General features: G+C 38.0%; 3 protein-coding genes across 6 annotated transcripts; all 3 read right to left on the bottom strand.

The window, feature by feature from the left end:
- Positions 1-10,003: 10,003 nt before the first annotated feature.
- LOC131431745 (acyl-CoA Delta-9 desaturase-like) lies at positions 10,004-23,132 on the bottom strand. 2 transcript variants are annotated; one of them, XM_058597625.1, is made up of 5 exons: positions 22,642-23,132; positions 11,153-11,440; positions 10,958-11,088; positions 10,404-10,899; positions 10,004-10,343 (listed from the first exon to the last, which is right to left on the bottom strand). In XM_058597625.1, the coding sequence occupies exons 2-5, from the start codon at positions 11,406-11,408 to the stop codon at positions 10,132-10,134; spliced, it is 1,095 nt and encodes a 364-aa protein (XP_058453608.1). In that variant the 5' UTR covers positions 11,409-11,440; positions 22,642-23,132; the 3' UTR covers positions 10,004-10,131. The 2 variants fall into 2 exon arrangements, with proteins under 2 accessions (XP_058453608.1, XP_058453613.1); XM_058597630.1 differs by lacking the exon at positions 22,642-23,132 and adding an exon at positions 11,564-11,582.
- Positions 23,133-31,670: 8,538 nt separating this feature from the next.
- On the bottom strand, positions 31,671-53,102 carry LOC131431728 (acyl-CoA Delta-9 desaturase-like). Of its 3 annotated transcripts, none has more exons than XM_058597602.1 (7): positions 52,622-53,102; positions 33,094-33,476; positions 32,906-33,036; positions 32,629-32,834; positions 32,381-32,566; positions 32,135-32,310; positions 31,671-32,074 (listed from the first exon to the last, which is right to left on the bottom strand). In XM_058597602.1, exons 2-7 carry the CDS (start codon positions 33,377-33,379, stop codon positions 31,911-31,913), a joined length of 1,149 nt encoding a protein of 382 aa, XP_058453585.1. In that variant the 5' UTR covers positions 33,380-33,476; positions 52,622-53,102; the 3' UTR covers positions 31,671-31,910. The 3 variants fall into 3 exon arrangements, with proteins under 3 accessions (XP_058453585.1, XP_058453594.1, XP_058453577.1); XM_058597611.1 differs by having other exon boundaries at positions 33,094-33,445; positions 52,754-53,102; XM_058597594.1 differs by having other exon boundaries at positions 33,094-33,445; positions 52,622-53,101.
- Positions 53,103-64,524: 11,422 nt separating this feature from the next.
- LOC131431716 (small glutamine-rich tetratricopeptide repeat-containing protein alpha-like) lies at positions 64,525-66,184 on the bottom strand. Its single transcript, XM_058597583.1, has 3 exons — positions 65,632-66,184; positions 65,152-65,568; positions 64,525-65,083 (listed from the first exon to the last, which is right to left on the bottom strand). Exons 1-3 carry the CDS (start codon positions 65,967-65,969, stop codon positions 64,855-64,857), a joined length of 984 nt encoding a protein of 327 aa, XP_058453566.1. The 5' UTR covers positions 65,970-66,184; the 3' UTR covers positions 64,525-64,854.
- Positions 66,185-72,089: the final 5,905 nt, after the last annotated feature.

Raw genomic sequence — 72,089 nt, 5'->3', positions numbered from 1 at the left:
GTCCAAACTATGTTGCAACAAGAGCACGAATATGTTTTTTATGTTATACTGGTTAAAACAAGGTGACAGCAATGTTTCTTCATACCATAACCAGTTACGAAATAGTTATTTAGGTTTCAAATCACCACATCTTTTTGTCATATTGAATAAATTATAAATTATAAGCTATCGTAACTTAATCCAAACATATCTTTAATCACAACTTTATTTCTAGCTACTAGTTGAAAATAAGTTTATTTGACTCCAATATTGGCAACCCGTAACTAGTTCTGATACCACTTAGCCCAACTATGTTGCAACAAGAACACGAACATGTTTTTTATGTTATGCTGGTTAAAACAAGGTGACGGCAGTGTTTCTTTATAGCATAAACATTGAACTAGCTATCATTTGTAAGTTATCGTTACTTGATTCTAACATATCTTTAATCACAGTTTTGGTTTTAGCTACTAGTTGAAAAAAGATTGCGAAACCATTATAAATACGTAAGCGTATATGTAAATCGTTACTATGTGAATTGATGTAGTAATAACTTAGATATTACGAGATTAAAACATATAATTTCTTCATTGATTCAGATAGTTATCGGTAGGTTTTCCCAACGTTATGATAACGAAAATGCAAACAAAACAACCTTTGTTGGCTTGAATATGGCGAACACAATATGGAGTCTCAAGAAGTGTATGAAACATAAATAAAACCAGGATATTACTTTTTTCAAAACTACTTTTTGCCAAAAATAGTAAAAGGCAGAAAAGTCATTTTTGTTCTATGCACTGTCATAAACACGAAGAAAATAATATAGGGATTGAACATCGATTGTGATAATATTATAGTTCTCATGATATATGAATTTAAAATGATGAGAAATCACTCTACTTGGAATAATTTTGAGCATTCTGAACATAGGGTTATTTTGTTGTTTATTTTTTATATCATTACAAACAGATTTCGATTGAAGGCGCATAAAAAACAGTTAAGTACAATTGAATTCCGCTCGACAGTTTTAAAATCGTTGTGAAATTTGTACCTTGTATTAAGTTTGTGATTTAAAGTACTGTTCTGCTTTTTTATTGTTGATAGAAAAGTATTCTGGATTCATTCAATGTTTATAATGTCGATGGTGACTAAGTTTCAACTAGTTTACTTGGAAACAAGTTATTTTCATGTTATGAAAAGATAAATTATTTCAGTATGGCATTACAACGTAACGACAACTTATTTTTAGCTGACTTAACAACTAGTAGAAACTGCGCTTTTTGAGTCATGCAAGTGGTTAGATGTTAGTAACAATCACTCGAATATCTGGTTGCAAACTAGTCATAAACAAGCTAGCGTAACAAAAATTGTTACTTGGGTAGTATTTTTTTTTTTGCCTTTTTGCCATTTGTTAGCTTTGCACGTTGAATTACATTATAAGAGTAAGTCCAACTTTAATTATATAATTTCAATTGTTACTGATCGTGAATTTAATAGGTGTTAAAATATAACTCCAAACTTTACAAGCGTAGTACTGAGGGCGAGCAGGATTCGCACTAAAAATTGTAAGAAAAGTGAGGTTAATTTACATTAAGTTTCCTGAACAAATACATTTCATCTGGTCGAATGATAAAACTGATCTGCTTACGGAATAGTGAAGAATCCCAACAGCTGGTGTTGACATGGGTCAAATGAGACAGGTTTCTCAATAGTGTACTATTGAAATACTTCAATGCTTTTGCTATACACGTTTAAGTTCGATTCTTTTGTTAGTTAGATTATATAAATCCTATGAGCATCAAAAATACGATAAAGGCAAACGCGCCTTATGAATTATCCTCTTTGATACTCGTTTATACCAAACATTTCAGAAAAGTTTAATTTTGAATTATTTGAGATTATGTCACACAACTGAATACTTTATCAGAAAATTGTGATCATATTTCCGATGGCGTGTAGCAAAAATTATGTTGATTCGTTAGATACAACAAGAGATACTCACGATCAAAAACTTATCACTCTCTCAGAGGGTAAATTTTGAAAAGGCACCCCATAGTAAAGTAAGTCGTATTCACGACAAAATAAAGAGAATTCGAACACCAATTTAACACACCTTTAGATTTTAATGTCCACTTCAACTTCACATTACTATTCCAGATGTGTGCCAAGCAGAAGGAGATGGTTGTACACATTTCACCTCAGCCGTTAGATAGGCATACCCCGACTAGAGGCAAGATCCTCGTCATCAACAGCATCAACAATGGCACCGCGTCGTTGGTGACCCGCAAAGTTCCATCCACTCAGATACGGTTATGCAACGTCGTCGAAGTACGTCTTTGCAATTTTTCTGCATATCATTGACCGTACGAGTACTTAATTATCGCATTATAAATGTCCCGTTTCGGGTGTGGCTAACGGCATCTGCAAAATGACGCTGCTTTCCGTACACCGATGGGCGGATCGGAAAAAAAAGGTTAGGATATGTTTTTTTTTTCATGAGCAAATTACTATTTTTCTATACAAAATAGGGTGCAAATTTCCTGTGTGTGATAAATATACTTTCATATTTCATTTTTCTCTGATGCAGAATGAAATTGAGAAACAAACATTTTAAGAATCTTCTGGAGCAAATTTGTCCACATATGTCTCACTGTGCACCGGCCTCAATTTCATGGTGACGTTTATGGCAGTTGTTAGTTAAAAATGACAATAATGATAATATTCAATCGCAGTAAGCCACTGTACGTGGGATCTGAGAGGCAGTTCAAACTATTTGTCTACGATGAATAGATATTAATAACTATCCATTGCAAATGCGATTTATTTCTCAATTCAAATTAAAACCGATAACGCAATATTCCCAGCTCCGCGCAGTTGAAGCCAGTGTGAAATAATTTAACTTTTAATCAGTACCACACGAGACAACATATAAGAAAAATACATGAATGAAACCTGTTTGAATCCACCTAGTGGTGTAATGATGTCTTTCTCGTTTACGATTTTCATGCTGTATTCTAAAATTTCTGACTACTATTTTCCTAGCTTTAGGAATCGGAAAACAAGAACTAAATTTGTCGTCGTCTAAAAACAAGTTCTACAAATTTGATTAGTTTTGTGACAAGCTTTGAAGATATAATCGATTTTGTGGAAAAAAGGTTGAAATACTCACAGTTCTATAATACCGTAACCAAAAGTCGGATTCAGTTTATATCTTGTTTCAGTGAAAATCGGTCAAGCCGTCTCTGAGGAAACAATCTAAGCTCTTTTCCGGTTTCTTTTGAACACTACTTCCGGAGCAGCTGAAACTGGTTAGTCGATTTTTAACACTCACCACCCTAACACATGGGCTGAAAAGTCCCGGGCCTAACACATAGATGCCGCTAGTTTTATTGCAGTCACCTTTTGTTTGAGTTATTACTAACCTTAAAAAGACAGCCGTTAGAATTTCATGATATTCTATTCACTAGGTTGTGAATTATTGTGCTAAGAGTGACGCTACTTTTGTTATTTTCAGAACAATGGCTCAAAAACAATCCGGTGTTTCAATTTTACACTGCTGATAGAAAAAAAATCCGTTCAAGTAAAGCAATGGCTTGAAAAGTGTTATGGAGACTCGTCTCCATCAGAAACAACAATAAAACGTTGGTTTACTGACTGCAAACGTGGTCGTAGAGACACCGATGATGCAGAACGCAAACGTCCAAATAAGGCGGTAGCACCAGAAAACATTTAAAAAATCCTCAAAATCGTTTTGAATGACCAAAAAGTAAAGTTGTGTGAGGTAGATGACATCGTAAAGATATCAAAAGAACGTGTTGGCTTTATATTGCATGAGCATTTGACTTTGAGAAAGCTCTGTTCAAAGTGGGTGTCGCGTTTGCACTGTTGACCAAAAACGAGAACGTGTTGATGATTCTGAGCAGTGCTCGGTCATGTTTGAACGAACTCGGTTTTGTTCATACATCCACCGTATTCATCAGATTTGGCTCCCAACGACTACTGGCTGTTCGCAGACCTGAAAAAAATGCTTGCCGGTTGGAAATTTCGCTGAAATTGACGCCTATTCTGAGGTAAAAGATAAATTGTTCTACAAAAGTCGTATTGAATTGTTAGAGTGGCACTGGAATGATTGTGTTGCTCTTGATGGAGATTACGTTGATGAATAAAGTGAATTTTGAACCCAAAAAAAAAATCGTGTTCTCTTTGTTAGGCCAAGGACTTTTTAGCCCATGTGTCATAAACACCTCGGAGATCAAAATATAATTTAACTTCATAAAACCATTCACTTGAGTTTATTCTAGCGAAAACCCGTCCAACAACCGCAAAGAAACCGTGGCTCCGGAAAGGGAAATTGGGAACAGGAATAGTCCTGCACTAAAAAAAATTATTCTTTCTATATTTTCCTAGTGTCATTTAAAAATCAATATTTTTCACACTTATCTTCTTGTGAGCCAGAACATGTACGGATGGTCTGTCTAATTTCTGAGTTCTTGATGATGTTTTAAAAAGAACTGCTCTCGAAAAAAATTGATGTTATTTTGGGAAAAACTAGTTAGAAGTGTAATGTTTGCATGTGCCAAATTTCGTTACAGTCTGTCAACAGGTAATCGAGGTGACTTCCAAGCAACAAGTTCTTCAACAGAAAATTTTGTAGTGGAAAATTCAGGCCAGTAGTCCGACAGGTGAATCCTGGTTGAGTTGATAATCGACATTTCGACCTACTCCCGAGTGGTACAATCGTTCATGAAGACCCCACGGAGAGCTGACAGCGGATCAAAAGCGAAAAATTACATGGAAGAGAAGGGATTTCTAAATGGTCAGTGTATCCATCTTGTTCATCCAACATATAATTATGCGGGTCTTACTTCATGTCTTCAAAGTAACAAACACCGAATCTATAAACATTATATTTTGGCCAAAATCCGCGTCAGGAAGCTGTCGGACTTCCGTCGGCAAGTCCCGTCTGGATATGTCGGAAATGTTTCGGAAGAAAAACATCGAATATTTTACCAAGAAGTACTTGGTGTGGCAGGCTATCTGATGGTGCGGTAAACTCAACAAGCTGACAACATCAACGGCCAAATATATAAAGAAGAAACCTGCGCTGCCTTCGATTCCAGGCAGGCGACACTCTGTTTGTGAATTCGTCTCCACAAACTAAACTTGTTTGCTAATTCAGTCTTTTGTGAAATTCATCAAGATCTGGTGGATTTTTATTTGCTCCAACCTCTCCGTTCCTTTTCTTAAAAATGTTTCGTTTTTTGCTAAATTAAATGATCTGTAATAATTTTTTTTCCGCCACCCCCTCCCCCCCATTATTTTATGGAACTTGCCGCTCCTGAAACCAATGTTGCAGAAACATAGCTTATATGTGTTTATCTATTCCCAGAATGTTTTAAAAATATTCGACTTAAAATGAATTTTTGGTGATCAATTCTGTCTGTTGCATTTTTTTTAGAGTACAGATTTGAAACCAAAGAGAAGGTAAACAAAGAGAAACTGTCACTTGCTTATGAGGTCTTTTGATAAATTTATCAAAAATTTGGTTTCACATCCAGTGTAGATCAATTGGCAAAATTATTTACCCCGGATAGGAGAAATTAGCGGATTCGAGTCGCGCCTTAACGAATAACATAAATAAATCGAACTGCAGAAATAGATTTTACCCGGAATTTTACCTTCTTAAGGCAGAATAATGTTGGTCCACACAAAATCTGGTCAATTCATAATTTAGTACACGGAGACAAAATAGTACTCAACGCATAACTTATTTTTACCTACTTTTGAGCTTTTTTCGATGAAAACAAAAAGATAATATTAAATCTATTGATTACTTTAGGAAGTGTAAGTGTTTGGTAGCATTACATTGGAATTGATTGGACGCTTGCGCTTGCTAATACAAGATAATCGTCACTTAGTGACTGTCGAAAAAAGAACGTCAATAGCAACGTTAAATGAATTCGGTAGGGTTAAGATTTGAAATATTGTTCTCTCTGTCGGGTTTTCGCTAGAATTAACGAAACGGAATTACCCAAACATTTTGCACATCAAATAAGCTAGAGTCATGGGTAATATGTCAATCAAAACTAATAACCTGCAATGTTGCTCCGTCATGTAAAAACAATCAATCACTTTTGCAATTCTTGGCACCTAAACAATACCGTAGAAATTGCGAAGACACCGTACTGCAATCGATTCTTCGGAGTGATTATTCGATTTTTAGTTATGATTTGTTCCATATTTCTTCCACGAGAAAAATCCCTCGAAAATAACACCAAATCATCTAATCGTCTTCGCAGCAGGTGAAAGGTAGTTTTAAGATTATTAGATCTAAAAACACTAACTAAATAAAATTAACTAAATCGATCACAGCACACCCACTAACGGAAGCACGAAAATCCGATCAGAAAAGTGCCCAACGCAACTACTGGCATGCAACATTCGCGAATCGGAGTCAGACGTTACTTAGACGAGTAACGTGAGCACTGTAGCGATTCAGGGGTTTACTGAGGATGCTTGTGCTCGTTATTCACCATCAAATCAGTGTGTTCAGATTTGCTTTTTCATAAACCGAAAGTTTTCTGCATCCATTCGTATGGATAAAATTTTCTTGTTCTGCACAGAAAAAAATGATGAAATTTACACGACATGTAAATCAGTGATACTATGAAATAGACATCAATTGAATAAGAAATTTGCTTGAAAGTCATTATCGATGTAAAAGTAAATGGAAATGTCTTGATTTTTCAATGAATATCATTGCTTTTACAATATATTGAAAAATAAAGACTTGAGAAGTAGCTTTATATTCAATCCAAATATGTGCATGAAAATAGATGTAAATATTTTTATCTGTGTAGGTCGTGAAAATAATATTTCAAAAACATTCAATCAGAGGCAAGAGATGTGCAAACGATGTCAGACTTAGCGGATGTCAGACTTAGCGGATGTCAAATTTTGATCTACGAGTAAGCAAATGAAAGAATTCTTACCACTATACCAGAACTTGGTTGGTACTACTGTGGGCATAACGTATTGAGACTTTTGAATTATATTTCGCGTGGAAACCGTTAGTCGAAGTTCCATTAAATTTTGTGAGCGGAAACAAAATTCCGGTGCCGAAACGTTCAGAACGTTACCAATAGCCTTCGGTGATAATTATATTTCGCGAGCAAGTGTTTTCGATTGGTACAAGTTATTCAAAGAGGGTCGAGAATGCGTTGATGACGAACCACGTCCAGGACGGCCATCAACATCAACTGCACTCCGAATTCCTTCCGACCGGTCAAACTGTCAATATGGAATACTATTTGAGCATTATGCGTCATTTGTACGAAGCTTTTCCTAAAAAGAGTCCCAAATTATGGGCCTCTTGTTTTTTGCATCACGATAATGCACCGTCGCATACTGCATTGATTCTTCGTGACTGTTTTTGCCAAAAATTCAACCAAAATCGTTCCACAACCACCGTATTCGCCTGACTAATCTCCGTGTGATTTCTGGCTATTCAGTAAACTCAAACGACCGCTCCGGGAAAACCGTTTTGAGTCAATTGAAGACATCAAACGACAATGAATCGCTACGCCCATTAAAGGCTATTCGGGAAATTGACTTTAACAACTGTTTCGAGGGTTGGAAAAAAAGCGTTGGCACAATTGTATTGGGCCGAGGGGGATTACTTTGAGAAGGACGACATATATTTGAAAGAATAAATAAAGAATTTTAAAATTATGAACAAAGTCTTACTATGAAGTATGACCTCGTTTTGTAAACGGTGACATGGTATTAAATTTTCAAGTGGTTGGGTTTTGCACTGAGTCGATATGAACTTTGTGTGTGGCATTTCTTTGGTATGAGAAGAAAGAAGTTTGTACGATGGCGTCTCGGGTCTAACTTCTCTAAGAGTTTCTACAGTGTCTTTGGATTTATTTCATTTGATTCACAGTTTGCACACTCGAGTTTAGGGCCTGAGAATAGTCTTTACGTCTTTGTGTTCAGGAACCTTGTTGAGCCGATTTTATTTCTTTCCTCTTCTCTACTTTTATCGAACGCTACAAGGAAATTAATGCGGATAAAAACGCGGACGTATTGAAACTATAGCAAAAAAATACAAAACTTATTTTTTATCACGAAAACATACATGTTTTTATGTACTAATCGTATCTATACTTAATTATTTAGACTTCATCACGGTAGATTTATGATATAGGCCTTAAAAGTCGAGATATTCGATGAACCAAAAGAGGTATGCCATTCCAAGCGTTGCAGTTTTCAGCAGTTCTCCAGTCCGAAAAAAATCAACTCGGGCAGTAAACTTAATGAGTTAATTTCACAGAATATTCACCACAAAATGTCAAAGACATCGTCAGGTGGAATATCAAATTCATCACCATTTCAAAAAAAATAATTTGAAACATACGTCTTAAACGTACTATTCATGGAAACGGCTAAATACTTTGTACAAATAATAAATCCAAAAAACATTTCAGTTCGAGCTGAAACGAATTGTTCTTCATGTTTACATAAACATTTGGTGAAATATTATCCATATCGGTATTAGTACTCAATGAAACAACAATGACCTTTTTGTTCAGGCAATAATTTGTTGAAAATACTTCACTCACGGCCAATTCTGAAACGTTCGTGCCACTGATAAACGACTGCTTTCTTCAGAGTATCGAAACACTCTTCTCACATTTGCAATGTCGTCTTACCATTGAAACTGTTTTTAACGCAAAATTTAATGCAAACTCGTTGTTGCCAATTCAATTCCATTTTGAAAATTGTAAAAATCGTTTTAGTTTTTCCAGTGCTAGAAAGTTTTGCTCATAAAACTACTCCCGGAACTGTTTAAAAAATCGTTCGGGAAATTTCCCATTAAACTACTCAAAAATGACCCGATAAACTGCTTCAAAAACTCCGATAAACGCAGTCATCCCCATGCATAGACAGTCCCTTGAAGTTTTTGTACGGTTATGTCATATTCGTGTAAAATCTTATTGCGTACAAGAAGGCAGATAAAAATTACACAGAAATAGATTTTACTAGATTTTTAGTTTGCAAGCTTTTTTAGTGTCGGAAAACTACTATCGAACTCTAAAAAAAAAAACAAAGTTCTAGAGCATTTATGACAACGGATTCAATAACTGCTCGACTGTGAGATTTCAACCAAAAGCTTAAATTATTCGCAAAAAGACACACGGCCTAAAACAACAATCGCATTTGTTTATATGTTTTGTTGGCAACACGGAAACATCGTGAGTCAACGTGAACATATGCGAGAGAGCCAAATGAGAGACATAAAACGCGCGAAAGGAATTGAGCGAGCCACGTGGTCGATCGAACATCCTAACGCGACCAACGGTTCTTAGGCCTACAATCTGTCTTTAAATTAATTAAATAGAGGTCTAATCTAGTTATAGTTTTACGTTTCACTATCAAGTAGTATTCGATCCAAATAACAATATTATTTGAAAAGAAACATCGAAGAGATTATCGGACACGACATTTAGCATTTAGCTGCAAAACAGCGCCTACCAAGTTTTTTTATCGATCATTTTGTTTTGTCGTCGTCGCTTGATGTCGAACCAGAGATGCCGGGTTTAAATGATTGCAAAAATTCTCCAAAGATTAATTACACTTTGCAGATTCCGAGAGCAAAACGAAAAAATGACCGAATCAGTTTCAAATGTCTGCTTTTTATGTTACCTGTGTGTTAATGTCTTTGAACATCTACAAAATATCTGCAAAAACACTCGGAAATCTGAAAAAAATCTGCAGCTTATAAGGGCAATATGGAGATTTATAGACAAATCTGCACATCTGGCGTCTCTGTGCCTGTCTGCTGTCAAACCGTTTGTTTGAAACCAAATTTAACCTAGAGAGTGAGCACGAGTGCGTGTTAATTTTCGTGAGTATTTTGCGAGGAAGAAAGCATTTTCATACTTTCTTGGTGGCTTGTTCCAAGTTCTCAAACGAAAATAACATTTGAAAGCATGTCATCTTTGATAAATTATGACACCGGTTCGTGTTTAATTGGTTTTGTTCTTTCTAGAAAAAAAGTAGTGGTCTGTCACAAAAAAATCCTCAAAAATAAATTAATCGCTTCTACTAGGCCATCGAGATCCAGTCAACGGACGAACCCCGTCCGCCCTAGTGAAGTCTTTCGTTCTTCAGATAGTGCTCACGTTGCAGGTTGCACATATCTTCGGCGCCGGCTTGCTTCAGACAGTCCACGATCGGTCGACCGCTGTCCACCGCCATCGTTAAACCCTTCTTGACGGCTTCCGTTGTCATGGTCTGGAGTTTGGTGGCCATTCCCAGTGCAGCACAAACCCGTATGAATGCCGTGGTGCCACCAGAACCTGACAAAAAAAACATGATTATCGGCAAACAGCAGTAGTCATCAGATCCTAGATCCTTACCGTAGGTTCCGAATTCACCGCTTTGGTAGTCGAATGGCAACAGATAGTGATACTGTGGCCAGTAACTCTTTGTCACGATGAACACCATGTTGGAATCGCTCTGCTTGTGGTTTTTATCCAAACCCCAGACGAAGTGAGCCGAGTTGATCAACCAGGAAACATTCAGCACCAGCAGATATCGGAGCGAGAAAGCCACGAAGATTGCCGCCTGCACGGTATCACCCCAGTACTCGAGCGGGGCGTTGATCGGCAACAGCACAAACATCACCGGATAGAGAATCCAGTAGAAGCGCTTCTGGAACATTACGATCCCGTCCTCCTCCAGATCGCTCATGTCAATGTTCTGCAGCAGCTTCTCCTGGCGGGGACTCAACTTACGAATGTTGGCAAACACTTGCGCGTGCAGAAAGTCCTTGTCGCTGTAGTACGGATCGTCCGTGGTGCGGAACTGTTCATGGTGCAGTCGGTGCATGCGAACCCAGTCGTAGATGGAACCCTGACCGATGAAAATCCATTATAAAATTTGAAAGAAAATGAAAATTTTAGCATCCTACCTGTCCGGCCATAGTTTGAAACAGCATCAGGGTAAACCGTAGGAATGTGGATGCCTGGTAGGCTTTGTGTGCCCATAGTCTATGGGCACCTGCCGTAACGCCTAGTATTCCACATAAGGTTAGGAATGATGCTGTAAAATACAAACACACATAAAGTAAAAACCCGGAATCAACTACAACGGAAATACGACTTACTGAAAACGAACGTTATCGCTGAGGTGTGCGAAAATAGGACAAAAATTCCGTACACTCCGAGAATGTTCAGGTGGATGTAGAACAGCACCGACGGCCAGCTAGCCTCCCTTTTGGTATCCCGTGATGAACTGACTGATGACGTCTTCCCGTCCGTTGGCGTTGGTGAGCTGCTGGCCGCATCGTTGCTTCCCGCCGTCATCGTTTGGAAACCGTTGTTCTCGGACCCAATGTTTGGGGACGCCTCAGCCGTTGACATTGCTCCGATCCCCGGTGCCGGTGCGATTCGATCTGTTGGAAAAGACAACGAAAAAACAATGTCATATTTTCGGAATTTCATGGGCTGTCAGACTGGAACTGGTTTCTCCTGAACTATGCTTTCGCGTTAAATGTCGACCTTGACGGTTTTGTTACCGGTGGTTATCCATTGTTCCCGTGCAATTATCGCCTAGCGGCTTCTTCGACATGTCGTTACGCAGGGCCACATGGTGAACCGGTTATTCGGTTCGTCGTCAACAACACACAGATATGGAGGAAGGTGATTGCATTTTTGCATTCAAAGTTGTTGTTTTTGTTGTTGTTGTTGTTCGTGGGCGGAACGAGCGATAGGCGATTTCTCTGGGAAAATATATCGTATAAAATCGCTAAGCAAACCGGCTGTAAACAATTGCTCGGTTGTGAGTTTGCATTTGTTTAGATTACAACGTTCTCGAATGACACTGCAACTTCCGAACAGCGCACACGCCGCAATCTAGTGAGCTTCGACAATTGAAATACACGATCAACGCTAATTAATACTTTGACACTGTTTACCGGTGCTATCGATTTCGGCCTGGCGACTCGAAGGGTTGCGCCGGATATCGACAGACATGAAAAGTTTTCTGACCCTAAGAGGTTACGTTCATTATCAATCGTTTGTCATCCCCCCATTTTCAATGCGATTGACCGGATCAGATCGAGAGATGGTTGGTCCGATAAATTAATTACGTTTATACGATAATTCGTTTGCAACCCAGCAGTAACCCGATGATCGACGCTAGTGAGGACTAAGTGTTAATTATAAAATTAATTCGTGATAGTTGTTCACTCAATGGAAACTGTACAGATCCGATAAACTTGCGTCCGTAGGTGCTGCACTCGGTAAACAAAGGCGTGCTTTCGAAGCGTTTCTAATATACAACAACACATATTATATAATTTCATAATACTGTTCGGCTGTTGAAAGTTCTTCCAGTTCGTCTCGAAACAGCAGTAGAATAGAGCAGTACTGAAAAAAAGTTAGTCGTACAATGAAAAACAAACGGCATTGAATTGTGTTCGGTTCCCACATTATTGACTATAACACTTCAGGAGAGGTCAATCTCGTCATTCGCTCTAAGTTGTCAATGTACGTGAGGTTAGTTACATTGACCGATCATTTAAGCATATCAAATTAAGATATCGGTGCATTATACTGTATATTCATGTTCTGTTAACCCCAGAAAGTACCGACACCGACACCGATCTATTACTATTTGTACGCTAAAAACCTGATGATTAAGAATTGCTACTGAATCTCGGCAGGAAAAATTGCCGAAATTCGCACAGCCTAGAGCTCGGCAAAATGTTTAATTACTAAGAATCTCAGCAGTCCGAGAATTGGTAACTGTCAATTATTACCGTGGCCTCGGTAAAAGCGTTCGGTATTGAACCATGAATTGCCGAGTCATCTATACTAGAGCGTGGAAAAGATTTTACTTTATTGTTGTTTGAAATAATTAACACAAAATATGTGTTTGGAAAAGGAGATGTTTTATTAATACTAATTTTAATTCAGAATTTAAGAAAGAAAATCAAATTTACGAATGAAAACAGTTGTTTTAGTGTTCCTCTACACACTTAAACCCAATTCTCCAGTTCGGTAAAGTAAAATGCCGAAACAGATCGGAAGCTCACAATTTTGCTGATTCCTCAGTAATCAACATTATGTTTTCCGAGATTCGATTGGTAGATTTACTGAAGTTTGTGCAAAGTGCATCTGTTTGCGCAAATTTGGCAAAATTTTGTGCTGAACTCATCGCTGTTTAGCAAATGCTTTTGCCGAAACCTCAAAATAGGTGTTCAGTTTTGCCGAACTTCGGCAAGACAACTGTCATTTACGTTTTACATTTCAGCTTGGCACTACGCAGTTAGTTCCTGACGAATTATTTCGGAGATAATTACCGGTGGTCATTGGAAAAAAAGGAATTATTCCAAAAGGGGAATCTAAGATGTATTCAGTATGTGTAATAACTACAAATTATTGTTGTTGGCGATACGCCCTTATTCTCAATAACGTCGTATCGTTTTTTCGCTCGTATTTCATTTTTATTCCCCATAACGCTAGCAAAATCAAAGGTAGCTATGATTCGATCGAACCACATTCGATCGAAAAATCAATACGCCGTTATTCAGAATAAGGGCGTATATATAGAAAGCTTCCTTTCTGCTTTCTTTGTCGGGAAGGCATTATAGGTTATGTCGAAGAACTTCGATGGCGTGTCAACCAACAAATGCGACAATCAGCGTTTAGTTCAGATTGTATATTTTACAATTGTGCGTCTTCTAAACATATGTAATGTAATGTATATTTTATGTATGTTAAAACCGAATGTAAACATTGTCACTCATCTCGGTTCTGTTTAACGAGTTGTTGGTTAAAATGGGAAAACTGTGTTTTATTGAAAATTGTCGGAGAAAATCTCCAGTCGTATCGTTATTTAAATTTCCGAAGCATACAGAGTGAAATAAAGTTCTACACAATAAGTATAGTCTTGGTAATGCGTATCATTTCGTTCTTCTTTCGGTACTTGATACCTTGACAAAGCAGCTTGTTCGATGCAAGCTGTTAAGAATAAAGAGACAAAATATTTGTCGAGAGAGGATGAATTTTTCAATAAATCTTTCACAACAATGTTTGCTCATTTCTTCCATATATTCGTTAACCATAGATTTTGATTCTTTCACACTCTGACTTTTCGTAGTACAGAACGTCGGAAATCTACTCTGTTAGCACTTGGAATTTCGAGTTTTCCGAGGTTCTTTATTGCACTAGAAAGTAATCGTAGGTACCTTACGCGAAATGTACATTGTAACTTCCAATTAACTGCTATAATGAATATCTGCTGTAATCTGTCCTCTCGCGATTATTTTAAATACACGAGAGATCATGCCGATTACTTCAACACAAACAGAATATTAAGTGTAACATAAAATCTCTATATATACAAATGAGCTAACGAAAACGAATCGAAAGGGATCTCACGATTTTTCATTATAAATATGATGATGGGAACTCAGCAGTGCAACCAGTTTATCATCATAGTTGCTAGTTTCATGGAGGACCGTGAATGTGTGCCAAAAAAAGATCGTGACTGTCATGGCTGGAAATTCGTTTGTGGTAACATTGCGATGATAAAAAGGTTACTATTACACTACCAATTTTTTTATACACATATGACAGCTGAATACTGGAACTAGAGCTGAGCTCTGGACCTGAACCAACCGGAATGATGCACTTGCTTTACTTCCTGCTCAGTCAACTGCGCAGGCTAAAAGGATGATAAATTGATAATCATATTTTAGATGGCATGTATCAAAAATTATGTTGATACATTACGTCACGACAAAAAGTAACAGGTAGTTGTAAAAATATCATTATATTTTCCATATTTGCAATACAAACAGTGCTGAGTTCGGTACTGATTATTTGCCGAACGTACTCAAAGTGACCGCAGCGGTAATTCCAAAGTAACAAACTGTTATCAACTTCCAGTTCGCACGGTCACACCGAACCACGAATATTTGAACATACGCTACGCTTCTACCGCAAATGTCAAGCGACAGCGCTCACTCATGATGTATTTCCCGGAGAGAATCACGGGGAATCGTCCGCTGCTTTTCGAATTTCAAGCAGTCTCGTCTTTTATCTATCCGCGCAGTATCACTTTAGCACCTGTTTCCAAATTGATGCCAATGTTTTTTTTTCTCGGATGCACGGGTGCGGAATCGGAATCGGCGAGGTGCGGTCGGTAACATATCATCGTCTCGGGCGAAGGCTAGGGTATTTCGTTCTTTCAAGGTCCGGTCCGGCGGCTGAGCTAAGCTGAACTGAGCTAATCAAAACCGAACGAAGCGTTCAAACGATGATCGCATCGATATTTATTTCAATTGACGATTGGATCGTTAGCCTGTAATTGAGTTGAAATTTACTACCCTGCCTGGTTTAACCTCGCCAACCAACAACCATTTCCGATCTGAAAGATACCGAAAAACTCGTGCAATCGAGAAGGATCTTGGGAAAAGACGCCATCAAACACGCTCTGGTGAACACAGTTTTGCATGGATTCGTCAGTGTTACCACACAAATTTTCACAAACTTGACCTAGCGCAAAAAATAAAATCAGCTGTACAAGTATGTAACATATTATAAAACTTTGAAATTGCCAATTTTTCGGTCAGCCAGCGACGAAGTTTAATTTCAGTTGGTGTGCAACATCACTTTATTTTATAGCAGCTATATCAAGCAATTGATCGAAGCAACCAGCGATAAAACAAAATGTGCAAACCTTGCCTCTTACATACTAATTTCCTACTAGTCGTAATTCGGTACAATTCTACGAGTATTTGTTTGCTCTCCAGTGATCAGAAAACTCTACGAGCAGCAGTTAATTAGAATGCTTTAATAGCGTGTAAATCTGATGAATGCGAGATCGAATTAATCAGCATCAGCCATTCATTCGTGTTGGTATCGGACTGCACGTGTCAGAACCACGCTTCCGCGGAAGCACTCGAAACAGCATCGACGCAATTGCATTTCTCGTGAATCCCCGAGTTGAGCTGAGGCTGGGAAGTCGAGGAAGGTACTGAGAAGCTGGGCCAACAAACTACCTCTATCTTTCAGGGTCACCGTTGGTTGCCTTGTTGATGCAGGTCCGTTGTCGACTCGGACGCCGTTGCACCCGGGAATGGTCGATGCACTTTGCCATAATCCTTTCACTTTTGTCCGATTCAGTTCCTTTTGGTTCTTCTTCCTCGTGCTTGGTTTGGGTTTGGGTGATTATTCCGGAAAAAAATGGGCTCGCTCGAAGGTTTTTTTTGGTTTGCGACCGGAATGGGCGGCATCGTCATCGTTCAGTTACCGTAACCAGAACAGTAAGTTTTGAAGTCGTTCCCAAGTCAATGAACTTATTCGATTCTGGTAAGGACTTCTTATTATTTTCTTTAGGCGCAGAAATGGAATGTCGGTAGAAGAATATACGAATGGGTGTAGTGGTCGCTCTGGTGTAGGCACGCTTCAAATCCCTCCAGAAGTTTCTTTTTTTTACATAAAACAAGGACGAAAATGAATATTAACTTGAGTGATAACTAACGCTCGTATCCGTACTGTATTTTTGAGCTAAATACTGCGTACTGTTTTATACCCTCAAATGTACTGTATTGTAATTTGTACTGTATTTCTACACTGAAATGTACCGTATTTTTCACACTAAAAATAATACAAAATTTTAAATCTTTGACGCATCGAATTTCGATATGTGGCAGTACGTAGCGAATGTGAATGAGAACACAACAATTTTTTCATGAATAATTCTTGTTCAGACCGCGTCACAATTAGCAAAATTTTGATGATTAAAAATAAGAAAAAAAGAAAATATACTCTAAATCAAAATGCGAATACAACTGTGTTATGAAAAGCGCAAAAAACGCTATCGCAGAGACGAGACTCGAACCCGTAGCTAGCTGCTATCTAGGGAAATCGTTTTGCCAATTGAGCTACCCTGCATATGAAACACACGTAAAAACCCGATCAACACATCGTATCTAAATTATTTCTCTTTTTGATACTTGTTAGAAAATTTTGATATTTTAACTACTAACGAGACCAGACTTGTTTCATCACTTGCTATGAAAACACCTTTTTTATTATAAACTTGTTACGGCTTGTTGATCGGGAACAGACTAATTGAGGGACGAAACAACTGGCGGAGAGGTTGCTGTAGAGAAATGACTACAAATGAACACCGTGGTACCCGAGCACAGCTAAACATGCTCGGTTCTTTTGTTCAGTTAGACTGTTTTTTTCGTGTGTTTCACATGCAGGATAGTTTAATTGGCAAAACGGTGCGGTGGCTTTTTCGCCATTTCCATTACATAGTTGTATTCGCATGTCATTTTTTCAATCTGTTTTCCTCGTAAGATACTGACAAAATTTATTTGTTTTTCTTTTTTATTCACTATTTTTAGAAAAATGCGTACGGTAAAATGTACTGTATTTTTAAAGTCGATGTACTGTATTTTCTTGATTTTTATTATCTACTCATGGCACCAATGTTGCTCGAATATCAAAAATACAACGAATGTCTATGAACATCGCTCGCTTTCCTTCGCCTTTGTTCGATAATCGTTCTGGTATTCGGACTTGTCCGTATATTCGGGCGCGAACGAAGCCGATGCTGCTTCGTTACTCGCACGAATATCTATTCCTTGCAGTTGTTATTCGCATTGGACATACCTCCGAATGACTTAACGCGAATATCGAACGAATATTCATACAGCGATCATCGCCAAACCTAATTCGCGATGATCGTTCGTGCTGTCTTTGAAACATGCAAATTAAGATGTTTCCCCCCGCACTATTACCATAGTCTTATGTGTATGTGATGAACCATATTCCAGCATTCTCCCATTGCTGCTACGCAACGAGATAGGATGAATTTATTAGATGAAGAATGCTTCGCGAAGAATGGAAACCAACGATCTTCGCCGTGACGCTATTCGAACCAATTCGAAGAATAAAATAAATGAACGAATGACAAACGAATGTATAAAACGAACATGCACGATGTATACCAGCAGCGAAGAATGGATTAGTATATTCGGGTTCTCTACGATTATTGCTTATTCCTTTCGCACCCTTCTCTCTTTCGAGCAGTGAATAGTTCAACGTTGTTCGAGACTGGCATATTCGAAGGCAGTATAATCACAGCGAGGAAGATGAATGAATTAGTTACACGAAGAATATTTGCAACATTGCATGGCACACTTTATTTGAAATGATAACAATGCAATTAATCTCGCGCTCCACCAAGCGGTGAGTGCGGTCATTTTAGAAAGTACCGGGAACGCACCAGATTTTTTTAAATTTTTGTAGGCACATACATGTCTTTATTATTTATCTTTGATGTTACTGTGATGTCCCTCGTGAATCGCAAGAGTGATCCTTATTGATATATAATATATTTGATCATGCGGGTGACAATTTTATGTATTCTGTTTAGCTATTTTAGCTCTGAATTCAACCTCACAAATATCACTTTAAGCTCTTTTGCTAGTTGGAGACAAGGTATGCTTTAACTATTTTCTTCTGATCGGAATGGCATACTTTTTATTAGTTCATTGTTAAAAATCAAAGAAAATCGTCGATAAACATACACCCTCATTGAACATAACTCAAACCTTAGAGGGGGGAGGTGGTGCAAATATTTGGCATGTTAAAAATGTTAAAAAGCATCATTCGAACAACATTTTGTAATTTTTTCGTGGAAAAATATTGAGAAATAAGTCGCTGAAGAGGTATTTTTGAGGACGCTTCTAGAAAATCATGATTTGTGGTGTCCGGCGTATCTCAGCGCAGAATTGAACAAATGAACGCAACATGATCAGAGTAGAAGTTTTCTAGACCCCAACGTTTCTGTTTGATTTTTTTTTAATTTTTAAAATTTTTGGTGGTTGGCCACAGTGAAAACTAGGATTTTTCACGAAAAAATAGACCATTTTGTAGCTGGTAAACCTCCCCAAAGTAACAAACAACGAAAAGGAAAATTTGGGGTCTGGTTTTTTATATGTAGAAAGTGTGTGCAAAATTTGAAAAAAATTAGTGCAGTAGTTTTTGAATGACGATGGACACGGACTTTAAAACCCTGCTTTCGAAGCAAACGCGTTTAAAGGTTTTTGTCTATTAAATCAATGGAAACAATTAATTACTCCAGGGAGTAATTCCAAAAATTTTATTCTTTCTTTTATAATTTATTACAACGAAACATTTGAAGAATGTTTTGTCAAGTTTTGAAGTCAATCGAAGTAGAAATTTTGGGCCTGTGCGCCAAGCTCTTGCTTCTTCGTAGAATGAGACAGCCATAGATAAAGGTCCAGAGTTTCGTTCCAATAGGCTTGAAAATTTCACAGAAAATTCTTCAAATATTTTACTATACGAAAATATAAAGAAAATAATAAATGATTTTTCAAAAGTGTTAGACCCTACCCGCCCCTTAAGTGACACACCACTAAAATTCATAAAAAGTGCACTTATTTCAAAATTAGTTGAAGTCAATCTTTTTCCCATTTAAAGCGCAAAAAGTGAACCAAAACCATTTCCTTTTACCCGGTTTGGAGTTGAAATTAAATGGTTTTGATATTCATATGTTAGACGTCTCACTTATCATAATTGAAATCACAAAATTTCTATTGAAAACACTATGATGAACTATGATTTATGATTGCCCGGTTTTAAAAATCGGATCTAGAAACGGCAATGAAATACGAAGTGTTCTTGCATTCCTGAATTCGATTAGAATATTCCGATAATGAAAACGCACCGAACTGCAAGAAGTGTTTTTTCACTCAAATGTTTGAAAACTCCACACTTACTCTAATGTATCAATAAATGCGAGAGAACTCATGGCATATGTTAGGTAAATTTTACTTAAATCCATATTCAAATTTTGACATATTGTTCCACACGCTCTTTGAACATAACTCATGGTTTGAGTTGCGATTATTCAAATTCATAAACTGGAACAATATGTCAAAATTTGAGTATGGATTTTAGTAAAATAAACTCGTTGCCATGAGTTCTCTCGCATTTATACAAACATTACAGCAAATGTTGAATTTGTAAACCATTCAGAGAAAAATATTCTTCTTGCAGTTCAGTGCGTTTTCATTATCGGAATATTCAAATCGAATTCAGGAATGCAAGAACACGTCGTTTTTCATTGCCGTTTCTAGATCCGGTTCTAAAAACATGAATCAACGTCAATCATAACAGTTCGGCTGAAAAGTTCGTATCGTTTAATAGAATCACACATTTTTCTGCCAAAATTCGTTTTTATTATTCAACATAATTGCCATCAGAGGCGATACAACGATTATAGCGATCTTCTAACTTTTCGATACCATTTTTGTAGTACGATTTGTCCTTTGCCTCAAAATAGGCCTCAGTTTCAGCGATTACCTCTTCATTGCTTCTAAATTTTTTACCAGCGAGCATTCTCTTGAGGTCTGAGAACAGGAAAAAGTCACTGGGGGCCAAATCTGGAGAATACGGTGGATGAGGGAGCAATTCGAAGCCCAATTCGTTCAATTTCAGCATGGTTTTCATCGACTTGTGACACGGTCTTGATGAAACAAAACTTGTTTTTTTTCTTCAAATGAGGCCGTTTTTATGAAATTTCGTCCTTCAAACGCTCTAATAACGCTATATAATAGTCACTGTTGATGGTTTTTCCCTTTTCAAGGTAGTCGATGAAAATTATACCATGCGAATCCCAAAATACAGACGCCATAACCTTACCGGCCGATTGTTGAGTCTTTCCACGCTTTGGGTTCGGTTCATCGCGTGCAGTCCACTCAGCTGACTGTCGATTGGACTCCGGAGTGAAGTGATGGAGCCATGTTTCGTCCATTGTTATATATCGACGAAAAAAATCGGTTTTATTTCGATATAACAGCTCCAAACACTGCTCAGAATCATCAATTGGTTGTTGTTTTTGATCGATTGTGAGCTCACGCGGCACCCATTTTGCACAAAGCTAATATGTCCAACACGTTCCTTTAATATCTTTAGGGTGTCAGCTATCTCGATCAACTTCACTTTACGGTCATTGAAAATCATTTTGTGGATTTTTTTCACGTTTTCATCGGTAACAGCCTCTTTTGGACGTCCACTGCGTTCATCGTCTCCGGTGCTCATATGACCAGTACGAAATTTTGCAAACCACTTACGATTGTTGCTCTGGATAACACTCATCAAGCCATTTTTTGGTATCAGCGGCACTTTTTTTCATCAAAAAGTAGTGTTTCATCAACACACGAAATTCCTTTTTTTCCATTTTTTCACAATAACAAAAGTAGCTTCACTCAAAATGCAATATCTCACAATAATCAGACAGCTGTCAAATTTATACACGTATCTTTTGAAGGTTGGTACTAACTGAAAATGGTATGGATTTAATTCTAGTGGCGCCCTCTCATAGAAACGATACGAACTTTTCAGCCGATCTGTTAGATGTTTTGTGGTTTCAATTAGGCTTAGTGAAAAGCGCAATATAAGGATATCAAAACTCCAAGCCGTTTAAAAGGAAACGGTTTTTTTCAAAAGCAAGAAGAATAACTTTGTATTTGAAAATTAACGAAGAAAAATTTCTTCATTTTGAGAGCAAGGAACTCAAATTTTGAGTTGAACTTACTGAAATTTTGAACAAAATATTTTTTTTCTTATTTTGAGTACAAATTACTCAAGTTTTGACAATTTCGTCCCTTAACGCAAAAATGAGTAGATAGGTGGTAACTCAAGTTTAGAGTACATGCACTTTTTATGAATTTGAGTGATGTGTCACTCAATTTTGAGTTATGTTCAATGAGAGTGCAGTTTATGAATTTGAGTAACTGCAACTCCAAGCCATGAGTTATGTAGAAAAAAGCGTCGCAAAAATACCATGGTTACACTACAACGCCGGAAGAAAATAAACAAGTTCATAAGTTCTGAGCAGAAGATTGTTCGGTTCAATTGCTTCTAACGCGAATTGAAACGTATCACACTAATTAAATACTAGGTTAGTCGAATATAATAAGTTACTTCTACATCAAAATTCAAATGTCGCGGAATGTGATGCAAAATCGTTCGATATCATGCATTTTTGAACTCGATTTGTTAGTAATATGAAATCAAATATCGTCATAGTTACGGCACCTTTAGCGACATGACGTTTACTGTTTCGGTTCAATTAGTCATTGAACACGGCTGACGGTGAACCGAGTTCATCGAGGGGTCCCACCTGAAGGGTATATGAAAAATCATTGACCATTCTATCTTGAGTTTTGTTTAGTAGTAAAAAAAATACAAGCGTATCGTTTACCAGTTCTAAATTTGACAGCTAAACTGTTCGAATAAATAAAATGGAAACGGATACGTCTCGAGGTTCCGAACATGCTCTAAAAAGCATTGTGGTAAAAATTCAAAATTATTTCATAATTTTTTCATAAATCACGGTACACGACCGAACGACCGCGAGACTGCAGGAAGGATTGTTCGGAAATCTTTCAAAATTAGCATACGCACGTTTGTCACCGGCGAAGCACGAGATGGGATTCCGGTTTTAAATTTCTAAATTTATTCATGCTGATTCGCAGAACAGTCAAATGAATAAGGCATTATTTTTTTCTATTTTTGGGTAGAACTTACTGTTGCTTACCTTATGGTTCAGCGATATCCGTGTCTTGAATGGATCCTGATCGGAAGGTGCGCCGATCGACGTTACCAGAGTCGACAGGGGCGTCGATTTAATCGCTGCTAATTGATGGCTTGTGAGATACCTGAGATGCTGCGGTGAGAGAGAAGATCCGGACCGAGTCTCAGCCACTCTCACCAATTCATATGTTCTAACAGATAAAACAAACCGTCACATGCAATTTTTGTCTTATCGCGAGTAGTTTTTCGTTTTTTTCCACTAAACTTTCAACTAAACGCGAATTCTATCAAAGACAAATAACAATCACAAAGTGGTACTCGACGATGTCCATCCGGTACCGTCGCGGGTTCTGTTCTCGGAGTTTGGAGTTCTCGCAGTTCTCGACCGACTGGGCGGCTGTTGGTTCAGGGCGGGATGACGACCGTTCGACGCGAATGTTCAAGTGCGAATAAGCAACCGATAAGACGTCCCAGGTATCGAAGCGACAGCCGTCATCTCCACTTCTCTCCTTTTAAGGACTATTCACACATATCCGGTCCGGTTCAGTGCGGGCACAACACCGTGCACGGATACTGATATTATTTCATTCGTTTTCTATGCGCGCATTCACACCTATCCAGCACAGTGCCGTTTCAGTGCAGCTCGCCGTCAATGTCGCGTCCGTCCGGCAAACTCAAATTCGTCGTCACCGATATTTTTCATTTTCACTGAAGTCGGTATGTCATTGCATTGGCTGTGCCGGAACGGAAACAACACGGAAACGGAACGGAAGGGTACCGATAAAAAAGAACACTGACGGCGCACTTAGGGCACTTTCACTGAACCGCCACGGAACTGAAATGTGTGAATAGTCCTTTACTTCTCCTACCGTTCGGTTGCTGCCGTTGTTGTTGTTGTTGCTGCTTCGGATGGCGTTGCGCCAGCCCAGGCCAGGTGAATTACATACAAATCGAAATTCAAAACGAACGGCAATCATGACTGGAAGTTAGGAATTTATACCAGCTAAGTGACAAACAGTCCGTAAATGAAAAACCGGGATCAGACGGGTCGTACAAAGTAGAATAATTATTTCACGGGTTGAACTTTTCCTATAGCCCAAATGGATCGAAAGTTGATTGTTGAGAACGTTTTATTCAAGTCCTAGTATGATTACGTGATTACATCCGAGTTCGAAGAAAACCCTTTTGTCATCTGCGCCACTCTAACACTACAGAGCAAATAAAATACTACCTCGTCAATTCGTGAGAAATCCAAACATTAACTCAATCAGAATCCAAGCTGTGTAAACCGGAACTGAATCTTCGACAGTGTGATGTCTCTATTAGGGTAACGGAGGTACTGTTACTGTACTGTCCTTAATATAATTAGACCGGCGGTCATATTTTTGTTTGTAATCCAAAATGAAGAAAATATTCATACCTAACCTGTTGAAGAATGGAAAGATGTTTAAAATTCTGAGACTTCAGTTTAAATTTGATGTACTTCATTTCAATCACATCCAGAAATATGTACGACAGAGAACAATATATTAGAGTGACCAAAATATCTCCGTCACCCCTAGCTTAAAGCTTTTCGAGCCTGCAACATTTATGGACTATATAGACTTAGGGCATATTCAAGAGTGTTCTAGTGACAGATGCAAAATTCATGACAATTTTAATATTTAAATGAGACAATTATAACAAGAAAAACTGGCAGCCCCAGCAGCGTTTTACTCGTGTTTCAAACATACAAAAAAATAGAACAGCAGTGTATACCAGTTTTAAATTTGACAGTAGAAATGTTCGAATAAATAAAACTAGAACGGCTTACTGGAGATACGTTTGTTCCAGTTAAAGTTCTATTATAGATCTGTCATATAAAACTTTCAGCTGCTGAACTTGCTCTTAGAGCATGTTCAGGAGTGTTCTAGTTCTAGATGCATAATTTATGCCAGTTACAAAATTTAAATCTAAATTTTATAACAAGAAAAACTGGCAGCCTCAGCAGTGTTTTACTCGTGTTTCAAATATACAAAAAAAAATAGAACGGCATCGTAGACCAGTTTTAAATTTGACAGAAGAACTGGTCGAATAAATAAAACTAGAACGGCTTGCTGGAGATACGTTTGTTCCAGTTTCTGTTTTATTATAGATCTTCCATATAGAACTCTTAGGGCATATTCAGGAGTGTTCTAGTTCTAGATGCATAATTTATGTCAGTTTTAAAATTTAAATCTAAAAATTATAACAAAATAAACTGGCAGTCCCAGCAGCGTTTTATCTGTGTTTCAAATATAGAAAAAATAGAACGGCAGTGTATACCAGTTTTAAATTTGACAGTAGAACTGGTCGAATAAATAAAACTAAAACGGATTGCTGGGAATACGTTTGTTTCAGTTCCATTTACATTATAGACCACCCATATGAATCTTGCAGCTGCTGATTTGCTCTTAGCTGCTGAATTTGCTCTTAGTTGTCAAAAAAAACCCTGCTCGGAAGTATGGTTATTTTTGACAGCTCGATAGTTATTTTCCGACACTGAAAAAAAAATCTTGCTAATAAATTCTAATTTTAGATCTTTAGTAGAAATGATTTATGTGTAATCTCTTTTTATATTTCAGTCAAAAAATAGATTGTCAGACATTCTCAAACGGCGTAAGTTCTTCTTATGTTCTCTGTATAGCAATTATTATACCACTTGATATCATTTTTTTTCCAGTGCTGAATAAATCCAAATAACTTACCATCTGTCAAACTTTGAAATAGGTCGCAATTTTTGTTAAATTCAACTACTACACAAAAAATAACTGCTCGACTGTCAAATTTTAACTAAAAGTTAAAATAATTCGCGCGATGGTTCACGCAAAAAAAACCGAGGGGGACGACACTAAAAAACTGCACTTCGCTTCGATTAGACTTTTTCACGCTGCATACGATTATGCACACTTTGCTTCTCTTTGCTACACATAGTAACGGTTGAATATGGATCGATCGTCTTTTCATGGATTTTTGCTGGTTAAAAACATAATCATGGAGATATGATGTATCGTAATAGGCCATGAAACCTGAAAGTTGCAAATGTCACATGAAGATGCCAGATGCAGACAGTTCGGAAAGTTGTGAACTATCGTCCTGTAAAATCAGTTTTGTTATATTCTGGTGCATAGCTAACCCACACACCGAGAGCGTATGCTCCGGATTATCTGCCATATCCTATCGGAATGTTGGCCATTCTCGTTTAATATCTGCGTCATTTTCCACAGTTTCTATATTCAACTCGAACCAAAAATTATTATATTCCATCTTCATGCTCCCAGCTACCAAGAAAACAAATTTTCAATGTTGTTTAACCCTAATTTCATTTTACCAATCTGCTGACGAATCAATGTTGACACTCAGTGAATGTCAAGACCAGTAACAGAAACTTTTTAAGAGATCACATGTTCTTTGACTTTCTTTTACACGGTTAGAAACGCTTTTAAACGGATCGATCTAGATGTTTGGATAGATGTAGTTTTTTTCACTTTCCATTGACTTTTTGTATTTTATTTGAAAAAACCAGATCTGTCGTCCCCCTCGAAAAAAACTCAAGAGGGAGTGGTCTGGAATGAGCTCGGTTCACTGTCAGTTTCAGTCTTTTGAAGCAAAACAACAAGCGTCCGATCGCTAGATGCATCGTAACTATGACAATGATTGTTTATGTTTGAAAAAATATCAAATTACAGTATGAAAGATATTGGGCACTTTGGTTCATTCCTAAAAACTTCCTAGAACTATTGCTTAGAATCTATTTAGTTTTTTAACGCCTCATCCCACGGAGCAATAATATGTCAATTAATGTAGAAAAACGGCATCTCGGCTAAACTTGTAAAAAAACGGTATTAACTGACTGTACTAAACAAGGATTTATAATGCTTCCAGATTCGCTGGACTTTTATCTACGAAGACGGACTCGATTGCGAATTTTCCCAGTACTGTTCGGGGAATTGCGTCCCTCGGAAAAATCCGTAGTGGGCAAATACCAGCGCGTATCGCGGGAAGGACTGTCAACCACACACGTTTCAGACTTGGACTGGACTGATAAGACTGATTCATGCGACGCTCTACGTCTCTACGTGCTTACGTCTAACTTGACTGTAAGACGCCTTTTCAAAAATCGTTCTGTGGAAGAGTGCGTACAATTAAAATGTTTTTTTTAGTTTTACTAAATGCAGCAATATAATTCTGTCTTCATGCCATCAAAAAAATGATCAACAATTTATGATTAAATTTTCAACAGCGTAAGATAACCATAAATAACTCAAAAATTAAGTTTTCCCAAACTTTTGGAAACAATGGGGCAAACTGTTTGTCTTTTTCGCACTCGAATACGGGTTTTGAGGTAGTCACAGTTCCGATGTTCAAAGGGACGAGTATAAAAGATAAACGAAATCCGTAGTAGAAAATCGACGAATTTTTCTTGTGCGTTAAACAGGACTGACCGTGGTGTAAAGTCTCATATGGATTGGGTTCTGAAACTGAATTTCAGCTTTTCCAGCTTTTTTACATAGCTACTTTGATGAAAAACTGATTCGACAACAGCTTGTGAATTCACATAGTCGAAAAATGACAGAAAATTCTAGCAGGGTTTTTTTTGTTCCAATTAAAGAGGTTTTAACACCTTAAAGTCATTCGCCTCTTCGGACCAGAAAATCTTTCTGACCCTATGTGCGGGGTTGAGAATCGAACCCAGGAGGGCTGCTTCTAGCAGGGTTGTGCTTGACTGACAATTATATTATGTTATACTATGTTCACACCTGCAGAAAATAATATGTTTAAACGATGGTAATATAAAGTTAAAACCACACTGTTCACACTAAGATTATGTTATACGCATGACATATTACATGGTCTTGAGTTTGTTAAGAAACAAACTGTAAAAATGCTTACGTCACAGGTAGGAAAGAAAAAAGCGTTTTGACAACATCCGGAAAATAAGAAATAATCCAGGTACTTCTCCTGGCTATGAAGGATATTAAGAGATTTAAGAGAAATAAATATTTTTGACCAAAAAAGTCATCTTTCAAATCAAAAACAAAAGTGGTTGTACCCGTCTGCGTTGCCAGGTAATTTTCCCAAAAATCTGTATTCGGCGCAAAAATCTATCTGTATCATATTGGTATCAGAATCTTTTCTACATAAGTAGTAGAAAATGTCACCAAGAGGTGAGCAAAAAAAAGGTCCCACGACAACCTTTTCTCATGTCTATTCAAGCTAAAAACCAAAATTGGTACTTATCTGTTAGATCCGAGAATTATCGGTATTTTGGGAGTACATATTGTATTGCGGTATAGAGGTCAAAAATCTGTATAAATACCGAGAAACCGGTATACCTGGCAACGTTGTTACCAGTTTCCAGTTTTTGTTTTATTATGAATACATGGCTACTTTGATGGAAAACTGCTGTTGTTTAACAGCTTGTCAATTGACAGTCGAAAAGTGAAGGAAAATGCTAGCAGGGTTGTGCTTTACTGACAATTATATCATGTTATTTCGGGAAAACATTTTTTAATGTGACGTTCCTGATATGAAATAACACAAAAGTAAAACATGTTATTTCGCTTAAAACATTAAATCAGAGTTAAAACTCGTTTTAACTCATAGTGTGTGATGTGTTATTTAGGGAAAACATGTTTTAATGTGACGTTTCTCAATATGGTTTCTTGACTGGATTTTGAAACAGAATTTAGTGCATTAATTTAGGCTCGGAATTCGCATCCAATTCTGGAACGGAACAAAATTCTAAATATGCACCGCTATTGTGTACTTCGATCGAATGGGAATATTTCGACCGAATGTGAAAATTGTCATTCTGTAATTCGATCGAGTGATACTTTTGTATCACAAACTCGAGCTCATTCGAGAAACATAATGCAAAATTTCGTATCTATCTAGCGGGGAAAATGGCTGAAAAATTCGGAGGATTTTCCGAGTGTTATCCAAAATATCTCTGAAAAATGAGTGTTTTTGTGATCTTTCACAATTATTACATAGATTCAAACTGAAATGAATTTTCTTCAGTTCATTGCAAATTTGTTCTTATTCTATGAAAAACTTAGAAAACTTCAAAAAACTAACATTATTTCGTTAATAAATTGAATTAGCATCGTTGCGAAATAATTTGTATTTCATTTAGTACTTCCAAATCGTCAAAATTCAACGAAATCGGTTATATTAAATGCATTGATTTTCCATGAAAAGCGTGAAAAGCTTTTCCAAAAATGTAAACCTTGTAGTCAGCATAAGGTTTATTAAAAAAAAATCCATGTCATCGCATTATTTTTCCAAATAATTGTGAAAGATCACAAAAACTCTCATTTTTCAGAGCTATTTTTGATAACACTCGGGAAATCCTCCGAATTTTCTAGCCATTTTTACCCTGCAGATAAATAAAAGTTTTTCAAAGGTCTGTATGTTTTTGGGTTTGAACATTTTTTCAAATATTCCATCGGAAATATCCTTAAAACACCCGCGTGCATGGTACTTGGACGATGGTCTTAATTCGGAAATCAAGTTCAGAATTTAGTTCTAGAATTAAAGTCAAAATCTGGATACTGAAAACGAGTTCAGCTCCATAATTATAGAGATCTTAATTCATGAACTGAACAGTCACAGGTTCCGAATTTCATTCTGTAATTCAGTTTCAGTTCCTGGATGTCTAGACACCAGGTTCTGGTGTCGATGAATAAATGGTGGTAAAAAGTACTCAACAGTTGTAAACATCGGATAAATTTCGATTATTTTAGAACTAATAAAATATTCCCAAAAAATATATACGAAAAAAACACAAAACAACTGTAACATTATTTGTTCAGTATGGATGCGCCGTTCCAATTCTGGAAGAGAAACAGTAAAATTTACGAAATTCGCAAAATCAGTGAACTGATGCGAATGATTATCGATATTCGGTAATGTGAAAGAAGCTTGTCAGCTTTATTCGTATTCACCTTCTCCGCTTATGTCTCTGACATTACCCACCCGCCTTTTTTTTTCAAGTGGACAAATTACAAAACTTAGGAAAACAGTTCTTGATGAAAAATTAAAAAGCAGTTTTGTCCGCTGTCGTTGAGCGCAAATTTAAAGCGTTTAGCTCATTTTTCTAAACAAAATTATTGCCTGGAGTGCAGTGCAAAACTATCCATGTACCCCTTTTTTTCTTTTTTGATTCAGAACGCTCATAACCCATTACCCTGGTTGCAGGTGATGCTGTAATGACAGAGTCGACTCAGAAGTATCATAACTTTCGACGCATGAAGCAAGGTGATTTGTAGATCGGTTTAGAATATTCAACTACCAATAGGATGGGCAACATTATCCTGAACCGTGTAAAGGAAAAGTATTTATTATTTAGAGTAAGTATTTTTTTGATAAGAGAATAATTTTATTCTTCTTTAACGCGCTTGACGATAATAGTAATAAACGGTTATAACTACCTTAAAATTAAAATGGTGGTGTCCGGGTTGTTGATTTTCTTACAAATCGTATTACTTCCAGTAGACAGCCTAAAACCAGAGTGACGACAGCAGTTCGTTTGGAATGACAGCTTTGTTCCAATCCAAACGAGCAAACGATCTGTCAAATACAATATCAGTTTTGCTAAAATTGTAGCCCTAAGTTTTAGTGAATATTATACCTTTCATATGAATATTAACTCGGGGAATTTGATTAATCTGGAGAAAAAAAAATGACATTCCGTATACAAATCTTTTTTTTAAGGTCTAGTACACAATCGTCAGGAGAAATGTAATGAAAAAATGGTGTTTTAAAATTTAGGCCCATTTATGTAGCTTCCTGAGTCCTCTTTCATTTTTTCTTTGGTCTAAATTGCGTGCAGTTCGCTGCACGATGTATAAATGTATAGGTGGCGAGATAAACCATTTTTGATAGTGTTGGTAATTTTTTCATTAAATTAAAAGTCTATTCGCACTATTCCGGGACGATCCGGGACGTTTTTTTTTCCTCATCGGGGATGACTGAGCTGCCGGCGTAGTGCATGTATTGGAATGTCGGATCCGGCATAAAATCCATTTGGTTGTCACCGATGTTCTTCGCCGAATTTCTCTCGGTGACGACGGTTCGAAAACCTTCCCGGCCGTCCCGGAATTGTGCGAATAGACTTTAAGTATGGCATCTGGAACATGAACATGAACAAACGAACAACTCAGATTGAAAATCCAATTTTAAGTTACCCCGCAGAGCCTGGTGAAACTTTGGTACTGTTGGATAGTCTGGACATCAACGGAACGCATTCGTTTCCGTATCTAAAACTAAAATCGCACAATTTTCTGCAGAATCCAAACCTTTTCCTTCCCCGCATCACACATCTAGAGTAGTTCAAATAACAGAACGATTTCCCCGGATCGAGAGGATTCGTCTTTGGGAGTAAAGTTTTCGCTTTCAAGAATCATTTTCTAGTCCGTCTTTCGTTGGGTACTGATAAAAACTGCTCCCCGAGAAATCCTTAACGCGAGCATTTTAAAACAATTCTGAATTAGGCCTTATGCAGTCCAGTATTCTAGATTTCCTTCACTCATCGCGCAGGCGACAACAAGCGCTGACCCTTGGATTGAACTTGTTTTACATTTAGCCTCTACGGTTCTGGAGTTTTCAGCAAATTCATATGTGGGACCCTTCTAGACAGACACAAGCTCACATGCTAATGAGTGAAAAATACCAAAGCAGAATTTTAATCAAACCAGCACCGACTTTGAACCGACGATTGGGTGATTTTTGCCTGTGACACCAATGCGGAACGAAGGACGTAGTTCTAGAAAGCACTGCGGAAGTCGGTACCGCCTGTATTTTAAAATTCATTCTCATTCTCATTCAGAAGTTCATCAACTTCTGCTCTTGAATCGATCATTTTCTGCTCCAATTCGAGAAGTTGTTTTTAGTATTCGATCATTTTCAAGCCATTTTTTTCTGGAAAATCATATAATCATTTGGATCGAGGTCACAGATCTCACGGAAATATTCGGATAATAATAATGATAACTATCCTTCTAGTAGCGTCATTCAATGAATTTCCCTGACAATAAAAAACACTGCATTGTTCGGGATTGATCCCATAGCGTCTAGTAACCTTAAAATTCACTGAGTTGAGGAGTTTCCGGACCCCTTTGCTGTTACATTCATGTGTCTTGTCTAATCATAGCCTTACAATCTACATACTTTCGTTAAAATACGAGTAAATAATGCATCTTGGGTGACTAAAGCTGAAACCGCTCGAACACTGGTCCATCGTGGACTTTATCATTCCTGTAGTCGTAGAATGTCTTCCAAATCCTCCTGTTGAATGTCCTGATCGCCGAAGCCCCAAACGGCATCTTTGTGTGCGTATTCATCAGTCAGGAAACGTGTCCCGTCGCCATACTTGGCCGCACGCCGTTCGATGATTGTCGGAGAAACGGATTTTCCTAGAAAAAAAAGGTAATCGTAGTCAAAATGATAGATCGATTGATTGATTGAATTCCTACGTTCGTACGCCCAGCCCAGCCGAGCGAAAGCATCGATGAATCCGGTGGTCACATTGAACATGTAACCCTTCAATTCTCCGGTTTTGTAATCCCATGGAAACACGTGATGATAGTTGTGCCAGCCCTCGCCCATGGCAGCGATTGCAACCGAGAGGTTCTCCACTGAGCTGATGGTTCTGCAAACATGGACAGAATGTTAAAATATCAACTGCTGGTTTTTAGTCTAAACTTCATTCAGTCCCCTACTTATCGTACGGTCGATTGCCGAACATGTGAGCCACACTATTTACGAAAAAGGCAATGTTGAGGGTGGTGGTGAAGCGCATCGTGAAGCATACCCAGAAGGCAACCCACAGACTCTCCGCCCAAATGTAGTACGGTACCAGAACCGGGAATCCGATGACTAACAGGGCGAACAACGGTAGGTAGTATCTAACAGGGGAAGCAAAGTTACAGAAAACTAACTAAAACTATCGATCAGAAAAATCGTTTACTTCTTCTGCCACATCACGATCGGATCGGCCTCCAGATCACTCATGTCGATGGCCTTCCGCTTGGCCACCACATCCGGATGCGGTGTCAGAAAGACCCAGCCGACGTGAGCGAAGAAAAAACCACGCTTTGCATTGTGTGGATCGGCATCCGTCTCGGAGTATTTGTGGTGAACTCGGTGATCATGCGCCCACGTGTAGGCATCACGCTAAAAACGAACATCGAACAAGTGGTAAAATTAGACTGCCTACTGGCAGGCGTTGTGTTGAAGAACCATACCTGACCACAAATGGTGAATAGAAACATCAGCAGTACCCGCAGCGGCCACTTTGCTTTGTACGATTTATGAGACCACAATCGGTGAGCACCGGCTGTGATTCCGAAACCCGATCCCCATACGAGTAGGATAGCTGAAATTCGGAATAGGATAATTTTTGTCAATCGAAAAATTCCGGAAAAATACTCACTCCACACTACGGTGTAGAATTTGGCCTGCAGAGTCACCACCTGCCATAGGCCTATCAGGAAACCAACGTGCAGAAACAACTGCGCGAAAAAATCCGGCCATCGGATCTGCGGTCGAAACTCGTCTTCGGCAGGCTGCACCGTTGACTTGGATGGGTTCGCAAATGGGTAATTATTGTTATTTTCACTGCTGACTAGATTTGCACCGTCCACTCGCTGTCGAACTGTGGATCCATTTTGACAGTTGCTACCAACAGGGTCCTCCTGTTCCACAATATGAGGAGCCATTCTACAGGTACAGGTTCAAGCCGTGTTTGATTCCGATCAGTGAACTGGTAAACTGTCCGGGTGTGCCTAGCAAAATCGATATAAAAAAAGCAATCGTCTATGAGATTATCAAACAATTTCCATCCAGTTGGGGGTGATGTGAGTGCTACTAAAGCAAACATATTCGCCGTAATTACTAACGTTTTCCGGGAGGGGCCGATCTTATCGACACTGACAGTCGCATGTGCGGTGGCAAGCGGAGAACCACTCTCGCCTTCTATATTGGAAAAGCCATAAGCTATCGACGGTCCGATGAATGACTGACAGTGTGTGTGTGTGTGTTAGTGTGTGTGAGTGTCACGCGAGGGTGTTCCCTCTGGAGCGCCCTCGTCGGTGGAGCCGGTGTTTGGTAGTTCATGATGATGCGGGTAGCAGAGGATTACCGCAATTTGCATAGTGTTGTCAATAAGTGACATCGATACAGCAAGTACACGCAGCGGCACGGGGTTTGTTTAATACAACAAAACGTTTCTTCGTTTATCTAACCTCAGCCGGCCGGCGTGAGTCAGAATACGATCATTTCGAACCACACGACACGACCAGAACGGGTGGTTGTGTTGTTGGAAATTGAAAGGTAATTGTTTGATTCGAGATTATCAATTCAACATTCGAACAGAAAATTATATTGAAACTGTTTATGTTGCTTTTTTCCGTGTGTGTGCAGCTATTCAACTATAAATTTTTTGAATGTCAAAAACTTAAAAATGTTTATGATCTGGATATTAAGTTCAGCTATGCACGATTATTGAAACAAGTTTCACTGAAGAGTCAAAAATCGAAACGACACAAGAAGAGATCCGACTAAAAATTAGTGTATCCAGTTCAATCAGTAATCCATGACTTTCGTAACCTGGCAACTCATAGGCGTTGTTCAACGTCAATGCCTGCGAATAGCACAGCGATCCGCGATGCGCTGTCCTGGCTCTGTTCAACCCGGGTAGAACTGATTTCCAAACCAAAAAATAAACTTTATTAACACTTTAAGTAACAAACCTAAATAAAAATTGGGAACGGTAATTTTGAGCTGTCATAACTCAGCAGTTTCTCGACGATTTTCTATAAATTTAACACCCTAGAATTTTGTGAAGTTCGTAGAATGATTTAAGCACTTTGTAATCAATGATCGGGTGGGAGAAACCAAAGAAAATTAGATTTTTTCCGTTCCACGTTTTTTTACGCGCAAAATATGCCCTATCTGCTTTCCTATTGTCTTTCCTTTGACATCAATGTTTCGCGAATAGAATATTAAGAACTTAAACTTAACCGAGGAAGCTCCAGAAATATAATGCTCTAAAACAAACGACAAATAAAGTTGTGTATCAAAAGTTAGAGAAAATTGTAGATAGAAGACCAAAGATAAGATAGGATTTTTTCACAATGGACGTAAAAACTTCTGAATTGAAAGCATTGGCCTACATATTTATACGCTTAATTCGCTTGTTAGTGAAACCAGCTACGATTTGTGCCAAACAAACATTTTTGCACTATCAAAAATAACCTAAACACAACTATAAATTTTAACAAATATTATAAAAAAAATCACTTTTTTATATATAATTCAAAAATGGAACCAATAACGAGTAAATTTTTATGCTCTAAATTATTGGAATGTTCACCATTAACAAGGTAATAATTATAAAAATAGGGGGGAACGTGTCACTTGAGCCAATTAGTTCTGATTCCTGATTCTGATTGGTACAAATAAAGCCAAAATTAATGACTTATATTATTTTTAACGTTGTTAATTTTGGAATCTATATCGGCCACAATTTACAAAAAAAACTGAAGCTTCGATTCCACTGAATTTCTCAAAAAATTGGGCAAATATACCTGGACTGTTCAAAGTTTTTATTTTTGTGTTCAACCAAAGAATGAACACAAAGATCTAACGACTTTTTATGTACAACACAAGCTACAATTTTTAATTTGTTCCATATTTGCCTTAGAATCTCAAATAGAAAATCGATACTTAGGGGAACGGGTATAGCGTGGTGGGTAAGTTGATGCCTTTCACGCAGCCCCGCCCTGGGTTCGATTCCCAGCCCCGCACATAGGGTCAGAAAGTTTTTCTGGTCCGAAGAGGTGAATGATCTTAAGGTTAAAACCTCTATAATCGGAAAAAGTCGGTGCAAGATTAGAAATTTCAAAATTTTTGAATTGGGCAACGTTGCAGTATATCAAAATGAATATATTTAATTATATTTTAATTATATAACTAGCAATCAAAACCAAGCTTTTTGACAAAACAAAAATATTGAATTATTTCAATGGCTTCGCACAATAAAAAACTGAACTTAAAAATATAAGTACTTTACGATCGGATACGTAAAAGAAACCAATTACAATTCATAAAAAAAAATATTTTGTGATTTTGTTTCCGAAAGATCTCAAAAAATGAAGTGAAATTTCATAAAAGTTTCCTTAGATGCCTAAGAACTCTCGTCAATGCCCAAAATTCTTAATTGGAGGGTTCATGTTCATGTTTTCGGAACGAATGTAACAGTTTTGCTGTTAATTTCGCGTAATGGCTAGATGCTAAATCTAGCCACCAAGCAGCAGAATCCTTTTGGCTTCGAGTCATTGGTAGAAGTCGTTTCTGTAAACATTACTTGATATAATTTCTGATCAAAATTGACTCGATCGGAATTTAAAAAAAAAAGCATTTTTTTAGATTTTAGTATATTTTGTTATTATCGCATTAAAAATAGGCTCCTTTTGAACCAATACAGCCATTCCAGCGGTCAATATAATTTTCCATACACTTGTCACATGGCTCGATCGAGTTTTGGCGCGTTCCCCAAAGTAATTATTTTAGTTTTGGAAATAGGAAAAAGTCACAGGGGGCCAAATCTGGCGAATACGGTGACTTAGCGATGACTTTCGTTTCGCGTTTGGCCAAAAATTCCGTCACAATCATGCAAAAAAATCATTTTTTCCGGTACGAGCTTGGCCTCGACGCTATTTCATACCCTAAACATTAATCAAAATGTGCTGAGTCGATCCATTAGACATGCGACTTTTTCGATATTATCGTCATTAGGTGGAGGATGAGGCAAATTTTCTACGAATGCTTTATGCCACTTAAATACTTGCGTTCTGGATAGAGTAGAATCCCTAAAACACTTCTGCAGCATTTTGAATGATTCCGTAGCCAAAACTCCATGTGAAACACAAAGATTCAAGCAAACAGCTGTCGAATACACACTAATTGACATATCCCGCTCGAACTTAACAGGAATGTCAAATAAGGTTGTACCAACCAGGAAAAATATTGCCGATTGGGTTTACCGGCGCGATTAAAATGGACCAGTCCGGGTCAATTTTGATCAGAAGGTATATTTCGCTCTTCATCGAAGCACTTGTGATGAAGCGTTGGACAATTTCTAGATTTTTTTTCTGCATTTTTGCCGAATTTCTTAAGATTCTCCAAGAGTATATTGAGTTTTTGACAAATTTTCGAGAGTATTTACAGCAATAATTATGTGTATAAAAAGTGTATATCATCGCTTTAATTCTAAGTTATTTGTAAAAATAGGAGAGATTTGAAATTGTTGGATATCTGTCATCTTTTTAGATGTTTTTTTTAGTATGAAAAACTGCTGGTTTTCATACTTGCTTCAATTCAATGAGGTATGAAAGCATATAGGTCATCGCATTAAAGATTTTCTATTCACAGTTTCCACAATAACTTTGGGTAGGCAACTCTATTTTTCATTCCATTTCTGGAAGTAGTAACAAGACCAGATGTGCCATGTTATCTATTGAAGCGATCAAGTCGTGAAGCTTTTTTTTTCAACATCTCCATAACTAGTAAAATGCTTCCCAGCAATCGCAGGAGATATCGATCAAAACAAATGTTAGTCGGAGGAGGTCAAAGCTACGGAGTATGGCGGGTCGGGCAAAAGATCTCATTAGAACTCGTTTTTGACAGCTGTTTTCACTTGTGAGCGAGAACGTTGTCGTGCTGCAAAATGACTTTCTCGTGTCTGGTGGAGCATTCGGATCGGTTTTCGTACCATGCTTGAATCATTCATTTGCGACTACCACTTACAGCTTAACTCGATTTGAGAATCTCAAGACTCAAGACACTTATACCTGGTATACCCGTATAAAGTGAGAGTTACGATAGAAATGTGTCGATAATGTACATTTGGTGCGGACATATTTAACATCAAGTCATTGAGTAAAAAACATCATCTTTTTTCATCGTGTTAAAAATGTTGATTTTAGTACCAGAAAATGATGATTTTTTTTGTCATTTGAAAAAGTGCTCCAGAGTCGCGTCGAACGCTTGTTGAGCCACATGATTATCATGCTCTATCAGAAGCCCCTCACGAAAATAGTTTAAACTGTTTGGAGATAATGATGTTGACGTGAGAAATGAAGAACGCGGAAGACCATCAAAAAAGTTTCAAGACACCGAGTTGCAAGCAATATCGGATGAATATGAGACATCTGGTCAAAAGCGAATGTCAGCAATGTTAAATGCAACACAAAATTATCTGACCATTTAGACGCTATGGGAAAAGTTTGAAAGTGTGGAAAATGGGTGCCACATGAATTGAATGATAGACAGATAAGGAGTGTATCGAAAATAAGCTATCCACAAATTTTTCATTCAAATTATGATAAAAAACGATATTCTATTCAAACTAAAAACTGATCCTTTATTGTACGAGGTTAAACTTCAACATAATGAAAACCGGATGAAATTTAAGTTATTCCTTCACGAATTTTCGACCTTTTGATCGAACGCTCTTCATCAAGTTCCGGACAAGTGTTGCATTGCATTTTTTGGACGCTTGAGCCCAAATTTTCTTGAACTCCTGCATGTTCCCAGTTGCCTAACCAGTCTTCTTGAAGACCCTACTTCACGATTGCCCAGTAACGTTCGATGGGTCGAAGCTGGGCGCAATTTGGTGGATTGATATTTTTCTCAACGAAATTTATACCCTTTTCCGCAAGCCAATTGAGAGTGGTTTTGACATAGTGCGCCGACGCTAAATTCGGCCAAAACAGTGGAGGTGTACTATGCTCCTTATATGAAGGCATCAATCTCTTCTGGAGACACTCAGATCGATAGATTTCTGCATTTATAGTTCCCGGTAGTGTAAAAAATGGTTGACTTCAAACCACAGGAACATATTGCTTGCCATACCAGTACCTTTCGACCGAATTTCTCCACTTGAATCGACCTGTCCGCATTGCTCACATGCTCCCCAACGACGACAGTAAAGTATTGTCGACCTGGAAGGGTTTTTGAGTCCTACTTCACATAAGTCTCATCGTTCATCAAAACGCACTGCAAAAGCCGCGAATAAATTTTTCCGAGCCCTTGTTGCTGCTCGCTTATTCTGTTCTACACTTTGTTTCGAGATTGTCTGCTTCTTGTAGGTCTTCAGGTGATTTCGCCTCTTAATACGCTGGATCATTCCGACACTTGTTCCCGCTTTTTCGGCCAAATCACGTATTGACATTGATTTGTTCTTCATGATTAGAGATAGCACTTTCTGGTTCAGTTTCGGGTTGGAAGAACCGGGTTTTCTGCCTCTTCCTGGTAGCTCATCCTAATAATAATGTTCCTCAAACTTATTAATTATGTTTTTAACACTGGCATGATGCATTCCAAACCACTTCGCTAATTTTTGCATTATAATACCCTTCTCACTTAGCCATGTGTCCAGAACCTTAATTTTCACTTCCTTTTCATAACGCGACATTTTGAAAACGCAGAATTTCAACCGAACAAACAAGTAAATAAACGAAAGCTGACAGCCAAACTCACAGCATGCTGTGATCTGAGCATAAAAAAACATCACAAATACATGCGTACAACACAAATGTATGTGGAATAGAAAATCACTGCACTGAATTGTTACTGGCGATGAAAAATAGATTTGCTTTTAGAATCCTAAACGGAAAAACTCATGAGTTTATCTGGATTAATATTTTTTGTGGAATTAGAAAAGTGTGTTATAACAGATATGATCAGTTTCAACTATTAAATAAATATTCGAAAATCGACCAGAATGGGCCAGAAAACACGGAAAAGTATACAGGATACAATCAAAGCACTAAGCTGGAAGCTTATCTCCTTACCCGCTGTATTCACTAGACTTGGTCCCTTACGACTACCACTTGTTTTCATCGATAGGCCACGCATTTGCTGAGCAGCACGAATGATTTCTCCGAAGAAGTTGAAACTTGGGTGCCTGATTGGCTTCAAAAGACGAACATTTATATTGGCGTTTGAAAATGCCAGCAAGATGATCAAGATGCGTAGAAAACAGTGGTCAATAATTTTAATTTTCTTTTCCATTTTCCCATTCAAAATTAGAGTTCCCTATTTTCTATTCTTTATTTCCAATTGCAAATTTCCAGTGCTCGATCTCCGATATTCAATTCTCATTTTCACTTTTTTCAATCTCGATTCACAATTCAAGTGATTTTCAAATCTCAATTTTAAATTCTCGTTCCTCGATTCTCCATCCTGAGATCTGAACTCTCAATTTCCTATTCTTCATTCTTAACCCTCGATTTTCAGTCGTCAATTCCCAGTTCTCAATCTTCGATTTTTGATTCTCAGTTCTCAATTCTCAACACTGATTTCCTATTTCTCATTCATCGATTCTTTTTTTCTCGATTTTCTGGTGTCAAGTTTTTATTTTATTATTCTCAATCCTAAATCCACAGTTTTCAATTCTCATTTCATAATTCAATTCTCCATTTTCAATTCTTCAGGTTAAATTCTCAGTACTGATTTCTTAGTTTTTTGTTCTCCATTTCCAGAGTTCAGGTTTCGACAAAGCTGTGAACTCTGAACACTAAATTTTTGTTTGTCATTTTTCGATTGTCATTTCTCAATGCTGTTCATAATTTTCAACTATTATTTTTAAGTTCTCAACCGTCAATTTTCAATTCTTAGCTAATTATTTTTTTCGTGAGTTTAAATTTTAAGCTTTCAATTTTGAGTTTTAGCGTCTGAATTCTCATTTGTGTATAAAGCAATGGTCAATACTTTGAATAATTTTGTGCTATTTTCCCATTCAAAATAAGTGTTTCGTTTTAACAAAAAAAATGCTCTATTAGTACCTGGTATTTAATTAATTAATTCCACCAAATCTATAGCATCACTTTCTTTCCGAAGCGATTTTGTTTTGCAGTTGATGTGAAAAGTTAGCAAGACTTAATCCCTTGATTTTCTGCGCTAGAAATTCTCAAAATAAATCCATTTTTCATCTACCGTCATGATTCGGTGCAGAAAACCCTTTGATTCATGCTGAAATTTGACCTATTTGAGATGTTTTTTTTTCGGCGTTCAGAAATAATCGTGTAAAGGACGCGAAAGTGAAGCAAATATTGAAGAAGAGAATATAGAAGCGATTGTTATAATTTCTAAGCATCCATGACGCTTCCTTGCTACTGTGGTCTGATTTGGCATTTCGTCACTACGCCAAAGATGTTTTGGAATGGTATAAAGCGAATGGAGTCCATGTTGTATCGAAAGAGCAAACTCACCTAATTACCCGAAGTTGCGACCTATCTGACGGTACTGGCCTCTCGTGAAAAGAGAACTCTCAATATAAACAACAAGTTTCCACAGTAGAAAATTTTCCAAAATCTTGGACAAAAGCAGCTAAATCGGGTACATAGAAGTCTGCGCATACTCTGAAGACTGCAGTAAACTCAAAAGTTCAAGCAGCCTAATTAAGTAACTGTAATTAGTTTCAAGATGACTAATAATGCTCAATTAAATGTATAAAAAATGCATTTTGACTTGAACTAACAGCCAATTTGTTTTTTTTACAAATTTTGTCGCGAACAATCACTGCATATACAGAAATTGAGTTCAAGTTTACTAATTTACTTCACGGTTCTGTGAATTGTAAATATGAATCGAAATATATAGGTGATTAAACGGTAATCGAATAAATAATTGGTCAAAACAGATTTGGCAAGCGATTCGTTGCTGTAGATTTGAAACTGAAAATTACCGAGATTAGATTGAGTGTAGACGTAGAATCGTGATGTGGCTGGTCGAGCAACGAACGACGAGGACGGTTAAAGTAGGAGCATTCACCGGTAGCTCTGTTCGTTTGCTCGGCTTTCCTTAATCGTTTCATGTCAACAGGTGTCAATATGCAACGCCACGACTGATGAGTTTTTGTCACGGCACACTAATAATTGAGCACATAAAATCGATAACAGAAACTAGGAGTAAATGGTCGTTTCCATGAAAAATTAACATTTTTACAACCACAGTAGCCACAGTACCGAGCTTTATCTCGTATCTGTCAAACAATCATTGACGTTTTATCATCGCTCGTTAACTGTTTCGTTCAATTCAGATAAACTTAAAATAGTAGCCCAAAAAAAACGCATTATCACCATCGTCCTTATCGGACAGACGTTCCAAATAATAAAAAAAAAGACAAGAATGAGCTTTGTTACAATAAGATACCGGGATGTACAATTTTTGATTGTGTTGTATAGAACCAAATCTACCCTACTCTATCTCATCTATTGTCTGGACAGAACCAAAAACACCTGCTGGAATCATCGATTGAATAACAGCCCAGCTGCCGTAGCGCTCCGGTCGACATATGACTCACTGAAAAAAAAGCAAACAACCGGTGATGTTTGGCTCCTTGTCTTATCACCGGTTTTTTCCCGACACTGCTTTTTTTCGCAGAGCAAACGTAAACAAAACATAAAAAGAAACATCACGCATGTGCTCGGACTGCGCGCTTCTTCACGACTCATTAGAACGTTAGAATACTAACCGAAATGCTGAAGAAGAGGTTGAGGTCCCACACGATATATGCGGTGTCATTTGACGGTACGATGATGTAATAGTCGGAATACGGTTCGGTTTATACCAGATTTGTGAAGGAAAATCATTCATTCAATGGCCACCCATCGGGTACTGACAGTTGCTTCCTTTTCACCACAGCCTACTAGTTCACCACCATAGTAGAAATGCATGTCACAGCACTTGACAGTAATTGTCAGTCCACACATCTCCGCTTGCTCTGTTTACTTAGTGTAACTATGATAACGAAAGTTTAAACATTTTCGACTCAAACTAGCCGGCGTCAGCGTTCTTTGCCGCGTACAGCAACGAAGTGTGAACTGAATGAAGCCCAACAATGTGTGACTAAGCCATTAGTATTCCGGGCCCAGTGAGTTCCCGGGGCCTATAAGCACAATCGAACCGATGATTATTGCTTCACCGACAACCGAGAACAGTCACATGTTTACGGTTATTCGTATAATGTTGATAATCGCAAGCAATGAAAATCACGTCCTCCACATTCGGGGTTGCCAACAAAATATTTCATAATAATGGGTCGACCCGTCAACGACTTACGCGTTTTCACTGGCCCCATAGCCTGCTGCTGCTACGAATTCGGATCGATATTGTTTATTCAAATCACGATGAGCACGTGAGTTCCAGTTCAATTTTATTGTTTTGGTGCCGGATTTTTACTTTTCGATGCGGTACTACCAATGACATTTTTGTTTTCATTATCAGAAATGACTGAGACGATGAAAAAATGAGATGCATAAACATTAATTTTACGTTGCCTATATGCTTCTATCCTATATATGATGGTGACAACTTCTTTCTCTATGTTTACCCTTTGATTCTTGAAAGTAAGATAAACAAAATTTTATCGACATTTTACAATGTTGAAGGATCAGCAGAATATCGATGAAAATTACTGTTTTGCGATACCAAAATGTCACAAAGAGCTCAAAATAAAGTTTTGGTATTACATTTAGGGGAATTTTACCACACAGAATTCATAACGGCCATCCCAAAACTGTACAAATCAGTTGATTATCAATATTACTACGCACTGTCACCAATAAGAACGGAACTAACGAAAGCAAAACAACACAAAACGGTCCGTTTTTCGAATGACTATTTTACTATACTATACTTCTTTGAGAACGATGTATTGGTCCTGAAAAGTACCGATTTTTCAAACTACTTCGAAGTTTTATAATAAAGATGTCGTTCTGCTTGAAAGCGAAGGATCAGTAGAATACCGATGGAAATGATTGTACCTAGTGTCCACACGCTGGTTTGGCTCATTGTTTAGGCATCTTATTTCAATGGAAGAATTGATGAAACCATCGTAAAAAGAAGGGGGGGGGGGGAGGGCATAGAACAATCAGGAATAAGAACTAAAACTAATTGGCTCCAGTGGTACGTTCCCTTAGTTATTTAGAGATTCGTGTCTTGCCGTGGCTTCCTATCATTTTCCTGATGGGAAGAGAAAGATAAAAGGAACATGGAAGGAAAATGTGAAATGGGAGAGGTGGGAAAACAACACAAAACGTAAAGAGATAAGTCGTTCTGCATGATGCACGAAAGTACCAAAATGCACAGTTAATGAAACCTCCAAGCCCCGGAAAGATTCCCGGAAGAATGCAAAACGATTTGCAGTATGTATGAGCAGAAGTAAATTCGGCACCCCATAAGGGACGCCAAACAATCTTCTCAAGCCTTTCAAGGTCAATACAGAAAGGATTCATTCACTTCAGGAAGAACAATGAACCCCTCGGACTATAGCTCCTTACCACATTGGGTGAGACACGATAAAATATCCTTTAACTTTAGCTCCGCATAGACAGACTCAACTATGTATGGAGAACCAAAAACCCGGATATGTAGTTGCATCAACGCGGGATAGTTACGTAGCAGATGCTATGAAGTACGCAATCACAAATCATAAAAATAATACTCAGCACGCTGAATGGTAGTTTGAATGATGCAATGACGACATGGAACAGGAAATCAGTGGATCAATTCTTGGTTGAAATAATTCCGCCGAATACCATTACGGCATATCTGTTAGGTGGACAGAGCTGATATCTGTCACTATCAACTACCAACATTGTCACAACATGTCCGATGACTCTTTGCAAAAACTAATGAACTTTATCGATTCATGTTTATGTTAGTGCTCTCTTGGTTTTGGAATGAGAAGAAAACCAAAATGAGTCGCCTATAATTAACTGAGTATACTTCTACTATCGAGTATCTCTTTTGACAGCAGAGCTGCAAATTGTCAGTCATGTCAAATGACCTTGACAGACAGACTAAAATCATCGTCAACTGTAATCGGTACGGTCAAAGTGTATGTCGAATGAGATACTCGATAGTTGAATGATCAAGTAGAAGTATACTCAGTCAAAAACAGGTGACGCATTTTGTTCTCTCTCTCTCTCATTCTCCTATTCCCTGTTGAAGTAAAAAAATTCCATGAGAGTACTAACATAAACGTAAATTGATAAGTTAATTGTTCTTTGTAAAAAGTCATCGGATTTCGGAGTTTATTGGTGTACATGAATTTAATTCAATGTTTATGCTGCTTGATTGATATTTAGTCACATCGTAATCAAGCAGTGACAGGAGAAATGAAGATAATATCAATCGCATCGGCAATCAATGGTGAGTGTAATATCAAGCACGCTTAAAAATAGTTACTCAAAAATGAGTAAGATCTCGTTCATCTACAGAAAAAGTGGAACAACTCTAATTTTGAGTAACTCCGAAGTTACTCAAATTTGAGTTCTTCCACTGGAAACGATATTTGGGTAAAATCTACTCATTTACTAAGTAATACTTTATTCGTACATGTACCAAAAATAAAGTAACTATCACTCAAATTTCACATATACCAAATTTGCAAAAAAATTGCTCCTTTTCTGAGTGTATTGTATTAAAATATTAAGTAATTGAACTCAATACTATATCAAGTGGTGGTTGCTTGGAGTAGTGTTTCAATCGCAAATACATGTCAGTTATGCTCAGGCACCAATCATACACTTATTCCTCATAAATGACATTTGAGCATATTCGGTTTCATTCTTAAGCACAACACGGAGTTTATCATTCCGGTTTTTGCAGACACAAGTTGAGCGACTCACCCTCGAAATACGCGATCTCACTAACAAAATATACAACCTGTTGCTACAAATGGTTATTACAACTTTTAGACTGATCTTGCGATTTAGAGTAGCTGTTACTCAATATCATTGATGATAACTACTCAATTTTTGACGTTTCCATGTATCATTTGAAAATGAGTAACTAGTACTCAAACTCTGAGTAACTTTTTCTAAGCGTGAGGGAATTTAAGTTATGACAGATCGCCTCTCAGACACTCAATATATGATGATTGGTAGAGCCTGGTTGGCAGCAGTCCAGTGACATAAACTTCCAATCTTCGTCGTGCAAAGTTCCTCGTTGATAGTGACATTTAGCAGCTCTGGTCCTTACACGAGAATTATTAATATCATTTCTAGTAGCGGACCTTATACTATGTTCACACTGGCCGAAAATAACATGTTTTAACGATAGTAATATAAAGTTAAAACCGCACTGTTCACACTAAGAAAAATGGTTGTACCTATCTGCGTTGCCAGGTCATTTTTCCAAAAATATGTAGTCGGCGCAAAAATCTATCTGTATCGTATCGGTATCAATATCTCTTCTACATAAGTAGTAGAAAAGGTGAGCAAAAAAAGGTCCCACGACAACCTTTTCTCATGTCTATTCAAGCTAAAAACCAAAATCGGTACTTATCTGTGTGATCCGTGAATTCTCGGTATTTTGGGAGAACATATCTGTATTTTAATATAGAGGTCAAAAATCTGTATAAATACCGAGAAATCGGTATACCTGGCAACGTTGGTACCAGTTTTCAGTTTTGTTTTATTATGATTACATGGCTACTTTGATGGCAAAAAAAGCTGTTGTTGAACAGCTTGTCAATTGACATAGTCGAAAAGTGAAGGAAAATGCTAGCAGGGTTTTGCTTTACTGACAATTATATCATGTTATTTCGGGAAAACATGTTTTAATGTGACGTTTATGAATATGAAATAACGCAAAAGTAAAACATGTTATTTCGCTTAAAACATGAAATCGGAGTTATAACATGTTTTAACTCATAGTGTGAACATAGTATTACACGATTAAAATTAAAAGTGTCATTACTAAAAATAATGTCTCTATAATGAACGTGTAAGGTGCAGTAATGACGAGTTCTCCATGCAAGTTTGGAATATCATTTCTTATTGGTCATTAAAAATGACATTCCAAATCTATGTGGAGAATTCATCTTTACTGCCCTTAAACGTTCAATAAAAATCACATTACTTTTTAGTAATCACATTTTAAATGATCGTGTAAGGGCCGCTATAGAGCCGATGGCTTTGGAGGAGCAACAGACATGTAAGTCATGGTTGTCATTTTATTTGAAAAAAAAAACAGGAAGATGTGAGGAAGAAAAGTTTGAACATCGAGCGTTTCTGGATCATTCGTCGAATCATGTCCAGTTGCTGTAACCAAGAACAATATTATTTCAAATTTACCAAAACGGGAATACTTGATAACTTGGAGAAATTAAACTGCATACCCGAAAACACCACATATTGGCTCTGCAATAGAATTTTGAGCCATGTTTTGTAGCGATGTTTACTTGCGTATAAAAAATATAAACTCAGAATTGTTGAGATTTTAATGTACATTCAAATTGACATTATTACATTACATTATCATCGATCAAATTTGAAGCTCGTACAATTGTACAAAAATGATTATAAAAATTACAAATCATTCAAAATGTAGGTCGCATTGTTCCACATCAATAGCTCGAACGACAACCCATAGAGCTGATCGTTATAGTGTTTAGATCGATTTATTGGTCCTCAAAAGATCAATTATTTGAACAGCATCGAAGGCAACGGTTCGTTGGCGTTACTGGTAAATCATCTGTCTGACAAGAGTTGAGTTTCCCATCGAATCACATAAATGTTTGCACTTCATTTTACTTTCAAACATTTGTCTCGACAAAGTCTATGCAATACTGAACTACTGCTGCAAGCTCATCAATTAGGCAACCTTGAAATTGAAATTAAAATATTCTACGCGACCAGAGTTCACGGGGTGGTGCTCGAGTGCCGATTACATCACCTGTTCCCGGTCGTTTCAAGTCTCCGGACAATGCAGGAAATGAGTTTTCGTTTAAATGTAATGTCTAACATAGAAATTTCTACCGATTGATAGTCAACCGCAACTCGAGACAACGTCGGTCCGAGTCTTACTCATGTGCAGGCCGTGCAGGCGTGATTGTGCTTTTTGTCCAATTATCATCCACCCAGATTGGGGGAAACTTCCATACGGTTCCGTTGGTCGAATGTACAAATCGGACAAATTCCCTGATTGTGTGCTCGAATTTACCGCAGGCAAATACAACCGGAACCCGATTGACTGGACAACAACAAACAAATCGATCATATCTTCTATTGACACGTGAAACTTCAATTGACATAGATTTAATGGAATTTTATATTACCTAGAACACCACCACCGTTGCTTATTTTGCTGTCTCTGGCTTGGCGTACCTTATCAATGTTTCAGCAGCTCAATTTGTCTATTCCACCCCCCCTTCGGTTGTAGGGAAGTCGTTCATCGGTGGGCAATGAAACTATCCGAGTCCGACTAACCAAGCAATAAATCATTTTCCCATGAATTCAGGCAGGTTTTCGTATTTTTTCAGAAATCTGTTTCAAATGCAAGTAAAGATTCCTAAAGGTTAACGTTAGATGCCAATTGAGAAACAAATCTCACTCTGTCAAATCAGTTTTTTTTGTTTGTCGCCTCGGGAGTCCATCAAGTCCGAGTAAGAGACCCCAGCCTTCTGATTGCCGTTCGAACAGCACAACTATTAGCGCCAATTAGCACCAATTGACCGAATCTGTCCCGAATAGATAGGCTCTAAAGATCGCACCCATCCGGAGAACAACACACCGACGGGGGAATTGCTCACCAGTCGAACTGTGATTTTTCGGAGTTGCAACTAAAAATAGTCCGCCATTCCATCCGTCCGTCCGTCCGTCGTTTCAGTCAACCCAAATAGTTTTAACATATCTAATAGCAATTAATGGATGACAGACACCGTGCACGGGAAGCAAATTTCATTTACGGCTCGTCATTGCATCGATTCTTGTTGATCACATGATCATATGACATTCAAAGTGTATGGAAATTTTTGTTTTTCTCCGGATGCATGATCGCGTTTCAAAACCATGCGAGTACATTCGATAATAAAAGTCTGTCCTAGTTTTGTGATATTCAGTTCAAAATGAAATCACCGGATATTCAAAGTGAGTGCTAAAGACTGTCCCAGAAAGTATGGACGCAACCAAAAACCGCTGCCATTTCGCAATGGTTCAGAATCTGTCAATTTTTATAGCTGCGTTCTGTTGGTTACACTCTTATCTAACCACTTGTGCAGTTGTTTATTCGTTTTCATTAGTTTGTTTCAAAATGCATGGACTTTCAGCAGAACAACGTCGAAAAATTGTGTACAAATGGCGCACAGAACGCGGACTGTCACTGAGAAAGATAGCAAAAATTGAAGGAGTAAGTGAGAAAGCCGTGCGAAATGCAATCGGGAAGTTCGGTGAGGATAACACCTTTGCGGATAAACCGAAAACGGGTCGAAAAACAGGTCCTGCTAACCCTCGGTTGGATAAACGTACACTGAAGGCGTTCGAGCATAAGAAGGAGGTTTCAGTTCGGGATGTGGCCAAAAAAGTGGGCACTTCGAAGTCATATGTTCTTCGTGCTAAAAAACGTATGCATCTTCGAACCTATAAGAAGCAGAAACAACCAAAACGATCAGGCCGAGGGTTCGAAAGCTGTACAATACGATTCTTGCTGGAAATTTGAACTGCATAATCATGGACGACGAGACCTACGTGAAATTCGATTACAAATCCTTGCCGGGACCACAATATTATACGGTGCGAGAAGGGCAACCAGTCCGAGACATCGATTGAAGTCGAAAAATCTGGTAAGAAAGCTATGGTCTGGCAAGCAATTTGTAGCTGCGGTAAGATTTCGAAACCCTTCATCACCACTGCTTCAATGAACAGCGAAATATACATCAAGGAATGTTTTCAAAAACGACTTCTACCCATGATTCGAAGCCACAAGGATCCTGTTGTCTTCTGGCCAGATCTTGCTTCTTGCCACTACTCGAAATCAACGGTAGAATGGTATACTACCAAAAATGTCACGTTCGTTCCAAAAGACATGAATCCACCAAATTGCCCACAACTTCGACCAATTGAGGAACTTCGGGCATTAACGAAGGCACATCTTAGGAAACATGTATCGACAGCCGAAACCATTCAACAGTTCAAAAAATATTGGAAAAAAGTGTCAAAACTTGTCGCCAAGAAGTCTGTACGGAGCTAGTCTCCAATGGCTAAGTAGCAAATGTTGAGAATAATATTCTGTTGTTGTAGTCTAATATTATCAGTATATCGAATAAAATTTGAATATCTAACACTTGTGATTTATTTACAGCGAAATTAAAGGGCGTCCATACTTTCTGGGACAGTCTTTAATAGCTAATGATCTCTCGCTAAAGTGTCATGATTTTTTTTTCAATTTGAAACAAGAACTTTTTTTTCGAATTTGCTAGTTGATAATTAAGACAGCACTCGAAAAAAAAGTAACACTTCTTTCCGTGTATTATTAAATTTTTTTTAATGGGTAAGATATTGCTGCCATTTACCCGATCCCACAAAAGTGACACTAATTTTTGGCCGGATCTGGCATCGTGCCATTACGTGAACCCTATGATGAAGTAGTACACTAACGATGTTGTTTGTTGCTTGCCGAAGTACGCAAATCTGCCACTTTGCTCGACAGAAAAGTTCTGGGTGATTATGAAGAGCAACCCATGGAAATCAAGGAATCTTCAAAAACGATAAGGATTTGAGATAGGAATGTATGAAAGTGCGTAAGAAAGATGACACAAGCGTTCCACAGGTTTTGGTGGGTAACGTTAAAGGGGGAGTAAGGGATAATTTGAATCAAAACACATATTTTTTGTAATTTTCTACGGAAAAACAGCTTATGTAAATTAATTCAAACTTTCGAATTACGTTTCGCGGTAAATATGATAACTCGGCGTAGAATTATCTGAAATCAAAAATGTTCTTAAATTTACTTAAAGTACGAGTTATTTCTCGCCCCTCCGTCGTTCTCAAGTTATTATTTTGATTTTTTAACAGTGGCTTATTTAGGCAAAAAACGTGATCTTACGCTAAATTTTCCGCCAATATTGAGGTGAAAAACTACCATTAAATCATTAGATAAATTATCGACGGTCTTAATCGCCAACCGTCGATTGCAGAGATACGATTCAGTCCACTGAAGAGTAAATGATCCGAAGCTCAGTCGGTCCAGTTCAGTGATATCAAAAGCAGAAGAGAGGTCCGTATAAAAAACGTCATTTTGAAGATCATTAGACATAGCATCTGTTATAAACGTCGTAAAGCTTAATAGATTTGTAACGGTGGAGCGTTTCGGCATGAATCCGGTGTTCTTGTTACAGTGTTTAAAAATTGGCTCCAGAAAAAGAATCTTCAAGATATGGATGTGTGACGAAGTGCACGCAGTTTCAACAGGATGGTGCCACCTGTCATACTGCGGCCGAAACAATCGATGGATTGAAAGAACTTTTCAACGATAACATTATTTCGAGAAATGGACCGGTGAATTGGTCTCCGCGTTCGGTTGATTTGACGCCAATCGATTAATTCTCGTGGGCATTGGTTTATGTGGATAAACCAGCAACGATTGATGCTTTGGAAAACAATATTTATTCGTGTCATTGCTGAAATACGCCCTCAAATGCTTGAAAAAGTGGTCGAAAATTGGACCTACAGAGTGACTTTTGTGAAAAACAGTCGTGGCGGTTAAATGCCAAGAAACTATCTACCAAATAAAAAAAATCATTGGCCATTTCGTGCTTTGGCATGTGTTTTATTTCAATTTCGCGTCAGCAAGCTCTTCAAAAAACACTAGTTAATATTCAATTAAACGAATACATTGAGACTGGCTCCTGGCACCGAATGGAATCAAGTCACGCGAACGTTTACGTGGTTCAAGTTGAATTGCTAAGGGGCACTAGCAGTTCCATTGGAGTGCATTGCTATGCACTGAAAGAACGAAGACGAAGTCCCCAAATGATCAATTATAAATTGATTGAAACGGAATACACTTGACATATTCTATCTGTATGAAACAAAGCTGTTGTTCTAACTTTCAAAGCTTCGTTCACATGAAACGGAAACTTAAATAATTGAGTTTCACTCGATCATTGCAGTTCTTCACTTTCCCTGACTAGACAATTATCAAGCCGGCCGGTTGGCCGGCCGCTTCTCCCTACACGTGCATCCGAACAGATGTAAATTGAAATGATTTTGTTCTAAGAGTCGAGAGAAAAAAACGACAGAAATGACGAATACTCATGCACAGTTCGACGAGCCGTATCAATTGATATCGACTCCTCGACCCTTCCCTCCAGCCCACAATTTTTCAAAAGTAATGCTCCAAACGGACGTCGCCGTTTGTCGTTTTTATTTTAGATCTACTGCGGGAGATCGCACTAGTCATGTTCGATCATCTTGGATCGGAGTCAAAATCAACTAGCAGCGAAACATTGAAACAAGAACAAACATTAAAAATGGTTAGGTTTCACAATTTGCTTCGAACCTATTCCCATCTTCGCACCGTCACCCGCATAAACTAGAGAAAACTAGATTCTATCACAGTTTCCGTTTTCTCTTCGCAACAAATTCGTTTTCGAAACACCAAAATTCAAACAAAAATAGTTTTTTTTCCTCCTCCAGTGTTGTCCCAATTCGAATCACTCTTCTGAGCCGAGTGATGAATGTGTAAGTAGAGGAGGGGGCACCCAACACCATTCTGCTGCATTCTGATGTTTACATTCTGACGTAAGACGCCCGTTTTTATCGTCTACGAGTAGAGCGCAACTCCTCCCGCTGCTGTTCATTTCGTACGGAGTGTGTCACCGGCCGGGACGGAAACGCAACCCAGGAGGAAGCCAGCACCATCCGCCTCCGGATATCATTGTACAAACACAGGTGTTCCACGTATGGAGACGGCGGTAGACTCGTAAACGGTATCACGATATGACGCACTGTTAAACCCTTATTACTGATAAGCTCTGCTGGCCTTGAGCACATATTGACCAAAGGTGGTGGAAGTTTCCGAAAAGAAACGTCAGTTTCCGAAGCAAAATCAAGCAATCGAAGCAAGCCAAGCAATATGATGTCTGCTACGCACAAAATTCAAATTACCGTGTGATGAGATGAAACCGAACCAACGCAAAGATCCAGTGGCGCGAGACACGTGTAACTTTTTCAAAGTTCGACTACGACCTTGAGTTCAACGGCATCCGCGGACCAAATTCTAGGCGATTAGTCACTCACTTAGGCTGCTGATGCTGTCCGTCAATGGTAGGCACTGAACATAAACACCACAACAACAACCGACATCCCCCTACTGTTCCGTTTCTAGTTCTAATCAACTTCACTGGGCACAGACTGATGAAGCCATTGCAACAACTCCTATTCAATTCCAGAACCAATAATTATTTGGAAATGGAAATCACTTTTATGTTTCAAATCTACGTCCCGTTCGATCAACCGCCTGTAACCAACTGACTGACTGACTGACTGCCTAACTGACAGTGAAGTGTGACTGGAGAAAAAAATGAACAAAAAAAAACAAACTCTGACTGATCACCCACAATGCGACAACTGCCTAAACACGCTGCACACCCGAAAGGGTCGATTGAACGCTGAACCGAGGAAACCGATGATGATGATGAATGTTGCTCCTACCGACTGATCCGCCGAAAAACGCTTGATGAGAGATTGCTCTCAGAGAGAGAACGCGTTTAGCACGTGGGACTGTTGCTTCAATGTTTTCCCGGACGGATGGATTCTCTTTTGCTACAGAGCTTTGATGATGACATCTAGGGTGGTATGCACCATGATTAACGCTCGAATTTATTTTTTTTGACAAAAACAGCAACATTTTGCAAAAAATCAAGAAAATACAATACTTCGACAGCGTTTTCTTCAGTGCGCATTATATTCAAAATCAGATGATTTATTTCCCAATAGAAATAGGTATTTTTAGTTGAATTTGCAAAATAAAAACCTGTCTTAATCCACCTAATGGTATAATGATGCCTTTCTCATATTACTAATATTTCCAAAAATGTCACTGGAAGATTCTGTCAAGAAATTTTGTTTTCCATCTTGAATAAAATAAGAAACTTTCTTTGGGTATAAACTAACATAACCTTTTTAATTTGCAAACAGTTTTGTCAAGTTAATAAGAATTTTACTTTATTTTGCATCGTCACACTAAATGATTGAACACACTTCACCCTATAGATCTAGAACCGGAAGTCGGATCCGGATGAAATAAAACAGCAACCTATGAGACTATAGGAACTTTTATTTGAGCCTAAGCTTGTGGGAATCGATCGAATCATCTTTGAGAAAATTTAGTGAATCTCGTTCTAGAGTTTTTGACCACTATTTCCATTCCTTGGAACCAGTATAGCCAAATCTAGAAGAATTCTGAATCTTTTTTTGCATCGTCGCTCTAAATGACGGTGTGCATGATGAAGTTCAATAGCAACCTTTGGGACTATGAGATTTTTTATTTCATGATTGATATTATTTGACACATACTCACACACACACACACACACACACACACACACCCACTCAAAATAGACGAAAACGACAAACTATGAGAACGAAATTCATGTCCGGTCAATGACATAAGCGGAACAGTAGTTTCAACATTCAGTTCTTTCTTTCATTTGCCCTTTCAGTCATTTCGGTATTAAACCGGAGCTTTGAGAATCGAAAATGACACAAAAAGGTTTCACAATGCCTTTCACTCGAATTCGTTGTAGTTTTGGTTTCCAAAGAGGTTCTGAGATGTAATCACTTCGATTTGTCATATTTTAGTTACACTTTATAGCCAAACGTCACAGATTTTCAATACATCGATGAAAGAAAGAGAATTGAAATACTGCTGATGATCTCTTCAGGCGTTAGTCAGGTTTCGTCTTGTCATAGAGGAAAGAGTGACGTTGGCAATTATACTCTCTCATTTTTTTCGATGAGAAACGAAAATGCTTCGCCTCTCTTCGTTTGTTCTGGTGTCGGTCATTTACGAATGAAACAGTAAAATATTGAAAATGAGGCTGTTGAAATGGTTTCTTTCATTGAGAATGCGTGACAATTTTAAGCTCTGTTTAGGGATGACCTAAAACGGTTCGTATGGCGATGAATTATAAGCCTTCTAATTTGAATTTTTGTTCGTGAAATTCGATTTGGCCTTCTTCGGGAAAACGATTCAGTTCCTCTATTCCCAATACTTTCGAAGCCGAAGTCAGTTAAATTCACCTAAGCGGTTGTGAACTCTTTCATTTGATTCGAAATTTTTAAAAATGAGTGTAGCCATCATTGAAAAATCATAGTACGTTCCAAGTTAAATTTTTTGGGTTACTTCCAGGATCGAAAACCGAATCTTTCATTTGAATATTAGATGGATCAGTCATCCACGTGAATAATTATTTTAATTTCTTTACGCATATCATCCAGTTACGAGTTTCTTTTCATTTGAGTCTAGATTTGCAGATGGGACTTGACATTTGAATCTAATTGGTTATGCTGTCTTTGAGAAAATTGAGAAGTTTGATGTAAGTGAAATTCAACCGCAGGTTATAGAACCAGGAGATCTTTCATTTGAATCTCAGTATAGGAAAATTCGTTCAGCCAACTTCGAGAAACGTTACTTCATGTTGCATGCAGCACATACACACATACACCTACAAACTGAGTGTAATATCCTGGAAAACATGTAAGAAGAACACTTTATAATGACGCTTCACGTGAAGCAATCTCCAACCGTTTATTGTCCGGCGATTCTCACACCCTCACTCTCTGAACTCTCTATCTAGAATGCCACATCCTCCCCCGGTTTGCAATGACATTTTTATAAAAGAAATCTGATTTGAAAACGCTCTTCTCATGTTCTTTGTTTGTGTTTTATTTATTCCAAGCTGTTGATGTATCTCTGAGGTCGTCTAATATTTCTCGAAACTCGTCTTTTCGCAGCAGGCTCACACTTACGTGATCCTTCTCCGCCGATGCATTCGTCCTCCAACAAATGTTTTACCGTTGCTTGGGCTGATGGTTTCGGTTCATCTCTGTTCAACTGTCCTAAAAATGAGAAAACATAAGAAAAATCGAGTCAGAACAATTCAGCGAATATTACTCTTATTTGTTTGTCTAGCTTACCGCTGATATTTGAATCGCTTTTCGCTCTTCTTATAAATTTCTTTAAATCTTTTACATTTCTATCATACATTTTATTTGTTGTCATATCTCGAATAGTTGCTCTCCCAGCTCCAGTTATTTGTATTACTTTATGTAACACATTTTTATACGACGTGTCAGTCTTGTCACTTTTCTTTTGCATAACTAGCACAGTATCTCCCACTTCCAACTGCAAATCGCGAGCACCACGTTTCATATCTTCTTTTGAATTTCGAGTGTACTTTGCCTCTGTATCACGATCACGTAATTCATCGTCCTTGATTTGCTTATGATCAGTGCGTACATCTGGTAAAAAGCTTCTAATCGATCTTCCGAACATAAGCTCTGCTGGCGCAACTTTTGTCACGTGATGTGGCCACGAGTTATATGCAAAAACATAATCAGCCAAAGCATCTTTCCAGTTTAATTTCTTTAGTCTGGCAATAGCAGAGATTTTATTTATTCCTTGCATACTTCTTTCGACTAAGCCATTTTCAGTGGGATTCATCGGAGTGCTATGAATTAACTTTATACCAAAAGTGTCCTTCAGCCATGTTTTGAGCCCAATACTATTAAAAGGTGGTCCATTGTCTGCTTTCAATGTTTTTGGGATATAATACGTATTAAAAATCCTTTTGAGCACTTTTTTTACCGCCTCCGTATCAGTTTTATCCATTGGTACAGCAACAAGAAAGCGAGAATAGTTATCAGTTAAAACCAATGCTTTCCAACTGTGCAAATCTGAAGCCGAAGAAAAATCCATTGACACGTAGTCCCACGGATTTTTAGGAAGTTCAGTCATAGCAATTGGGAGAGGCTGAATGTTAGTTGTAATTAACTGGCATTCTGGACAGCTCCTAACGAATTCTTCGACTTCCCGATCCATTCTTGGCCACCACAGGCCCTGTCTTAAAAAATTTTTCATGGTTGACATCCCAGGATGACTTCGATGAGCCAACTGCAAAGCTCTTTCTCGTAAAGATTTTGGCAGAACCATTTTTTCTTGTTTCATTAGTAGGCTACCTTGCATGTATAAATCTCCTAGGAATGGTTGATATTTCGAAATATTATCAGGCCACTTGCTAGCCGTTTTAAGCCATTTTATGACAGTCTGCAGTTCTTCATCTTTAAGTAACTCTTCACGAACCTGTTCATTAGTCAATGCTAATAGATCATTATTTACGGATGCAGGATCAGCTACAACAGTGCACAGTTCGTGTGGTTCATTTTTGTCGTCAAATTGTCCATCTTGTTCTTTCACGCATAGTCTAGAAGCAGCATCTGATATGTTATCCTTTCCAGCAACGTGTTCAAACTTATAATGAAAATGCTCTGTTCTTAACAACCAGCCTTCAGCTCTCGACATTACACGTTTGCCTACGTCTTTCTTGAACTTATTGTTAGTTATAAACATTAGAGCCTCGCTATCAGATCTAAGTGTAAAATTCCGTCCAAGTAGATAGTAAGAAAATCTTTCCATGGCCCATACGATCGCCAAAGCTTCGCGATGTAGTTGTGGATACCGGCTTTCAGTTGGTGTTAGACTCCTAGATGCACATGCGATGATACGGAGTTCTCCCGAATTTTTCCCTTCTTGGACCAAAACTGCTCCTAAACCCCAGGGGGAAGCGTCAGTGTAAAGAATAGTTACGTCCTTTTCGTTGAAAAATCCTCTTTTGATCAAATCATTTTCGACGGTGTCCTTTAATTCGTCAAAGGCTTCTTGTTGTGATTTCCCCCACATGAAGCTTGCTTTTGTCGCTAACAAGTCACGCAACGGCTTCGTTTTGTGCGAGAAATTCTTTATGAAAGGACTTATGAAAGTTATCATTCCAATGAAACTACGAAGCTCAGAAACATTTTTAGGTCGTTTAAACAGATGTATATCGGAAAGTTTTTTCCTTGTCGGAAGAATCCCATTACCGTCAATAGTGAACCCAAGAATGTCTATAGTTGTTTGATCGTACATAGATTTTTCTTCGTTAATTGTAAGATTACTCTCAATCAGTTTCTTTTTTACATCTCCAACATACATTCTGAGTTCATCTAATGTTCGACCATAAACCAAAATATCATCTAGATAGATAATAATGTTTTTACATTTTATCAAAAGTTTCTCCATCACTCTTTGGAATAGTTCGGGAGCGCATGATAGTCCAAAAGGTAGTCGTGTGAACCGCAATAACCCATTCGCTGTCATGAAAGTAGTGAGATGACGAACATCCTCATGAAGCTCAATATGAAAATATGCATCACGTAGATCTAATTTTGTGAAAAACAATATGCCATCACCATTAGGAATATCTGCCCAGATTTTTTCGAGAGATGGCATTGGGTATGGATCCCGAATGATCGCTTTGTTAACTGCTCGATAATCAACGACAATCCGGAAATCACTAGCGCCTTTTGGGACTAGTACTAATGGTGATACATAAGTAATTACATCTTGCTCTTTATCTGCTCTTTCAATAATACCTTTAGCCTCCATATCTCTAAGCCTTTCATTCGTATCTGATTCAAAAGCCTTTGGAATATTATAGCGAATGATTTGCTTTGGTGTTACTGTTTCGTCAAATTTGATTTTTATTCCTTCAATCGGAATTTTGGGAAAAATTCCTGGGTAAGGTTTTGTGCTCAAATCTTTAGCATTTGGCAACCATGTTTTCGCCAAACTATCTGTAATGTTATACACAGTAATGTTATTTGATTCATTATTAAAAATCAGTGAACCAATTCGAATTAAATTCAAGATGAGGGCTGTTTCATAGCCCAATAAAGACTGCATTGCTCCTTTCACCACAAAAAACTTAGCAAGTTGTAACGGTTGATTACCGTTTGTAACGCAAATATAAGCTTTAAAAGAGCATTCGACATCCAGAGCCTGTTTATTCGCATAACTTTTTAAAATCTCTTCAGGATGTACAATCACATCGTGTACTACACTTCGACAATTACGTTTAATCCTTTTCCACCCATCTTGTGTTATTGTATTAACGGTAGCACCGGTATCGATCATAAACATAAAACTTTCGGATCCGATAGAACAAGACACATATCTCGGGTCACCCGTAACAGGTGATAACTTTTTATTGCCAGTGACCAACTGCAATGAATGACGACAAAAAAAAAAAAATCTAAATCAACATTTTGTTTCTCTAGGTATTTATATTGTTTTCGCATGGGAATTTATATTGTTCATTCATGCGAATTTTCGCTATCTACCTGATTGATTCTACTAGCCTCTTGTTTGACTTCTTCGCGATTATCAGAATGATTCCAACCTTTATTATCCGCATCGTTGGTTCCTGAAGAACGGCAAAATTGAGCAAAGTGACCCATTTTTCCACACTTGTAGCATTTAACACGAAAGGCTTTGCATTCTTTTCTTTTGTGAATACGACCGCACCTTGAACATTCAAATACCGCATCACTGCTATGTTCTCTACGTGCCTGTGGCATCCATTTCCTGTTACTTGAGCGAAATTTTCCGCTCTCAGTATGTAATTGACGATATGGTGCATGGCTGCCTTGGAGATATTTTGGGTTATGAATACGCAAAGCATTCACGGGCTTAACATCTACAATTGATGACGCTTTTCCGGTTTCGTCATCGTATTTATCCCTGACTACTATGGCTTCTTGAGCTTCAGTTCTTATGAAATCCAAGTGGTTTCCATGATTGATTATTTTACCCAAGTTGTTATTGAATATGTCGGATATTTCGTACAATTTTTCTGAAATTACAGGAACTGATCTTCTTAGTAATGCCTGGATAAATTCTTCATCCCTTTGTTGCTCTCCGTACTCACAAAATTTGGCTTGAGTTTCCAAACGCAACACCCAATCGGAAAAGGATTCGTTTAACTTCATTCGCATTTCTCGGAATTTGATTCTCTCTTTTGTTGTATCGCAAGTCTGGTTAAAATATTTATTTAGTGCTGATATTGTTGCTTCATAGATATCATCCGTGCTGTCAGAAACGGTTTTCTCCTGCATCTCAATTATAGTCAGTAAATAATTTCCAGCAAAAATTTTCAATCCAGTCAGCTTTGTAGCTGAATCCACAGGCGATTTACAGGAAACTATGCGCTTATATTGATCACGATAACGAATCCATTCCGATTTTCGTTTGTTATTTGACAACGTGGCGTCAAATTGCTGGAGAGGCCACGAGCCTAACAGAAACATTAAATTAGATAAACATTCATAGCATTTATCTCTCATACCTGAAAGCCATTCTGTTTTCGCTTTGCTTCCGATCCCTATTTGTGCAACCGAATTGCGATCGCGTATTTCTCCGTTAGATTCTTCTTTTTCCATAGGAAATATCAAACTTTGCGACATCGGAATATCGCTTTCCGACCAGATACCACTCGTCATTTCTGATTTACAGTTTTTACACTTCTTTCACACGGCAATGCTCCAAAACTGACGCTCATTTGAACAATGCAAAATTGCTGCTTTTTTTTTTTTCATCGAAATTCTGGTGCTGTCTTCTTTCATATATCCTATGTTGCAATCGACATACGTTCGCACAAACCATATAGTCGCTTCACTTTTTTTTGTATTATCTATCTCTATTGCTCATCTGTACTTTTGAAAACTAGGCACACATTTCATTCAATTGAATAGAGCGCAGCAGGTAGCAACAATTTTTTTTTTTTCTGTAAGATAAATTTGTTTGACTTATTATTTTGCTCTGTTGAGTATATGCAAAAAAAAACTTGTTCATGTCTACAAATCAAGAACTGATTCATATTAAATATGCTTAGATTTGCCATGAGCTCAACTCGACGAAATCTGAAACTGGTCATGGGCTAAACCCGACTCAGTTGAAAAAAAGGCACTTTGGCATTGAGCTAAAACTCTGCTCAAAGTTTCGTCGCATTTCTTCTTGCTTTTAAGCTTAGTTCAGTGTAAATCGGATTTTTGTTTGTCTCGCTCGCACATCCATTTACCTTTACCTACTCTTCGCATCACTTTTAACAATGTTTCGTACATTTGGACTTGTATGCTTTTCAATCCGAAAATTACACGAGTTACCATCAACACAACACTCCTGGTAGGATCGCCAATGTAATATCCTGGAAAACATGTAAGAAGAACACTTTATAATGACGCTTCACGTGAAGCAATCTCCAACCGTTTATTGTCCGGCGATTCTCACACCCTCACTCTCTGAACTCTCTATCTAGAATGCCACACTGAGGACACGTTCAGGAGTGTTCTAGTTCTAGATGCATAATTTATGTCAGTTACAAAATTTAAATCTGGATTTTATAACAAGAAAAACTGGCAGCCCCAGCAGTGTTTTCCTCGTGTTTCAAATATACAAACGGCATCGTAGACCAGTTTTAAATTTGACAGCAGAACTGGTCGAGTAAATAAAACTAGAACGGCTTGCTGGGGACACGTTTGTTCCAGTTTCTGTTCTATTATAGATCTTCCATATAGCACTTTTAATTGCTGAATTTGCTCTAACAAAATAAACTGGCAACCCAGTAGCGTTTTATCTGTGTTTCAAATATAGAAAAAATAGAACGGCAGCGTATACCAGTTTTAAATTTAACAGTCGTTCTGTTCGATTGAATAAAACTAGAACGGCTTGCTGGGGACACATTTGTTCCAGTTTCTGTTCTATTATAGATCTTCCATATAGCACTTTTAATTGCTGAATTTGCTCTAACAAAATAAACTGGCAACCCAGTAGCGTTTTATCTGTGTTTCAAATATAGAAAAAATAGAACGGCAGCGTATACCAGTTTTAAATTTAACAGTCGTTCTGTTCGATTGAATAAAACTAGAACGGCTTGCTGGGGACACATTTGTTCCAGTTTCTGTTCTATTATAGATCTTCCATATAGCACTTTTAATTGCTGAATTTGCTCTAACAAAATAAACTGGCAACCCAGTAGCGTTTTATCTGTGTTTCAAATATAGAAAAAATAGAACGGCAGCGTATACCAGTTTTAAATTTAACAGTCGTTCTGTTCGATTGAATAAAACTAGAACGGCTTGCTGGGGACAGGTTTGTTTCAGTTTCAGTTATATTAAAGACCACCCATATGAATCTGGCTGCTGCTGAATTTGCTCTGACATTTGGTAATCTTGAAACACTGATCGATTCGAAAGTTGATTTTATCAGTGATTGTATAACTTTTATATCTAAGAAGGCAAAAGGTTTGATCTCACTGCACAAAATGTCACGAAAAAAGATGATGTATACAGCCTTTTAAGTGCTGGCGTATGCAAAATCCTGTTTCACTTTGCTTCCAGACATTGCTTTATCATGAGCGCTCAGATTTATGTTTTCTTGTAATAATATGGTCTACAACTTCAACAAATTATAATTTTAGTCTCACTTCTAGGTCCAAAATTCTTCTGAAGACATTTAGGTTCCAGAATCAACTTTAGAAGCGCAAACAGAAAACGCGTTTCGGAGTAATTGGGACCACTGTACACTAGAATAGTAGGAAATCTATCTCTCTGTTAAAAATGAAATCTATATCTCTGTTAAAAATGAATAATTTTTAACAATCTAAAGCTTGTTGGATAGCTGTTACCGTGCGGAATCCAAAGTCCAAAAACATATCTAGCGGCGACAAAAAGACCTTTCATTTGCGACTAGTTTGATCAAAATCGGCCCTGTCATCTCTGAGATCTGAACCTCTTTGTTGATAACACACACACACGAACATTTGCTCAGTTCGTCGAGTTGAATCAATTGCTATATGACTCTCGGAAATCCTTCGGGCCTCTGAAAATTTTTCTAAAGTTTTAGCGAATTCTATACCTATTTTTTATATTTATAAAAAAGGTAAAAAACGTCACTATTTTTTGGTCGTGAATACGACTTACTCTACTATGCGGTGCCTTCTCAAAATTTATCCTCTGAGAGAGTGATGAGTTTTTGATCGTGAATATCTCTTATTGTATCTAACGTATCGACATAATTTTTGCTACATGCCATCGGAAATATGATCATGGTTTTATAGTAAAATTTGTAGGTGTATGACATAATCTACAATAATTCAAAATTAAAATTTTTCTGAAATGTTTGATATCAAAGAGGAAAACATATGACGCGTGTTTACCTTTCTCGTATTTTGAAAGCTCATAGCTCAGTGATCTGTAGAATCTAACTACCAATAGTATCGAAATAGTACACTATTGGAAAACCTGCCTGATTTGACCCATGCCAATCAGAACGCGGTCTGAGGAAGAGAACACAATAACTGCTACTGTACAACTGCATCGATATAAAAGATGAACATGAACAGTTTTTCCCATCATTTTCTGAGCAACACTTGTCGAAGCGAGTCATACGGGAGAGCAACATCGAAGACCTGCGCAGTTGAATTGTCCAGAATTTGAGCCGGAATTCATTATGAGTTCCAAATGCAGCTAGTGATTCCGCCCGGAATGGATTATTCCATCCAATTGGAAATTACAATTAATATCGAGTCAAATTTCGAACGAGTTTACCGAGTTTACCGAGTGTACACTCCATGATTCATCTCAGATCTAAATGCAGATCCCTTAGGTCATGGAAATTTAAGACCATCTCTTATCAAAAGCATCAGATTCATCAAAATGGAAGTTGAAAACGTTTGCGCCGTCACTAACACATTCAATTGCGACTGTAATGCGTAAATGAAAGTATTGATGTAGAACACATCTTTATACTAGTATGGGTGTCGTTTCGAAATATGCCGTGCGAAACAGGGTTGCCATATATACAGATTAATCTGTATTTTATTTCTTCTAAAAAATACAGTCTGGTCTTTTGCATTGGAGCAAAATACAACGAAAAGTGAACAACCTTGAGGATCATAATACAAGATCAGCCTTCCTAATGGCTCCAAATGTTATCTAAAGTACTATTAGAATTACCTTTGTGTTAAAATATGCTAATCAGAAGTGAATATCATCAGTTTAGTGTGGGTCTACAGTCTAACAGATTCTAATTGTAAAATTTTCGCATTTGGTAACCAATATTGTATCTGTCATGCAACTGTCAGAAATCGCGAAGGTAAGAATTTCATATTTTTGGTCAGTTTATTCCATTACAAAATATGTTTCGGTTTTCATAATACAGCTCTGAGAAATAAAAACGTCCTACGCGCGGAGTTTAATCCAGGTAGACTGCATAGAATTCATCAACGTTTCGAAATCAATTCCCTTCCATCTTCAGGGTATTATGATCACAATTACTCATGGCAAGTGGTATGTAACATGTATTTGGTACGGAATAATTGGAATTAGTTGTTTATGTTTAAACACAATTGATATATTAAAGTTTAGACTACATTTCTCGACAAACATTAAAAAAGATCCTTAGTGCAAATGACAATTATTACGACATATTCCTGTATTTTACAACTGATTCTGAAGTGCAGATCGAAAGTTGATGGTTTCAGTCATTGTTCAATGTAAAGTGTTAGAGAAAGGGACTGCCGATATGACTGTAATAATCGAAAGACAAAATAAACAAATAGAAACTGTCATTTGCACTGTGGACCTTATCTAGTAGTCAATTTTATCATCGCCCATGGCTAAAATTCCGACCAATTGTAGTCTGTTTGTTACATTTTGAGACACTAACCGATTAACCCATCCAATGTCGACGATTTTGCTTTGATTCGATTCCAGAGTGCTCGAGTAGGGCAATGGTTGAAGCTGCATTTATCCTTCAGCCAACAACCCAAGATCTGACGCTAGTATTACCCACCTCTAAAATGAAAAAAAAAACATGCGTAACCCTAAGAAATACAATGTCAAACGAGATGCCGTCTTATGTCATCCGAAACTGAAGCTTGTATAGCGATGTGATCAAAAGCAAACACTTTTGGGTTATTTTGGCATTTTCGTTACTAGTTTTAAAGATTTATTGAATCCATTAGACAACTAAAACAAACAATGAAAGTCGTATCAACATCGTTTGCGGGTTAAAGTTTGTAGTTATAGTCGAGATGTTGACAAGTACTCAAAATCTGTCCAATGACTGGAAATAAATGTAGCTGTTTTTCTTTTTCAAGGGAAGTTGTATGATATTACGCCTTTCCTACAACCAACAGTATATAGGGAAAATTACACAAAACCAGCTTCTAGCTCGACACAAGAAGAGGGACGACACAATTCCCATCCGGAATCCGTTCGGTATGAGCAAGTAACGAAACAGATTAGGAATTCGCTGGAGGTGGCTGCTGCTGGTTATCGTTATTATTGCCCCCGTTTTGATGGCTCCCTTCACCACCGGGAGTTCCTTCCGGTGGAAGCTCACCGCTCTGCTCCATCTGTCGGATTACGTTCGCAAAGGCTTCCGGATTTTCGTTGGTCATCTGCATTGCCAGTTGTCGACCGGTTTCCAGCAAAGCATCGACATTATTCATGCTACTCAGTTGACCCAACCTTAGCGGAAAAGAAAACTTGTAACACTTGCGAAAACATCTAAACGAAAAAAAAACAGTGAAACTTACATGTTCTGGATGGCCGGATCGTGCATCATCCGGGTGGCCATGCTAACCAGGGCTGGATTATTGAAAGCAGCGGCAAAATCTATTCCGCGCAAACCAGCGGTGGCCGAAAGATTTGGAGCACCGCCCGGAGCCGACCGAAGTTCTTCCAGTCGCTGCTGGGTGACACTCATGTTATTCTTATAATCCTGATTGTCCGGCTCGATCCGAAGAGCATTCTGGTACGCTTCTAACGCTTGATCGTGCAAGTTCATCTTCGAATAGGCAAGCCCCAGACGACCGTAGGCTTTACTGTAATTCGGATCATAGCGCAGGGACATCCGGCAATCGTCCGCAGCTCGTTGGTAATCTCCCATGCGGCTGTAGGCTGCTGCACGATTGCAATAGAAAACCGGATTGGTGGCGTCCAAACTGATGGCTCTGTGGGACAATATGATTGTTAAAAAAAGCTACCTTCCATTTCGATACATGATAAAACCTTACCTTCCGTAAAGGTTGAGAGCTTCATGGTATTTTTCCTCCTTCATCAACCGATTTCCTTCGTTCTTCAAATTTTCCGCTTCCTGCTTACGTTCTGGGCTGACATTTGTGAACGTGCCCCGGTACACTTCGAACAGATCGATGTGATTTAATGGATTCTCCTGATTACTGCCGCCCACTCCACCACCCTCCTCCGGTGTAATTTCGTACACATTCTCCAGACATTGAATGGCAACTTCGAGACTTTCCCGAGAATCGGAACTAAAGTTCGGCTGCTCCAGCTGACTGTTGAGAAAGCGTATGAAAGAACGTACAAAATATTTCGCCTCGATATCGCTCATTATCACTGCTCTTGTTCGATCACAAAGTTTTCCGTGTTATGTTTGATTTGATTCGGTAGCACGTTCGACACCGTTTCAAATTGATCGCTTTCAAAGTGGGAAGGATTATTTTCTCCGATGACGGGTTGAAGCACATCGAATACCAGGCAAACTTCAAAAATGAGCTGATCGACTGCAGCCGTGGGATGACAGGAGAAATAAATGACCATGGATGACAATGACAGCCGGTCGCAGGGATGCCAGGACATATTAGAGGGTTCGATTTGGTTCTAATATTCGTATTGTCATATCGGTAGTAGGTAGTGTACACTTGTACTATGATTTTTGAAATAAATTTACCCGTTGTTATCAGAAATCGGTCAAAAGGTGAAGTAATTAAAAATTATCCTACCGATTTGACAGCTCCTGCTGAAAGTATCATCTCAAAACAAGCTTCGGTTCTAAATTTCATGTTAGTGTAATTGTGTCAATTGGAAAGCCCCAGCATAATGTACTGTGTTTATCAGCTCTTCATGGATTAGTTTTTAAAAGTGGCAACTCTGGCAGGTTTCGCTGGATTTTCTCTATGGTATGATAGAATCTGAATCAAACGTTTCCATTTGTTGCATGAAACTTTGTACGCAAGTTGATGAAACAAGGATTGAATCCTTGACTATTTATAGCAAGTATTTTTTCTGCTTCCAATCTGAATTCGCACTGAGTAAATGCGGAAACGCATGGTAAATATTTATATTGAGGTTGCAACACTAACCTGCAAGTTGGTGGAAATTCCAAGCGAAGTTAGTTGAACTGTCATTTCTTACTCATCAATTGATAAAACAATGTTTCATCATGATTATTTTGTTGGCTTGATTATGACCCACGCGCTTTTACAGAGGTTAATAAATTATTTTGCTTTCACAATCGAAGCTCATAACATAGGAATATCACTTCTCATATACATTTTAAGTTGATAAGGTATGTTTAGGAATCAATGGGACAAAGTTATACCATATAACATATGAATTCCTTCAGCGATCAACAAATTCTTACATCTGAATAAAAGAATGCGATTCTCGTTACCGGAAAACAAACAGCAACGTAGACGGCATTTACAGATCCGGTGAAACTTGACCGAAGCCTTCCCCCGATGCATCCCGCGCCCGGCAGGAATTTATTTTCCTTAATATGCCAGAATTATTATAAAATCATTTTGATGTAACACCTAAAAAAAATCAAATTATTGCCGCTGTAAATGTAATTTTACCACATTTTTGCCTTTCTCATATAGAAAGGTTATGCAATCACTGTGAAAAACCGACTTTTGAAACCGAAGGCCGAGTGTCATATACCATTCGACTGAGTTCGTCGAGTACGCAAAATGTGTGTGTGTGTGTGTGTGTGTGTGTGTGTGTGTGTGTGTGTGTGTGTGTGTGTGTGTGTGTGTGTAACGTTTTTTTACACTAACTCGGAGATGGCTGAACCGATTTTTACAAACTTAAATTTAAATGGAAGGTTTGGACCCGACTTCTGCTTCCGGAGTTATGTGGTAAAAGGGGCAAAAAATGAAAATATATGTTCTAACTTTTCTCATAGATGGCGCGAGCGATTTTCACAAACTTAGGTTCAAATGACAAGTCGTAGGTTGTACTTTATTTCGAAAAAATAAACTTTATCTGAACATCCAGCCAGGCAGACAAAGACTTTTTACAATAAATCCTGTTTGCAAGTTTCTTAGCATGAATCGCCCAGACATTCTTTCTGAATGCTCCGTAAGTTCCATGACACCTAAAATGTCACTACCACTCGGGTTAATCGAGCACTCAGAAACGAGCAGTCAAGTACACTCAGGCAAAAAATATATGAAATTTCATAATGATTTCGTATGGTTTTTAGCCAAAAGAATATCGTAAGCGAATCATAGGACCGACTTATGAAATTGCGAAAATTAGAATTCCAATAAAACGCCTTATGAAATTTATACGACATTTTTAGGAACATTGTGCGAAATTTCTATGACAAACATAACTTCTCTCATATATTGTGGAGTTCATGAACTGTACGTATGAAAACTATAATAGTAATAGATGAGATGTATATTGCAGAGGTATATTTTTCATATTAATCTTATGAAATTATGATTTTTGATGCATCATAAGATTTGCCTTATGATTTTCACTATTCAATTTGCTTGAGTGTACGAATGCATTGCCCAGTTCGTCCAGGAAACAACGTAGGAATCAGAAGACCGTCCATCGGATCAATTTCTCATGGCTAACTCGACTTGACTGACCCTTCTAAAATATGTCATATTACATTCGACGTACTTTTTCCTCCCTCCATTGTAGTTGATACAATGAACACAATGATGACCACCCTCAGCCTCCTCCTCCACAGATCATTACCCGATAATAATCAATCAACGGTTAAATGAAGCGTACTGAAACGAGTGTCCGTCTCTCTCTCTTCGGTTAGCATTCACATGCATTCAACCATCCCGCGGAATGGTCATCAATCGCGCATCACTTAGAAGAGCGATGGCATAGAAGAAATCAAGCTGTCAAAACATGTAAACATAAGCGTTTTCATTTTTTTCCATTTTTTTTTGCAATCAGTTTCGCAGAAACTGACAGGGTTCACTGGTGACGCGTGTGGCACACGTACCTATGCACCGAGGAGAATGTCTTCACGCATCACATGTTTGTCATTTATTTTTCTGACTGACGATTTCGATCGAAATACTGACAGCCGAGGGTGGATAACACAAGACAGAGGCTATCTGGTTCGATTTCAAAGGAGAAAATGTTAAATTGTTTGTGGCGCAGGGAATTTTTCGTTGTGCATTGCTGAATATTAAATATTATTGTAATCAGATTTTTCTTTTTAGAGAACTGGAACTTTTGCTTGACAATGCTCACTGGATGGAATGGTAATTATAAACCGCGCAAACATTCCAAAAACTATTAAAACAAAGCTAGGGTTAAAGACAATTTGTGTGAAAACAGCACTAGAAAAATCGGTTGTTAAAAATTTGGTGGGTGGAATTCAGGATGAGAGACGAAATTGAATCAAGAAAAAAAATGTGAATCAAAGCTCTTTACTAGTTGTTCATAATTAAAATATAGATCAAACTGAACAAGTTTAACAATGAAACAAAACATGATTCACGCGTAATCTCTCAAGAACAGTGTTGCCAAAAACAAACCAGCAAAATCACACTTTATTATTCAATATTCTATCTCTATATTACACCAATTTCAGCCCGGGATTGCTTTGCGAAAATGTTTTCGAAGTGATAAGCGATGTCAAACATTTTAAGGAAGTTTTTCACATTAGAACGAATGATTTGCGTTTGATACATCGTTTTAAATTTCAACTATCTCAATGACAAAGGTGTAATGAATTTTCAATCAGGTTTCTAGTCAAGTTGTATTGCTAAAGGTTTTGCTGTATTCATGTTCAACGCTTGACTAAGTCCTGAACCAGTGGATTATTTCTGTTGTTAACTTTGTTTAGTTAACCCCCGGAGAATAAGTTCGATTTAATTACAAACGAATGAATATAAATGATGCGTACATCCCCCACTAGGGACGAAATGTCAATCGATTCCTATCCTGTCCACCACACACACACACACGCTCATATAAATCCTAATGAGTCACTTGTAGTTCGATTGAAACAAACTCGACAAACGAAAGACGGAACGATGAGCATTCATCAATTCCACTTTGCTTCCACAATCTACCCGAAACCCCATCGAAGATGACCATGATTAATGACTAACCTTTCGGTTGCTCGGAGATTGCCAGCGCAGCCAACCGTGAAAACTCAAATTAATCCGCATTTCATTTTCCCTAAAGTGGTCGCGTCATACCGATGCCACAGGTTGCTTTGATGCCCTTCCATTTTTTTTTTTGGGTGGGCGGGAATGGTTGGATCCAAATCTAATCAAAACCCCTTATTCGGTGTCCATTCGTCCGTCCCGGAGACATGACGAATTTCCAAAGTGGTGCTTTCCTCGAGAGGGATCCGGCAGCGGGGGATATAGAACTTTTATTATAATTGTCATTTTTCAATTTAAACTTGCTCTAAACAAGTGGCAGTAAACTCTACTTGAAAAAGTATTTTCCACCTTTATGAAGGATAAATGAAAAGAGAAAAAAAACCTGCACAAAGGGGCAAAATAATTATCAACAATGATACTGTCATTTTTGTCGTGAATACGACTTACTTTACTATGGGGTGCCTTTTCAAAATTAGTCATATGGAAGAATGGGCAGAACTTAATCGTGAATATCTCGACTTGTATTAATGACAGCTACATAATTCTTTCACTATTTCATCAAAAATATGATCAGGAATTTAGGATAATATTTTGAATAGTGTGAGAAAACCACAAACAACTCAAAAATTAAGTATTCTCAAAATTTGAAAACAACGCGGAAAACTCTTTACTTTCGCTTGGGTTTTTCGCGCAAGGACGACGATTTTGAGGTAGTCAGGCATATATTTTCAACTGACTGCTTATAAAAGAAGAACCGTGGTCGAAAATCGATCATTTCTTCTTGTGCGTTGGATCGAAGCAGACGTCGTGTGAATGATTTAATCAACCAGCAACTTCAGAGAGTGCACCTTCTGCGTGGTTAAAAACCTAAAACGCTCAGGTCGCAACTCTCATTTGGACTTCAGTCGTCCAGTGGAGCAGTTGGCAATGAAAGCAAACCTTTTGCGTGGTATAGAGCCTCAAACACTTAGGTCGTGCTTTCATTTGGACTTCAATCGTCGGAAGCACTGTATTGTAGTTTAGGTGTATCGTTTCAAATTCTAGTAGCATAAAATGACAAGACTTGCACAATTTACGCTATCGATCAACTAATTTATATTCTAAAGTATAAAGTAAGAGTGTCAGTTTTATTCGTATTCACGACATCCCGTTATGTCTCTAACATTACACACCTGTACTTTTTTCTTTTTTCTATGTCCTCACTTTTGTCACGCATATCAAAAACTGCTGCTGCAGTCAATAGCACAAAAAGCGGATTATGGAACGAAATTAAAATTTTGTAAAAGAAAAACTCCAAAGGCACTCGGTATGCGACGAACGAACGAGTTAGACGAGGACGAGGAGCAAAAAAAACGAGCGGAAACCCTTTGGTTGATGACGATTTTCAGGAAATAATCTGATCTAAGGCGGCGGTGAGGTGGAAAGTCTGCATTTGATGACTGTGCACATTTGGACAACGATCCGTTTCTGTTTTTTTTTTTGTTTTCGTGTTCCGCTTCGTCAAGGAGAGACATTAGTTTTAATGGATAATCATCAAATGCAGGTGCGTTTTTTTCAGTCGTAAAAACCATTGAAACAATTAAGTTTCATAGCTTGTTAGTAAAGAAAAGTAAAAAGAAATTTTTAACTGTCAAACTGCCGTATGAAATATTTCACTTACGATGAACCCAATTTAGCACTATCCGGCCAACTTCGATTGAAATCAGTAGCAGAATCCCCACTGTAAAAAAAATATCTATGCAAACAAACATTTCAACGCACGAACGAGTTTTTCCTTATTATGCCGAGGAACCCCGACATAAAAGTATGTGTTTATTTTGCTGACTATATCGTTATTCCCGGCCAAAACCCAAACTTATCACATAATAGTAAGTGAATTTATGTCGAATGCTTTGGTCGGCAATAGTACGAGTAAAATGGTTAGTCTCTATCTCCTCGTTATCCGTATCCGATTCGGCAGGAACAGTGGGTGTAGGATGTAGCAAACCTCCAGCACACTCTTGGCTTTTATTCCATATCATATCGAGATGCAGTCTGGCGTGTGGCCGAGGACAGGGTAAACATTTTCCAGTCGAATGTGTATTTTTTACAGTCGGGCTTGAATAACGCTGGTTCGAGGATAAGAGTCTCTATTATGACTACAACAAAAAAATCCGGATGAAAAGAGAGTATGCCAATTCGTCAATGAACAACAACGTTGATACAGTTAATGTCCTCGTCGTCATCGTCGTCGGCGGCAATATTTGCCGAGAAGCACAAAACGCGGTGGATTTTGATTGAGTGGTTCAATTTTGGACTGGAAATCAAAACAAACAGGATCTCGTCGGTCGGTCGGTTTCGGTTGGTGATTTCCTGAG

Source organism: Malaya genurostris, chromosome 1, assembly GCF_030247185.1.
Source record: "Malaya genurostris strain Urasoe2022 chromosome 1, Malgen_1.1, whole genome shotgun sequence".
Lineage (NCBI taxonomy): Eukaryota > Metazoa > Arthropoda > Insecta > Diptera > Culicidae > Malaya > Malaya genurostris.
This window is presented reverse-complemented; position numbering and strand designations above follow the sequence as displayed.

Excerpts from the sequence above, each read along its gene's own strand:
- LOC131431745 (XM_058597625.1), bottom strand. The coding sequence starts at position 11,408 with ATGTCAACGGCTGAGGCGTCCCCAAACATTGGGTCCGAGAACAACGGT. Across the intron at positions 10,900-10,957 it reads TTCAAACTATGGCCGGACAG|GGTTCCATCTACGACTGGGT; the intron begins GTAGGATGCTAA and ends TTCATCGGTCAG. Across the intron at positions 10,344-10,403 it reads CGGTGAATTCGGAACCTACG|GTTCTGGTGGCACCACGGCA; the intron begins GTAAGGATCTAG and ends TTTTTTTGTCAG.
- LOC131431728 (XM_058597602.1), bottom strand. The coding sequence starts at position 33,379 with ATGGCTCCTCATATTGTGGAACAGGAGGACCCTGTTGGTAGCAACTGT. Across the intron at positions 33,037-33,093 it reads ATTCTACACCGTAGTGTGGA|CTATCCTACTCGTATGGGGA; the intron begins GTGAGTATTTTT and ends TCCGAATTTCAG. Across the intron at positions 32,311-32,380 it reads GGCAATCGACCGTACGATAA|AACCATCAGCTCAGTGGAGA; the intron begins GTAGGGGACTGA and ends CCATGTTTGCAG.
- LOC131431716 (XM_058597583.1), bottom strand. The coding sequence starts at position 65,969 with ATGAGCGATATCGAGGCGAAATATTTTGTACGTTCTTTCATACGCTTT. Across the intron at positions 65,569-65,631 it reads GCTCTCAACCTTTACGGAAG|AGCCATCAGTTTGGACGCCA; the intron begins GTAAGGTTTTAT and ends ATTGTCCCACAG. Across the intron at positions 65,084-65,151 it reads GATCCGGCCATCCAGAACAT|GTTGGGTCAACTGAGTAGCA; the intron begins GTAAGTTTCACT and ends TTTTCCGCTAAG.